General features: G+C 44.8%; 6 protein-coding genes across 8 annotated transcripts in view; 5 read left to right on the forward strand and 1 right to left on the reverse strand.

Annotated features, from left to right (window-relative positions):
* The window catches only part of LOC310794805 (guanine nucleotide-binding protein G(s) subunit alpha), a 67,784-nt gene extending 64,870 nt beyond the window's left edge, over positions 1 to 2,914 (forward strand). The window contains exons 11-12 of the mRNA XM_083656857.1: positions 246 to 313; positions 627 to 2,914. Of these exons, the coding sequence (XP_083512983.1) occupies positions 246 to 313; positions 627 to 773 (215 nt within the window). The 3' untranslated portion in view covers positions 774 to 2,914. The remainder of the gene's footprint in view (positions 1 to 245; positions 314 to 626) is intronic.
* Positions 2,915 to 8,680: 5,766 nt separating this feature from the next.
* LOC310794618 (vesicle-associated membrane protein-associated protein B-like) lies at positions 8,681 to 18,981 on the forward strand. 2 transcript variants are annotated; one of them, XM_083656606.1, is made up of 6 exons: positions 8,681 to 8,896; positions 11,206 to 11,358; positions 13,161 to 13,264; positions 13,759 to 13,839; positions 14,941 to 15,123; positions 16,855 to 18,981. In XM_083656606.1, exons 1-6 carry the CDS (start codon positions 8,839 to 8,841, stop codon positions 17,020 to 17,022), a joined length of 747 nt encoding a protein of 248 aa, XP_083512732.1. In that variant the 5' UTR covers positions 8,681 to 8,838; the 3' UTR covers positions 17,023 to 18,981. The 2 variants fall into 2 exon arrangements, with proteins under 2 accessions (XP_083512732.1, XP_083512733.1); XM_083656607.1 differs by having other exon boundaries at positions 14,992 to 15,123.
* Positions 18,982 to 19,956: 975 nt separating this feature from the next.
* Positions 19,957 to 31,856, forward strand: LOC310795172 (charged multivesicular body protein 4b). Its single transcript, XM_083657221.1, has 5 exons — positions 19,957 to 20,259; positions 23,640 to 23,817; positions 24,715 to 24,829; positions 26,950 to 27,076; positions 29,941 to 31,856. Exons 1-5 carry the CDS (start codon positions 20,076 to 20,078, stop codon positions 30,003 to 30,005), a joined length of 669 nt encoding a protein of 222 aa, XP_083513347.1. The 5' UTR covers positions 19,957 to 20,075; the 3' UTR covers positions 30,006 to 31,856.
* Positions 31,857 to 32,594: 738 nt separating this feature from the next.
* trub1 (TruB pseudouridine (psi) synthase family member 1) lies at positions 32,595 to 33,964 on the reverse strand (the record flags this gene model as incomplete). The annotated part of the gene is made up of 1 exon (XM_083657049.1): positions 32,595 to 33,964. The coding sequence occupies one exon, from the start codon at positions 33,962 to 33,964 to the stop codon at positions 33,095 to 33,097; it is 870 nt and encodes a 289-aa protein (XP_083513175.1). The 3' UTR covers positions 32,595 to 33,094.
* Positions 33,965 to 36,149: 2,185 nt separating this feature from the next.
* Positions 36,150 to 60,557, forward strand: eif2s2 (eukaryotic translation initiation factor 2, subunit 2 beta). 2 transcript variants are annotated; one of them, XM_083656608.1, is made up of 10 exons: positions 36,150 to 36,269; positions 37,629 to 37,712; positions 39,905 to 40,088; positions 40,756 to 40,856; positions 42,190 to 42,319; positions 52,048 to 52,148; positions 55,681 to 55,829; positions 56,271 to 56,327; positions 56,634 to 56,719; positions 58,101 to 60,557. In XM_083656608.1, the coding sequence occupies exons 1-10, from the start codon at positions 36,255 to 36,257 to the stop codon at positions 58,274 to 58,276; spliced, it is 1,083 nt and encodes a 360-aa protein (XP_083512734.1). In that variant the 5' UTR covers positions 36,150 to 36,254; the 3' UTR covers positions 58,277 to 60,557. The 2 variants fall into 2 exon arrangements, with proteins under 2 accessions (XP_083512734.1, XP_083512735.1); XM_083656609.1 differs by lacking the exon at positions 37,629 to 37,712 and having other exon boundaries at positions 36,160 to 36,269.
* A 778-nt stretch (positions 60,558 to 61,335) lies between these two features.
* Positions 61,336 to 68,475, forward strand: LOC310794729 (uncharacterized protein). Its single transcript, XM_083656751.1, has 6 exons — positions 61,336 to 61,491; positions 61,849 to 62,054; positions 63,762 to 63,892; positions 64,674 to 64,876; positions 64,996 to 65,055; positions 66,266 to 68,475. The coding sequence occupies exons 1-6, from the start codon at positions 61,385 to 61,387 to the stop codon at positions 66,720 to 66,722; spliced, it is 1,164 nt and encodes a 387-aa protein (XP_083512877.1). The 5' UTR covers positions 61,336 to 61,384; the 3' UTR covers positions 66,723 to 68,475.
* The last annotated feature ends 364 nt before the right edge of the window (positions 68,476 to 68,839 follow it).

Raw genomic sequence — 68,839 nt, forward strand, 5'->3', positions numbered from 1 at the left:
AACACACTATTGTTGGATCCCAGTGGCTGGAATTCATTTCTTTTTAACAATCTGGAATTTGTGACAAGTCAATAGCAGTGAACAGCCATCAAAATTCTGTTTCACTGGAAATGAATTGAATTACAGAAGTAAGATGCCATCCAAATGTCATTTCCGTCAAAGTTTAAGATTGTGTCACCAGCTGTCTCCTCCTGACTCCTCCTCCTCTCTCTCCTCCTGACTCCTCCTCCTCTCTCGTCCTGCAGCGACACCAGAGCCTGGAGAAGATCCACGTGTTACCAGGGCAAAGTACTTCATTCGAGATGAATTCCTGGTAGGTGCAGAGGAAACCTGTTTGCTTATGTATTCATTTATTTTGCATTCAGTTAAAGAACGTACGTACACGTGTGTGTGTGTGTGTGTGTGTGTGTGTGTGTGTGTGTGTGTGTGTGTGAGAGTGTGAGTATTTGTACTTTAAAAGAATATATGCAATAAAACTGCATATGCCGTTCTGTGGCAAAAAGAACCCCTTAATGCTTAATGTCCTTCATCAATGACCCTAGCCCTTGTCTTCATCATGTTGTGTGTGTGTGCGTGTGCGCGCGCGCGCGTGTGTGTGTGTGTGTGTGTCTTCCCTCCACCTGCAGAGGATCAGCACAGCTAGTGGTGACGGGCGGCACTACTGCTACCCGCACTTCACCTGCGCCGTCGACACGGAGAACATCCGGCGCGTCTTCAACGACTGTCGAGACATCATCCAGAGGATGCACCTGCGCCAGTACGAGCTGTTGTGATGGAGAGGACAAACACACAACAACAACAACACACAGAGGACGCGTGTGCCACAAACACACAACAACAACAACAACACAAACAGCATCCATCTTTGAACTCCCGAGTCTCTGAACTCCGCTCTTCTGCAGCAATGTGAGCTCTTGTGAAGGAACCAGGGAGGGGAGGGGCCAAAACACACACACACACACACACAAGACACACACACACACACAAGACACACACACACACACACAAGACAAACACACACATGAACAGACTCTGACCTTCCGCTCCCTCTGCAGCCTCCCTTCCTGTAAGACCTGTAAGACGGGGAGACACAAATGAACTCCACCTTTAGCCAAACTCCTCCTCCTCTGACTCCGCCTCCCACTGCTCATCCCTTTGCTAACCCCTCCCCCCCCACACACACACACACACACATTCACGTCCACCCCCCACTGACCTGCTCCAGACTCTATTTGTTGGGGGTGAGTAAAGGAACGGGGGAAGGGTTTGATTTGAGCCGAGGTTCAGATTGTAAGCCCCTCCCTCTCTCCTCCTGTAAGCCCCTCCCTCTCTCCTCCTGTAAGCCCCTCCCTCTCTCCTCCTCTGTTCAGGTGGAGATGACACATTGAAAGAGCTCACTGCTGCAGCGCAAACCTGGAAAATGGAGCTGACTGTTGAAATGCGTCTAAAGAAAGTGCAGAAGAGAAGAAACACATGATGCCACAGATCCACTGAAATCCACTGTATTTAAAACACAAACACACAAGCAGCACTGTTTTAACACACAAACACACAACAAGCACTGTTTTAACACACAAACAGAAACACACAACAAGCACTGTGCTCAGGACGCACACCAAGCGCCTTACACACACACACACACACACAGATGGAAACATTCAGGAACTGAAGCGCGGTGTCTGCTTGTACCACACATGCTTGTTGCTCGACTGCGCCACCTGCTGGTGAGTCCTGAAACTTGCCGATCTGCCAGCAAGTGACCGCTTTGATCGACTTGAGTTTCCTGGCACGGGACTTTGAGATTTAACGGGACTGACAGCCAAAGCCCCGCCCCCAGCGGTGTGACACCACATCGACTGGCAGCAGGACCCAGGGGTGTGTTGTGAACAAGGGGAGCGCTCGGGGCGGGGAAGGGGGGGGGCTCCACCCCCAACAATGATGGGAATTTGTCTCCGGCGGAGTTTGAACTTGTTTGAGCGGGATGACGACGACGATGATGACGATCATCGCTCCCTCGCCTCGGCTTCTCCGCACGATTGTTTTTGCCGCCTGACTTTGCCCGGTTGGCGGAGCAGTGAAACAAGGAGGATGCACAGGAGGATACACACACATATATATATATATGTATATATATATACATATATATATATATATATGTATATATATATATATATGTTTAAATGAGAGAGGAAAAAATAAAAATGCCAACTGAACTTGACAAGGTGAAAAAGCATCCTTCTACAGTACAGAAGCATAGAAGTGAAAGAGTCATGTTGTTTGACTGTCTGTCTGTATCCACAGCTGTTTTCTGTCTGTGTCCACTTTCTGTGCCATGGTGCCCTGTGTGCGCTCTTTCTTTACCTCCCTCCCTCTCTCTCTGGCTCCACCCTTCTCTCCCTTTTCTCTCTCCTCTGCTGGGTTCTCTCGCTCCACTTGCTCCCCCACCCCTCTCTCTCTCTCTCCCTCCCTCCCTTGTTCTCCTCCTCCTCTCTCCCACACCACCTCCTTCCTCCCTGCACTGGCAATGCTTTGTTTCTATAGAGGGGAAAATAATTAATAATCCAGAAATAAATAAAAAAAGGAAGAACATGACCATCAACCAATGGGACACTAATCTTTACTATGGTCAGACACCTGCCTCCCCTTCAGCCCCTCCCTGCATCTCTCCTCCCACCTCTGGCTCCTCCCCTTCAGCCCCTCCCTGCAGCTCTCCTCCCACCTCTGGCTCCTCCCCTTCAGTCCTCCTCCCACCTCTGGCTCCTCCCCTTCAGCCCCTCCCTGCATCTCTCCTCCCACCTCTGGCTCCTCCCCTTCAGCCCCTCCCTGCATCTATCCTCCCACCTCTGGCTCCTCCCCTTCAGCCCCTCCCTGCATCTCTCCTCCCACCTCTGGCTCCTCCCCTTCAGCCCCTCCCTGCATCTCTCCTCCCACCTCTGGCTCCTCCCCTTCAGCCCCTCCCTGCATCTCTCCTCCCACCTCTGGCTCCTCCCCTTCAGCCCCTCCCTGCATCTCTCCTCCCACCCCTGGCTCCTCCCCTTCAGCCCCTCCCTGCATCTATCCTCCCACCTCTGGCTCCTCCCCTTCAGTCCTCCTCCCACCTCTGGCTCCTCCCCTTCAGCCCCTCCCTGCGTCTCTCCTCCCACCTCTGGCTCCTCCCCTTCAGTCCTCCTCCCACCTCTGGCTCCTCCCCTTCAGCCCCTCCCTGCATCTATCCTCCCACCTCTGGCTCCTCCCCTTCAGTCCTCCTCCCACCTCTGGCTCCTCCCCTTCAGCCCCTCCCTGCGTCTCTCCTCCCACCTCTGGCTCCTCCCCTTCAGTCCTCCCACCTCTGGCTCCTCCCCTTCAGCCCCTCCCTGCAGCTCTCCTCCCACCTCTGGCTCCTCCCCTTCAGTCCTCCTCCCACCTCTGGCTCCTCCCCTTCAGCCCCTCCCTGCGTCTCTCCTCCCACCTCTGGCTCCTCCCCTTCAGTCCTCCCACTTCTGGCTCCTCCCCTTCAGCCCTCCCTGCGTCTCTCCTCCCACCTCTGGCTCCTCCCCTTCAGCCCTCCCTGCGTCTCTGGCTCCTCCCCTTCAGCCCTCCCTGCATCTCTCCTCCCACCTCTGGCTCCTCCCCTTCAGCCCTCCCTGCATCGCTCCTCCCACCTCTGGCTCCTCCCCTTCAGCCCTCCCTGCATTGCTCCTCCCACCTCTGGCTCCTCCCACCTCTGTATCTTGTATGCGTGTCTTTACTTTACTGCTGATCTATTATTCTTGTACAGACTGTCAGACTGTCAAATGTATTATTTTGTACAACTGTATTGAGGAAGAGCAGATCCCTGTGCCTTGATCACGACTGTACGTGTGTAATGAGCTAAAGTGGGTGTGTCATACTGCGCTGTATAGCTTGGCCAAACCCCTCCTAACTCCTCCTCCTCCTAACTCCTCCCCCTCTCTCTCTCTCTTTCTCCTCGGGGACGGAGGACAACCTTTCGTAGCTTGTTGAACATTTATTTCTGTCCCCTACCCAACCGCCCCCCCCCCCCACCCCCAATTCTCTCTTTATGATTTAAATGTCTATTTTTGGATCCATATACCCCAAAAAGATAAATATATGAAATGTATATGGGTTTAAAAAAAGTATTTTATTAGAATCAAATGAACCTTGACAAATTGTACACTTGATAGTGTGCGTATTGCTATAACTTAAATCCTTTCAACTGACGACGTGTTCGGGTTTCTTTTGTTTCATCCGTGACATCCGCAAAGGACATCTTTGAAGCTTTAAGAGGAAGTGAGACGTGTTTAGTTACATTTTGTTTGATTTCCTTCAGCTTTTTTTGTGTGCTTTAAAGTAAAGGTGATGAGAAATACTCAAATGCAAAACATTGCTTGTTTCTACATGAATATTTGTCTTTTGCTAAAGAAAGACAAGAAAGAAAGAAAACGAATTAATTGGTGTTAATTTTCTGATGGGGGGGGGTCTTCCTTATCAGACTTGCACAACACAGGCAGCCTGTACAACAGTGATACTCAACTTGTGTCCCGGGGCTCAGATGCGGCTGCATATGGCCGTTCGCTCGCTGCCCAGGCCCATACAGTTAGGGATGCACCAATCCACATTTTTTCACTTCCGATTCGATTCCGATACCTGAATTTGGATATCTGCCGATACCGATATTTTTCTTGAATATACAGTATAGGCAAAGATTTGGCCAATTCAAAAAAAAAATTTAAAATATCCCTTGCAAAAAGCAGACAAAATTAAGAAAATATACAAGGCAAAGAAGGATACTATTATACATGGGTAAATTACAGCCAGCTGTGCGGCCCGCGCTGGAATTGCAAAAAAACACAAAAAAAAAACACGATTCCGATCCGATTAGTGCCAATATCGGCACCCGATACCGATATTGGATCGGATCGGCCCCATCCCTACAAGTACTTAACCAACCAACCAACTTAACCTAACTAAGTATCCTGTGTGCACAAAAATTGTGAGACTAAACTCCGGCTGACATCCCAAAAACCTACAATCCGCTACAGAAAAAATGATATTATTGTTTGATTATTTAACTGGCCCCTGGCCTTTTGTCATTTTGCAAAAATGGCCCCCGGGCAAAGCAGGTTGAGTATCTGTTGTACAGTATGAGCATCTCTTCACTTCAGTGACTGTGTGCATCAAACAAGGCTCTCTACTTTCTGAACAGGAGTCTTTTTGTTGGGGGGTGCAGACAGCAACAGGTCCATCATTACACACACAGAGAGGCCATCCTATCTTCTGCTTTTCCCCTTAACCCATTGATACCTGATGCAGCATTTGTGTGTGTATCCCTTTAAGACTGCGAGCCGCGTCCACGCGGTTCGCAGTCTTAAAGGGATACACACACAAATGAGGGATATACACGCAAATGCTGCATCAGGTATCAATGGGTTAAAGTGGTTTTTTAGCAACCTTCTCTTTGACTTTGCATCAGCAGCAGCAGCAGCGATTGTTGTAAATCGCTGCTGGAGGAGGAAGTGACGTTTCCTGTTCGTCTTTACCAGTTTCCTTTTGAGCCGCTTTTGAACAATCAAGTTTGGAAAGTGAGTTTCTCACAGGAAACTCCGTGGTTTGAACCCCACTTTATGTGCAAATTCAGGTCGGCGGTTAAATGAGTGACCGACTCCCTCTGGCAGTTGGCCCACTCAACTCATTGGTTCAGTCCCTCAGCGACCAAGGTGTGAATATGGGACAACCCTGTGGACAACCCTAACCCAAGCGCCATCCATTTTCAGGGCTAGTTGATTCGGCAGGTGAGTTGTTACACACACACCTTAGCCGATTCCGATTTCCATGGCCGCCGTCCTGCTGTCTATATATCGACCAATAGTTAGAGAATTTTAGCAAAATGCTTGGACCATCTGTGAAAAAATTTACTACCAATAGCTTTCTTCACCAATGTGTTCTTATAGGTGTCTAGAATCACCTCTCAATTAGTGCAAACCCAAATCCTCGTGGAAAATCCAGGATGATTATACACTGTGCTTTACATAACAATAACCAATATACCAATATCATATGGTCAGGGAGACATTTTTACTCAAAAATAATGTTTGGAATGGATTCAGCACCCCTGAAAACCCCTAGTTAGACACCCCACAAGTTCATTTTAGACTTTTAATTTTTATCATATTTTTCACCCAAGCCCTCGGGGCACCTTAACTTTGATTGGCTCTCCAGGATTTTCCACGAGGATTTGGGTTTGCACTAATTGAGAGGTGATTCTAGACACCTATAAGAACACATTGGTGAAGAAAGCTATTGGTAGTCAATTTTTTCACAGATGGTCCAAGCATTTTGCTAAAATTCTCTAACTACAACACCTTTTCTAGGCTCTGATGAGCGTCTGCATCGGGTTCTGTTCTGTTCGGTTCTGCTTAGCAAATGTGGCCCACTAGGCGGCTCGCATTCCACAACCCTCGTCTTTCCCAGATGTAGAACTCCTAAGCCTCTTCTAAACATGAAGTCTGGATCATAGATATAACAGGGATTTATAGCACAGGGAAGTTATATCCGTGTCCCCAAAATACCATCGACAGAATCAAACGGCGGCACAGTGGTAGCGCTGTCGCCTCACAGCAAGAAGGTCCTGGGTTCGATTCCCGCTTGGGACGCTGTGGGCGCTGAGGTGGTGTCCCCACTCCCGTGTCCTCAGTGCCTACGGCCCAGGTGGGATCGTCAAAAAGGGCCTTTCTGTGTGGAGTTTGTATGTTTTTCCTGTGCTCACCTGGGGTTTCCTCCAGATAGGAACCCCCCACTAAAACCCCTCCCAAAAAAGTGTAGCGTAATCTGCATAGTGTGAATGGTAAACTAAAGAAGCCATTGTTGGCCAAAGTGATAGAATGAGAACAGAATCATACGGGGACAAACATACAGTACATGTTATACAAGTTATTGATCTGCTCAGTCGTGTTAACAGGGATTGTCTGTATTTCCACGAGGAATTTGGTGCCTGAAGATGAGAGAAGACTGCTCAAAATGCGAAAAGGGTAGCTAGCATCTAGCTAGCATCTCTATCTAGCTAGCATCTCTATCTAGCTAGCATCTCCCAATAACGAAAGGTACATTTACAGATTCATAACATTCCCACTTGGGTTTATTTCAAGGACATACAAGTTAAACTAAAGGGATAGCATGCAGAGCTACCTCTCTGTTCCTGCTAGGAAATGAATCAGTGGTTCTTATCAGTTGCATTAATTAGGCTAATTTGCTAAACCAATGTATTTCCACACTAACGGATACAAATGCATGTATTATTAAAGAGTAGTAGTGTTGGGTCTCCACTGTAATTCAGTACAAGGACTGAACTCAAATAACTGCAAATATATATAGTATGAAATAACTTCAAGTAGGCTATTAAAAACGAGGCTATTAAAAACATCCATTGGCCTACATGTTATTGTTTCCATAGTTATCTGCCTATCCTGCCCCCCCCCCCCCCCCCCCCCCCCCCCCCCCCCCCCCGGGTGAGAAACACACATGCAGAATTGGCCACAGGTAGGTGGTGGTATTGCACGACTCAGGGATTTCTTGAATCAATTTTGAAATATGTCTTTTTGTATGAACTCTTCAACTCCAACAGTGGAAGTGGATACAAAACAGCGGCTTTGGGGAACAGTTGCTACTGAATCAGCCATGGGTCGTGTTATTGTTGAGCCAGAGTTGATCAGTCACAGATTTGCACTGAAATTTAAAAACTGACACTTCATTCTACTTGCATTTCAGCTCAATCACTATGAACTTTGAAGTACAGTCACTTTGAAGTATTGAGGAAGAAATTGACTGCGGTTTTGGGTGCATTAAAAAAAAAATATATATATAGACAGTATAATACTGTATAGTAGGCTACAGGAGATACAGCACTTAGGTTACCCAGTCCACCATAGGGCAACCACTGCAACTAGTCAATAGCAGAATGAATCCCTTTCAGAATCCCAGGCTGTCAGAATATTTGAGCTGATTGAAGTGGATGTGGTGGATTCAAATCTGATTGGTTAGAAAGCAACAGTGTATGGATCACTATCACTCCCATATGTTAGAATCGGAGTGATACTGATCCATAGTTAGTTACTTTATTGACACAATATTAAAATATGGGGGTCCAAACAATAAAAATCTAAATAATCAATAAATTACAAGATAGAAATACTCCATCATCATACGCTCTAACTACAATCTAACAGTTAGATATGATGATGATGATGAGGATGTGAAAGCTTCATTTTGACCACGTGCGCAGCCTGCGCAGCGCGTGGTCAAGAGAAGGCTTTTTGAGGTGAGTCACTGTTAGGAATGGTCAGTCGGGAAAGGATAACGGTGATGATGTCATCAGTGATGATGTCAACAGTGATGTCATCAGTGCCAAACTTGGGCTGTTCCCACCCCTTGGGCTGTTGAAACAGTGATGATGTCATCAATGATGTCATCAGTGCCAAACTTGGGCTGTTGAAAGATGCAACTAGTTTCCTAGTTGCTGCATGTGGTCGCCTGGGCTGCTACATGACGCACGTGGGTCCCTTGGCCGAAGTTGCCCTTGTTTTTACAACCACGAGACCAGCTGACATCCCGCACGAGCCCCACCCCTCGCGTGACGTCACACTACTGCTCCTTCCTTCCTTCCTTCCCTCTGTGCTAACGTTAGCATTAGCACGCTACCAGCTGACAGCGGCAGTCCAAGTGGTGCATTTGTGATCATCATCATCCTCCTAGGAAACAGAGGACGGGCTGTATCTTCGGGAGCCAACTTCACCACCTTAAGACAGCCGCGGCTCATCGCTGTCCTCGCCGTTACGACAGGAGGAAACCCCGAAGCTGTGGGACATGGCCAGACCAGAACAAGTCCTGGTGCTAGAGCCACAACACGAACTGAAATTCAGAGGTAAGCCAACGAGCAGGCAGGCAGAGGGCAGGGCCTGCTGCCTGCCTGCCTGCCACTGTGGCTGCAGTCAACAGAGCAGCCATAGATGTTCGTACTAAGTTAGCTCAGGTAACATTGCTGCTTATTTTGTTAGCTGGGTTACTTTGGGAAATGTGTGACTGTCATGTACAAGTTGTGTGTGCGGCTTGTGCAGCGATTCTTCTCCCTGTAGTGGCGATGATGACAGGTGAAACGACGCTGTGTGACGATGCTAACAAGCTAGGTAGCGTTCAGCGAAATGGCTAACTTGGCTAGCTAGCTAGCAGCAACGCTACCTGTCATTGCACCGTCAAAGCCAGGCCCGTCGTCCCATTTCTTAAATAGTCATTTGCTAACTATGCTCAGTCGTGTGGCTGTTACGTTGATCCGTGACTGTGATAGAATGCTAAATGTCACTTGAAATGATCATGAACACATTTCATTTTTTTTAAACGTTATGTCAACTGGCTGCTAAGAATGGACTCTTCTTCTAGCATTTTCTACGATCAGAATTCAGGGGCACTGCTTAGGCTCATCATGCACATTCACTAGATGATTAGCTAGCAAAGCTATGTCATTACTGACAGCTTTATTCATTATTCTCACTGTGCAAACTGCAACCTGAATTCTTTGTCAGCCTTTGTATATCCATCCAGGCCAGGCCTAAACTGTTATGGAATTAGTGTCTGAGTGGGTGTGTGTGTCAGGATTCAGGAATAAAATATCTATTTAGATTTTTAATTCATTGGTTCGGGTGTGATACTGCTGTAGACTCCGTTCAGGTGATGGGCTCATAGGAGGCTGTGTATTGATTGACGCAGGCCTTGTGCAGAGAGGTGTTTTACACCCACTCAGTTCCTGATGCTCAGGGCTAGCAGCATGCCTCCAACACTCAGTTACTGGTGCTCAGGGCTAGCAGCATGCCTCCAACACTCAGTTACTGATGCTCAGGGCTAGCAGCATGCCTCCAACACTCCAACACTCAGTTACTGATGCTCAGGGCTAGCAGCATGCCTCCAACACTCAGTTACTGATGCTCAGGGCTAGCAGCATGCCTCCAACACTCAGTTACTGGTGCTCAGGGCTAGCAGCATGCCTCCAACACTCAGTTACTGATGCTCAGGGCTAGCAGCATGCCTCCAACACTCAGTTACTGGTGCTCAGGGCTAGCAGCATGCCTCCAACACTCCAACACTCAGTTACTGATGCTCAGGGCTAGCAGCATGCCTCCAACACTCCAACACTCAGTTACTGATGCTCAGGGCTAGCAGCATGCCTCCAACAAATTAGAACAGAGTTTGGTTGTTCCTCAAACACACTGAAATAAGATCAATCTTACTAATCTGTCTCATTAACGATACTAAGGTGCCCTTACAGAAAGACAGTGTTTTAGCAAGGTGAGGCTGATCCATTTGACTGAACCATTGTCAGTCAAACCATTAGAAAACATTAGCAGCTACATGTCATATACACAGTACACACCTACATGTCATATACACAGTACACACCTACATGTCATATACACAGTACACACCTACATGTCATATACACAGTACACACCTACATGTCATATACACAGTACACACCTACATGTCATATACACAGTACTACACACCTACATGTCATATACACAGTGCACACCTACATGTCATATACACAGTACACACCTACATGTCATACACACAGTACTACACACCTACATGTCATATACACAGTACACACCTACATGTCATATACACAGTACACACCTACATGTCATATACACAGTACACACCTACATGTCATATACACAGTACTACACACCTACATGTCATATACACAGTACACACCTACATGTCATATACACAGTACACACCTATCTGTAAACTAAGTTTACTACAACACCCAGTCAATGAGTCAGTCAGTCAGTGTTTGGCCGAGGGCTTGAATAGTATCGTAAAAAAAAGCTGCCATTTCCAGCGTTTTAATGTGTAATGTTTACAGCAGGCTCTGTTACCACACTCACACACCCCTACTCACCCACACACACACACACACACACACACACACACACACACACACGCCTACTCACCCACAGACACACACTCACACACCCCTACTCACCCACACACACACTCACACACCCCTACTCACCCACATACACACACTCACACACCCCTACTCACCCACAGACACACTTACACACCCCTACTCACTCACACACACACACACACACACACACACACGCGCGCACGCACACACACACACACACCTCAGTCACTAACAATGACATGTTTCTCTGTCCTCTTCAGGCCCGTTCACAGATGTTGTCACTGCCACTCTGAAGCTCAGCAACCCCACAGATAGAAATGTGTGTTTCAAAGTGAAGACGACCGCGCCTCGTAGATACTGTGTGCGCCCCAACAGTGGCATCATTGACGCTGGAACCTCCATCAACGTTTCTGGTTCGTAACCATTTCTGTATCCTCCTGTTGCAACATTTCAAACCCACAGTGCTGTTAGCACATGACACCATGGCCGCGGTCTGCTGAGCCACCAGGAAGTGTTTCTCCTTTCTGGGCAGCATTATTCACATTGTCTTTCAATAGAAGCATTATGTAATCAAATAATCAGATTCCAGTTATCGTGATCAGTGTTGGGGGTAATTCATTACAAAAGTAACACTTTTAGCAGTAACTCAGTAATTTAACTTATTACCAATAGGATTTCAGTAATATTATACCAGTTACTTTGTCAAGTAACACAAGTTACAAATTGAGTTAAAAAAAATTCATCAAAGCACAGATTTAAATCAAGATACAATCATTTCTTAATCAAATTGTGTTTTTTTTAATGCAAATAACCACTATAGATGACAATAACAAAGGAAAAGAATAACATTTAGAATTTCGGACGGTTTACACTGACTTCAAGACGGTTTAATTTTTTTTTCGCAATGGTTCCGGTGCGGCGATGTCATTCTGCTGCTGCTGTTGTTTTGGTGAAAGTAATGCAAAAGTAGTGTAATAAGTAACGAGTTACACTACACAGACAGTAATATTGTAAAGTAACTTATTACTTTCAAATGAAAGTAACTAGTAATATGTAGTATATTACATTTTGAAAGTAACTTGCCCAACACTGATCATGATACACAGTTCTGTTGTCTAAATAAGATCTGAAACAAATTAGGGAGTTTAAGTTTGACTAGATATGAATGTGATGAACATCTATTTAAGTTGTGATTTTGCATAATGTTGACAGATGATATTGTCATATATCCTATTGGAATAAGTCCTTATGATTATCTTGTCTGTATCACACAGGCATCTATGACTGCAAGGTTGAGGTTTGCAAGGACATGTTCTGTTTTTGCCAGAAGCATAACACAAATTGCTGGGACGGCGCCATAATTAATCCATACATTTTGACAATATGAGATGATAGATGGGATGGCACCATGGAGCCATGCTGACAAGTTCAGTCAACTTGCGTTGTGATGTACGCTATTTCTCTTCCATAACCTTCTATAACATTTGAAGAAATGCTTTGGTTAGTCCCAGTTAAGACTTCCGCTCCCACAGTTTTCAAACTACTATCAAACCAAATGTCCTTAATCTCAGCCAGGCATTCGACTCTGCAGTAACTGAGTGATTATCCGAAATAAAAAACTATGAATTCCAGGAGAATAAACGGGTCACACATAATAATCACAGATCCACCTGACGGCCGCCTTTCATTTGGTTGCATAAGACTTATTGGGCTTGGCAGGAGGTGTCTCTCACCATAGAGACACTGCGTAACGCGTCATCATTCAGAAACCACGCCCAAGACGGGGGAAAACACAAACTCCTGTCCAATCCTGGCGTTCCCCTATGTCACGTGCATGGTTGCGTGTTGCACCAAAAGATCGTATATACGGAAGATGAACACTCCAACTTACTTCTTGACAGCTAGATCCCCATTTTTCTTCTCGCCAATTCTCAATGGCTTCCTTGTTTTGCTCAGGAGTACAAAAAAACTTTAACTGGCGATTTTTTACATTTGTTGTCTGCGCAGCCCCACCACACAACAGCTTTTAGCTATGTTTAATTCAAGGAAAATGACGCTGGTGTGTGGAAGTGAACGGAGCTCTTCCCCCGTGATGGGCGTGGCCTATTACATGCAGTGTCTCTATAATGTCCCGGCCTGTCTCTCACCATAATGTCCTGCAGGAAGTGTCTCTCACCATAATGTCCCGGCCTTCCCTTCTTGTCTCTGTCCACAGTGATGCTGCAGCCGTTTGACTATGACCCCAATGAAAAGAGTAAACACAAATTCATGGTGCAGTCCCTGCTGGCTCCATATGACATGACTGACATGGAGGGAGTTGTGAGTATTCTGAACGCATCGCATTTCATTGTGGATTATCATCATATTCAAAACATCCATTTCTTTCACTGGTTGTGTAACTTTGGACTCTTTTGAAACCGCTTGATTGTATTTTTTCTGACGAAACACCCTTTCAGAAAACTTCTATCACTAGTTGTTCCCTTTTTAAATATTGTCATTTTACAATATTTCGACTGTCTCCATCTGTAGAAAGTGTTTTGAAACCCTGTGACAAATCCATAGTAATGATGATGCACTTTAAAATGGCCAAAATACATCGGCATCAATTATAACCCCCCCCCCCCCCCCTCCCACCCAACTTTTGGGAGATAGAAGCAATCTTTTGAAGTATCCTGCATGTTATAACTTAAATATACTGTACATCTGAGCTGATACTGTTGGCAGCAGACTCACTGGATCAACAAGTTCTTCTTACCAATTGTCTCTTTGTCCTTTCTGTCTTCCTCTGTCCGTCCCTTTGTTCTTGTGTCCAGTGGAAGGAGGCCAAGCCAGAAGAGCTGATGGATTCAAAGTTGAGATGCGCATTTGAGCTGCCGTTAGAAAATGACAAAACTGTAAGTATAAGACCAACTCTTAGAGCGTTGTTGTTTTCTGCATCACTTCACTGACTCATCCAATCATACCAGAAAATCTGATTTTGCTCATTTTGGGATGAAAAGGGGGAAATTTCAGGCCGTGTGGGATACACAACAATGTGATCTTACAAAAATCAGATCTTTACAATCACCTCTCAGAAATCACATCCAAATGGCGCGAGTGTTACTGTAGAGTGAGGGCCTGTGTCCACCTAGCGTCTTCCTCCGACTGTTAAACGCTGGGAGTGCGCTGGGGAGCGCTGATCCCAGCGCACAATATACAAGGAAGCAGTCCGAAACTAACGTTAGTTCAGTGCGGTAGTAGCTTGATAGCTGACAGCTAGCAAGCTAACAACACAGGTAGGCTACGTTATTAAAAGCAGTAAGCACAACACTCACCAGAAATATTAAGTGTCTAGCCAATCTGCTCCCACAATTGAGCCGTTCTGTCTCCGTTGCGATAGTTTCTCCATATGATTAGTTGCCAGAAAAGGAGCACCCGACACCAGCGTCTTTCTGAAAAGTTAAATTATTTTCAGCTGGGAGCGCTGGGAGTCGGGCGCACAAAACGCCGGAGCGCTCTGAAAATAGACGCTGGGCGCAGCGCACTTTCTCTAGACGTCCGTGTGCGCCCGCATACGCTCTCCCCCCATTGGAAACAACTGAAAAAAGACGCTGGAGCTGATGAAAAGACGCTAGATGGACACAGGCCCTAAGATTCCACATTGCTTGATCCCACAGTCTTTTGTTTTGCCCCTCCTCCCTCTTTGCTCAGTATGTCGTTTTATTTGTTTTACGAGCACAGAGATCATTTGATTCATAGAATCCTGACACACAAGTTCATCACCAGCCCTTCAATACATCTCCCGCCCCTCTGCAGCACATTTGCTATCTCACCCACCACACTACATGCTTTATTTGACTCTTTTATTCATTTATTATGATTTCTTTCTGTTTCCACTCTCATCTCCTCCTCCTCCTCCTCCTCCTCCTCCTCCTCCTCCCGCCACATCTGTGCATGTATCTGCGTCTCCACCCCCACCCCCACCCCCACCCCCACCTCCACCTCTCTCTCCACAGCATGAGAGTGAAAGCAACACAACTGTGTCTTCCTCTACCTCTTCTGTTAAGACGGAGCACTCCGCCCTGCCCAAGTCCGCCAGCGCCTCGCTGGATGACGGAGAGGTGAAGAAGATCATGGAGGAGTGCAAGCGGCTGCAGATGGAGGTGCAGAGGCTACGGGAAGAAAACAAACAGATCAGGGTGAGGAGCCCTGCTGCAAAAAAAACCGCTTTCTGCACTTCTGACTGAATGTTTTTCTCTCTCTCAAATGAGGTTTTTGGGTATTTGGTAGGGATGTCACAATATATCGTCCCACAATAATAATAATAATACATTTATTTTATAAGGCGCCTTTCACGGCACTCAAGGTCGCCGTACAACAAGTAAAAACAGTTACAAAAATACAATCAAAACAGTTAAATTACATGACAGAAAAAGCACAGAGCTTGCAGCAGAGCAACCAACGGGAAATGTGTCTCAGACATACGCCTGCCTAAACGGGTATATACAATATATCGCGATATCAAAACGTGACAATATGTATCGTTAAAATGAAATCTCATATCGCGAGAAAAAGAAGCTGAACATGGTGGCACTGATCTGCATCTGATTGCATGCTCGCTCTCCTTTTCATTGCTTTGTTTGAACAGACGAGGGACGTTACAGACACACGGAGGATGAAAATGGTGAAATTACTCAAATTAGCGTGGAGGATGCCCCCTCAACTTACAAATCGATCACAAAAAAAATATTGTTAAAATATCGTATCGTTATCGTGAACCCAATATCGTGTATCGTATCGTGACACCCCTAGTATTTGGAGAGAAAAAAGTGACCTTCTCTGACAAAATGCCGTCTGTCTTGAGAATAAAACGCACAATGGAACAAGTTTGTCAAATCAAATTAATCTTAAAATCAGCCTGTGACACTGGAGACAGCCTTCAGGTTGTGACCTCCACGCTTATTTAGAAGCCAAAACAGGCTTTTCTGGCAGTTTAACACATTCTGTAACGCGCCTGCTGAGACATGCACAGCACTTTTCGCCACGTTTTCTCCAAGTCAGACATCTTGTCTCTGTATCCAGCTGCTTTTGGGTCTGAAATAAACCAACATGGAGGTGATGAAGCATCTGATTTATGTCTGGCTGCTCATCTCTTTAATGAGACACATCTAGCTTCAATCTAGACACAATCTAGACACAATCTAGACACAATCGGCTTTATTGACCAGTCTTAAAAGTTGAACTGTTCTCTATGTTAGAAAGGTCTCCATGTTGCCTAAAAGCATAGACTGTAATATAAATATATACATAGACTGTAGAAATATATATATGGTACATAGACTGTAATATAAATATATACATAGACTGTAATATAAATATATACATAGACTGTATAAATATATATACATAGACTGTATAAAATATATGGACGTAGACAGTGTGATGTCACCCATTAGTTTTTGGACTCTCGTTTTGAAGCCTCAAAGTTGACATTTTCGCCGTCACCATCTTGGTTATTTGGAGCAGGAAATGATGTCAGTTTGGATGAGAAGAGTGTCAGTTGCCCATAACATTTCCATGTAACCGGACTTGTTTTTGCAGCCAGTGGAGTCGCCCCCTGCAGGCCATTCGAAAGAGTGCAGGTTTAAGTTACTTCCACATTGGCTTCACAAACGAAGCGATGAGCTAGCCCTTGCCAAGCCACCAGGCAGCTGCTTTCCATCCACGTTGTTGCTGCTCCTTATTGTTTTTCATGTAAACACGGTGACATTGTGCGTCATCATCACTGACACCCCCCCCCCTCTCTCTGTACGGCACTGACCCCCCCCTCCCTCTCCCTGTACGGCACTGACCCCCCCCCCCCCCCCTCTCTCTCTGTATGGCACTGACCCCCCCCCCCCCCCCCCCCCCCCTTTCTCTCTGTACGGCAGGAGGACGACGGGCTGCGGAAGAGAAAGGTGACGTCACTGGGCGCTCCGCACTCCTCTTCCGGCATGGCGACCACCACCATGAGAGATGAGGGCCTAAGCACCCGCATCCTGGCACTCGGCGTGCTCTTCTTCGTCATCGGAGTCATCATCGGCAAGCTCGCCCTGTAGAGACAGACAGACAGACAGACAGACAGCACAGTGACAGACGGACGGACAGACGGCATGCTAGGGAGGACAAAACGACGACGACGGGGATGATGTCTTCTGGGTTTTTTTGATTTTTTAAGCATTTATGGCAAAATCACAGAGGTTTGTCAGAGTAGAGGATGAAATTATTTAATGTGTAAAAAGTAAAAGGAAGGAAGGCGCTTCAAGTTAACCCACAAGTGAAAAGGTTTGCCTTTCTTTCTTATTTCTTTCTTTTGTTTTTCAAATAATCACCATCTCTGATCTGTTCTCTCCGTCCATCCTGCCTTCCTGAACCATCTTCCCCGACTTGCACAGATAACCATTGATGCTCTGTGGGAGTGGCTTAATGCTGTGGGAGTGGCTTAATGCTGTAGGAGTGGCTTCAAGTCTTTCACTCATCCCTTATCCACTCTTCATTCGTCGCATTGCGTCATGAGGAGGAGATCCAAAGTTCCTCTCCTCATCATCTCTCTTCCACTTGATTCTGATCAATGCATAAGGAGAGGAGGGGGAATCCAAAGGGATCAGCGAAAGACTTGTTCAGATTCAAACTCTGTGTATTGTGTTCTAAACAGTATCTGTGTGTGTGTGTGTGTGTGCGTGTGTGTCGCCCCCTGCAGGAAGGCAGATGTGGCTGTGTGAATGTTTTAACGCGAGGGCGGCGGTTGAGTTTTAGCATGTTGGAAGAGGGAGGGGCGGTTAAAATAATACAAATCCTGTCATCCAAACAGATTTCCTGTACACAGCAGAAACAAAATGGGGGGGGGGGGGGGTGTTCTTAAAATGTTGATGATTTCAGTCCCCAGTCAGAAGCAAGAAGCGATGAGCCAGTTTATTTCACTAAATCCATATTTTATTTTGCCCATTTGTAAAATTCAGATTCATCACATGGATTCTAATTCATGCTGCACATTGTGCACAGTGAAGTTGTTCTAATGAAAAAGCATACAAAGTTGTGTTCAAGGCGTCCCGCTTAATGCGGTTTTCAGACTGTTGATGATTTCTTCCTCAGGTTGAGAGAAAGAGTGGCATCAGAAAAAAACCTTATTCGCCCCCAATCTTAAACCAGTGGACTTGTTATGCAAAAACAACTTGGACATTTACAATATATAACAGTATATATAATAACCATAGTTTTGGCAGCCTCGTTCAATTCTGCCCATGGAGTATTGTAGTATTTCCGTCTTCTAGTGTATTACAGCAGTTGTTTGCTTATTTCTTCTCTTACCATGTAGCCACAATGCTTCTGTTGTTTGTAATATTCAGATGCACTATATTCAAGTGTCCACTCTGCGTTATATTCAAGTGTCCACTCTGCGTTATATTCAAGTGTCCACTCTGCGTTCTGCATGGAATTGACCTGGATTTATTATTATTCTCTTCTCTTTTTTTTTGTGTGTGTGTTGAAATTATATTATCCAAAAAAAACTCAATTACTGTTATTTTTCAAAAGGGACCATCTTGAGTCTGGTTTATCGGTTTGTGTGTATGTGTTTTTGTTTCTTTTTTGTTCATCTTTTTTTCTGTTTACTTTTTTTGCTTGGTGGTTGTTTGATAACCAAGACGGTCTACTATCTCTGCTATCAAGCGACCATTCTAGGCACACTCGGTTGTAATAAAAAATAAATAAATAAACTATTTTCCGTTGCCTGAAGGAGATCGGGGAGTGGAGATGTGGGCAGTTAGGAGGAGGACTGACCTGTGAATACACACTACATTTAAAATAAGAACAACTCATCAGAGCTTCAGACCACACATGCAAAGAGACACAGTCACACGATGTAACCACAAAGTAATTGGATACTGTTTTGTATGTACATAAAAATAAAAATGACTTAAAAAGATAACTGGCAAAGTTATTAACAAAATGTAGTAAAGGAAGAAGATAAAAGCAACCATCATGGATCATGTAGCATCATAATGAATTAAAATACATAAACCCCTCAACTGTCTGCCTTTGTGGAAAGTTTACTGATTTGTTTCTTCTCGTTTAGTTAGGATTTCTGTTATTGAAAAGGGATTATAAATCAGTGTGTTTGCAAAATATTAAATCAGATAATGGAATAGCAAAATAAAATTTCTATAGGGAATGAATCTAAGGTACTGCAGTCATTTTAATCGTGCAAGAGCAGGGTTGGGAGGGTTACTTAAAAATGTTAACTACGGCTACGAATTACCGGATAAAAGTTGTAATCAGTAACAATCCAAGTATCACAAAAGTAATGTAACTGATTACTTTCCATTTTAAACAAATTTCCTGCATTTGACTACTGGAGTTTGGGTGCATGCTCCTCAGAAGTACATAAAACAGCTATTGAATACTAATTTCAGGCCTTATGTGTTGGTTACAGCAGGCGTTCAGCCAATATATCTAGTGTCACCTGTTTCTCAGTAATAGTACAATAACAAGATTTCCATATGGATTACAGTGCGTGCACTGATATCTGGTTGTGTGTTTTATCCAGGGTTTTAGTTTTTTTTTTTTTTTGCATCGTATGATATCAAACAAAGTAGACAATAATAAGGCAATATTTACAATGCACAGCCACTTGAATAAATAGAATATACAATAAGTGTTATAAATTTGAATGCTGCTAGTAATAAAAAAAAAAACACGAAATGTAACTAATCTTGATTACATCTTTTTTCTGTAACTAAGGGATTACAGTTACCTTTTTTGTATCCTTATTAGAGTAACTAGATTCCATATAATCAGTTACTTCTCAAGCCTGTTCAAGAATAAAAGAATATAATTATTATTAAGTACTGTATTATTGTATCTGATAGTAACGTATTTCAGTTGTCCAGTAGAGGGAGACAGAGAGCCGAGCCGAGCCGAGCCAAACCCACCCCACCCACCGAACAACATGACGTCATTGGGCCTTATCCAGGAAGTAGAAAAAACATCAACAATTCAGGAGGCCAGGGCGAAAGTGTCACTGTAGCCTAGTAGCTATAGCATTAGGTAGATCTTTTCCCACGCGTATTTCGAAGACTTTGATATACATATTTAGTGTTGTAGCGTCGCAGACATGTCATTGTTCGGTAAGATATTTGGCGGAGGAGGAAAAGGAGGCAAGGGACCGAGCCCACAGGAGGCGATTCAGAAACTCCGAGAGACAGAGGAGATGCTCACGAAGAAACAAGAATTCCTGGAGAAAAAGATCGACCAGGAACTGATCACCGCCAAGAAAAACGGCACAAAAAACAAAAGAGGTGAGATATTTAAGAGCGGCGATATTTACTATGTCGTTATCAAACCATCCATGTCGCCAAGTGAGCTAGCCAGGTGACAACCCAAAGCTAGCTATTAGCATGTTAGCTAGCGTTAGCTGCTAACTTTTCCTAGCTACGTGACTGTTGCCAGGATCGCCCAGGCAGCGTCGTTTCCTTGGCCATTCTTGACACCGTGACAGGTGGCTGGGTGTGCGTGTGCGTGCGTGTTGATTTAATGATTTGATCAACTGCTGATTGATTGATTGATTACCCTCTTTTACTCTGACGACCTACGCTAACCATAGTTACCTTGTGAGATTCAGATCCAGCTTTATTTGCACGGATCGGGAAGTATTGAGTGCTGCCAAAGCATACAGGATAACATAAGATACAATAGAGATGAATCTTATCTCTCACTGTGATGACATCTTTTCATGATCGCTGATTAACTGCAACTTGTGCAGTAGCACAAACGGTTTAAACAGTTCCAATGCCAAGTGACATTTCACATTGAGGATAAAAGGCTCAGATGTGGTGATTACTTTAGAAAGAAGATCATTAAGAAGTTGCGATGACACTAGTGTAGTCAGAAGTGGGTGTGTACTACCGACACATTAGAAAGTCACGTGTTCAGTCGTGTAGAAGAGACCCTCAGGCCTCCAGAAGTTTCCACTGCTTCCTGATCGAATATTAAATAAGATAGTGTTGCCAGGCAACGAAACAGTGACCTATCAGCTAACACCGCGTTAACAACAGTCACCTATTATAACTTGTATCACTTCCACATCGTATATGAAGAAAGTGAAGAGTCCCTGAAGGCTGAAAAAGTCCCAGAGAGCTCTTTAGACACAAGGCTTTTGGCCTATCTGCTTTATTACCTGATTATTTTCCCTTCCCCAACTCCACAAAGGTCGACAGTGTGACATCACGTTTTACTGCCACAAGCTTCTATTATTATCAGCCCTTTAACATGGTTGTGCGCGGTCATGTGACTGATGATGACGATGAGTTTCTTTTCACTTTTTCCATTCCGTCTTGCTAAGTACCAGTCATATCTGGGAGGGACTGGGTGTGTGTGTGTGTGTTTAGTGTGTGTGTGTGTGTGTGTGTGTGTGTGTGTGTGTTTAGTGTGTGTGTGTGTGTGTGTGTGTGTAGTATGTGTGTATTGAGACAGTTCTGCTGTCTAAATTCATACCAAGCTAATTTGATTTAAAAACAAAAAATCAGGTATGGATGGTAGGAATATCATTTGAAAATGTCAGTTCTGTTTCACATCACGTGAGACGTCATGTATACCTAACCTCTCCCACCCCCCACGCCTAAACCTAACCTCCCCCCAGACCCTAATGGGGGAGCAGTTGACTAATGGGGGAGCAGTTAGGCTAATGGGGGAGCAGTTGCCATGAGCGTCAAAGATGACTTCCATGGGTTTACATTGAGTTTAGTTGGAAAGCCCAAGTCGTTTCATGGGTCGCTCAAGGGTACCGTGTTAGTAACTCTGGGTTCACACCGGCGACCCAAGCCTTGCCTACGCCTTGCCTTTACCCACGCTTTTAAATGGGTGTCCGTTTTAGTCAACGAGGCTGTGTACACCGGCCGCCTGAGCGTGAACCCTGCGTGTGCCCACGCCTCGCCTGTGCCTTGCCGATTTTATCGTTTAGGCGTGAGTTCTATTTTCAAGCCGACTAGGCGCGTGCAGGCAGGCTTCTTCTGTCAAGCCATGAAAGAAAAACGCGACAATATCCGTGGGAAATGGCAAAGTCAACTGCATTTCAAAATAAAATGGAGTTACAACAGTGTTGAGCAGAGAGAGAGAGAGAGAGATTGACGGGTGGCTATCACGTGGGGCTTTCTCCCTGTCTGCAAACGCATCTTTATGAGAGAGAATAGCCACCGAAGAAGCAAGATGGACAATGTTGTTGTGCCAGCACATATTCTTGCAAGATCACCTCTCTAAAATGTCCGACTATAGTCAGATCTGGTTATAGATATCCAGCATCAATAGAACATTAAATATATCCGATTTATTTTACCTATGATAATTCGGGACCACACATGAAAAAATACAGTCGGGAGAGAGGAGAGGCGCTTGTGACTCGGCTCAGGTGAACGTGGAATAGGCGTGCGGTGTGATCGCAAAAGCGTGTAATAGGTTCACGCCCAGCTCAAGGTCTGCAGGCGTAGGCGTGGGTTGAGGCAAGGCAAGGCGTAGGTTCTCTGTGTGAACTAAGCGTAACAAGCGACGCACAAGGGACGGGACAAAGCGTCAATATGCTACGCGCTCGGAGTGAGAACGTGTTGGCTAGTCTATGGCTCTCCCCAGATCAGCAGACAGGGTGGAGCAACGACAACAGGGGGAACTGGCCAAGTACAATTGTGGAGAAAACGGGACAAAAAAACGGAAGAGGACAAGAAAAAACGTTATAAAAAAAAAACACCTAGAAGTAGAACATATAAAAACAACATCACATAGACAAAATCAAAATCGCACACCTAAAGAAGAAGATTCATTCATATAATAAACTTGCCCCAAAGCCACCTTTACCATGCATGCATGTGATGTATATCAATAACTAAAATAATCTTTATGATTATCGTGATATTGATTTCAGCCATATCGCCCAGCCATCACGTTTCATCCTAGTATTTCTACCTCTTCCCAAGATAGCCTTTAAGCTACGGGGATAAATATGAGGAAACTGCCATCGCAAGAGTCTGAACTGAGACGCTGAAAGTTGACACTGCACATGTTTCACCACCAGTTCATGCTGTCCTGATATTCTTATGATTCAGCTTTTTAGTTCACTATCACTGAACTCCTTGATGTCTCATCTCTCTTTCTATCTGTTGCCCTCTCTCTGGTCTCTCCCTCTCTCTGGTCTCTCTCTCTGGTCTCTCTCTCATCTCCCTCTCTCTGGTCTCTCTCTCTCATCTCTCTCTCATCTCTCTCCCTCTCTCTGGTCTCTCTCTCTGGTCTCTCTCTCATCTCCCTCTCTCTGGTCTCTCTCTCTCATCTCTCTCTCATCTCTCTCCCTCTCTCTGGTCTCTCTCTCTCGTCTCTCTCTCATCTCCCTCTCTCTGGTCTCTCTCTCTCTCTCTCATCTCTCCCTCTCTCTGGTCTCTCTCTCTCTCTCTCGTCTCTCTCCCTCTCTCTGGTCTCTCTCTCTCTCTCTGGTCTCTCTCTCTGGTCTCTCTCTCTCTCTCTCTCCCTCTCTCTCATCTCTCCCTCTCTCTGGTCTCTCTCTGGTCTCTCTCTCTCTCTGGTCTCTCTCTCTCTCTCTGGTCTCTCTCTCTCTCTCTCTGGTCTCTCTCTCTCTCTCTCCCTCTCTCTCGTCTCTCTCCCTCTCTCTCTGGTCTCTCTCTCTCTCGTCTCCCCCCAGCCGCTCTGCAGGCATTGAAAAGAAAGAAGCGATACGAGAAGCAGCTCGCCCAGATTGACGGCACGCTGTCGACCATCGAGTTCCAGAGAGAGGCTCTGGAGAACGCCAACACCAACACGGAAGTGCTCAAGAACATGGGCTTCGCTGCCAAGGCCATGAAATCTGCCCATGCAAACATGTAAGAGAGAGAGAGAGAGAGAGAGCGAGCAGACACATCCTGATCAGTGATCAGGTTTCTCGCACTTTGATCTATTTTTGATTTAAACTTCTGCTTCTTGATTTCTTAAGCAGCACTATCTCCGTCTGCTGTAATGCTGTCTTGTGAAGCAGCACTGCGGCAGGTTTTAAAATCACACGGTTTCACGTAGACTCTTCATGTAGAGTGTACTGTGGGAACATGAAGCTCCTGTAGAGAGTGTACTGTGGGAACATGAAGCTCCTGTAGAGAGTGTACTGTGGGAACATGAAGCTCCTGTAGAGAGTGTACTGTGGGAACATGAAGCTCCTGTAGAGAGTGTACTGTGGGAACATGAAGCTCCTGTAGAGAGTGTACTGTGGGAACATGAAGCTCCTGTAGAGAGTGTACTGTGGGAACATGAAGCTCCTGTAGAGAGTGTACTGTGGGAACATGAAGCTCCTGTAGAGAGTGTACTGTGGGAACATGAAGCTCCTGTAGAGAGTGTACTGTGGGAACATGAAGCTCCTGTAGAGAGAGTACTGTGGGAACATGAAGCTCCTGTAGAGAGTGTACTGTGGGAACATGAAGCTCCTGTAGAGAGTGTACTGTGGGAACATGAAGCTCCTGTAGAGTGTGTACTGTGGGAACATGAAGCTCCTGTAGAGAGTGTACTGTGGGAACATGAAGCTCCTGTAGAGAGTGTACTGTGGGAACATGAAGCTCCTGTAGAGAGTGTACTGTGGGAACATGAAGCTCCTGTAGAGAGTGTACTGTGGGAACATGAAGCTCCTGTAGAGAGTGTACTGTGGGAACATGAAGCTCCTGTAGAGAGTGTACTGTGGGAACATGAAGCTCCTGTACTGTGGGAACATGAAGCTCTCCTGATTGTCGTTTCAGGGACATTGACAAGGTGGATGACCTCATGCAGGACATCACGGAGCAGCAGGAGTTGGCCCAAGAAATCTCTGACGCCATCTCCAAACCCGTGGGCTTCGGAGAGGAGTTTGACGAGGTTTGTCACACTTTTCAAGGATTCTATTTATTTATGATGATTTATATTTATATATTTTTTCTGCTTCTTCTTTACGAGTATGTTGCTGGTCATACATCTGCTCTTAACACGTTCACTGCCAATGACGTGTTTTTACGTCAAACAGAATCCAACGGTTGACTGCCAATGACGTGTTTTTACGTAAAAAAAAAGATTTTTTTTTTTGACCGTGGGATGTGCATCTAACCCTTTTACATCTCTTATATCAATATTGAAGCCACCGAACATGTACAACCCATTCCACCGACCCACTAAGTGGCGACAGTGCTCTCCCAGACTAGAGGAAGGCAAGCAAAAAGCAGTGTGAGGAAGCCATTCTCGTGAAAATGGCTGTTTTCGCGCTGATTGCTGGCGGTGCGGGATTGCAAATTTGCATAATAGATTACGGGTGGAACACACTTTGAAACACGCAGCATAAATAAGACCAGAATCGCAAAAGCTTCATCAAAGCTCTCAACACAAACCACAAGAAACGAGCGAGCCGATCCAGACTTGCACAGCGGCCGCCAGCAGACAGGCAGCAGCAGCAGAAGCAGTGAGCCTGGTGACGCGAGGTTACAGCAGCAGCAGCAACGAGCTTGTGACATGCCCGCTGCAGCCAAGAAGAACACACGGAGGGAGGAGTTTGAAGTAGAGGGGTGTTTCCTGCTGTTATGGAGGAAATTACTGTTCAAAACTATTGTTTAGATGTCTGACGTCTTACTGATGCCAAAAATGAATGGTTAAAGTGACTGTTCTATCGAATTTCACAAAAAGCCGTTTATCTCAGAATAATTTTTCTGACGCTGAAACCATGCTGTATTCAACTGCTAATGCTTACATAACTACTAACTCTACAAACTAACTCTTTTAGACAGAGAAAGCACACATTCTATTAGTTCTTTTGAGATATTGTGTGTTCACAAAATCTTAGCAGAAAAGAATCCTCGGGTCTTGAAAGATGAGCCAGAATCCTCAAAAAAACCCTCTGGCAGAACCTACCTACAGTAAAAAAAAAACGGCTGGCAGTGAATGTGTTAAAGGACAGCGTTTGTATTCTGTATTATGGTGCTTGATATGACTTTAAATTCAGAGACTTATATTTTGAGACTTATTACTCTAAATATTGGTCTGGGCCAGACTGACATCATACATACACCCTTCACACGCTTCACCTAGAAACATTCCATTCTTTGTTCAACATGGTGGATGACATCACACTCTGACACTGCTGGTGATGACATCACACTCTGACACTGCTGGTGATGACATCACACTCAGACACTGCTGGTGATGACATCACACTCAGACACTGCTGGTGATGACATCACACTCAGACACTGCTGGTGATGACATCACACTCAGACACTGCTGGTGATGACATCACACTCAGACACTGCTGGTGATGACATCACACTCTGACACTGCTGGTGATGACATCACACTCAGACACTGCTGGTGATGACAGCACACTCTGACACTGCTGGTGGTGATTTTGTGAGCCTTTATTCTGTCTGTTGACCCATGTGTTTCCAGGCTCTTTAGTCCGGTGTGTGTTTCCAGGCTCTTTAGTCTGGTGTGAAACAGGTTGTAGTTACAGTTTGAATGGTTGTATTCATGGATCAGCCTCACCACACATGACATCTTTGTAGGGGTGAATTGGCTCTTTCTCAAATTCCCAGTCAACAGACTTGGTGAAGTAATTTATTTAATGCTTAACAGCTTAATTGGGCTAACGTTACTCATTTAGTGTGGAGACACACACCATTTGGACCAGATTTAGCCCAAGTTAGGCCATGGCAGTTAGGCCTAATTTTGAAAATCTCTTCTCATAGATGATCTCAAAGGTTTTATTCAAAGCCAAATCGTAGAAACATGAATGTTTTAATTAGTTGGAGTTAATTTTATGTCTCAGTCTCATTCTCATTCAGACCATGGTATAACCATGACCAGACCATGGTATAACCATGACCTGACCAGACCATGGTATAACCATGACCAGACCATGGTATAACCATGACCAGACCATGGTATAACCATGACCAGACCATGGTATAACAGCAAATATAATGATAAGAGTGTGTTTGTGTGGTGTTCCTCAGGATGAGCTGCTGGCGGAGCTGGATGAGCTGGAGCAGGAGGAGCTGGATAAGAACCTGCTGGAGATCGGCGGGACGGAGAACGTCCCTCTTCCCAACGTGCCTTCCACTTCATTACCTTCCAGACCTGGTGAGAACCTTCTGACAGGACACCACAAAGACGTGGAGATGTTATGTGACAGAGGTTTCGTGCTTGAAATAGTTACGTTTACAATAGGTTGAGGCCACGTCTCGTCATAGACGCTGGTTTAGCTGGCTCAGCCTGGCTGGGGGCGTGGTCAGGGTGGGGTAAAAACCCCTGTTCTATCCATTCAGCAAAGTTAGAATTTAGCTGATAGCCCAGCCCAGGCAGACACGATCGGGGATTTAACCACCGCAGTAAACGCACATCTGAGCAGACATCTTGTGTTCTGCTCTAGAACCCCCAAACCGGTAGTTTAGAGCCGCAGCACCGTCTTTTGGTGGGTCAGCCCATGAGATATATGGGCGGTTTTACCCCACTCGCGCGCCAGCCGTTTAACATTTTGTGGGCGTTCCCAGACATGCGGACTGTCTCTATGCTACCGGTCTTTATTCAGTTTACATGCAAAAGTTGTCTGTTAGAGCAAGGAGGATTCTCAATCAGTCTTTCACTTTATATAGTATTCACATAGCAATCAAAGGTCTGATTATGCAAATGTTGTTTGTTAGCAATTGTATTGATTTGAAGAATTCTGTTTTCCGCTTCCTTTTATTGTCACGTGTGTGTTCCTACTGTCTGTATGCAGCAGAACATTGACCAGAAGTACCAGCTTCAGTTCAGCCCGTACACTCCAGATCAAAACAGTGTGATATTTTGGGTGGCAGTAATGAAGGCCGCCAACTTCTATATATGCAGGGCTTGCAGGCACCAACTCACCGCAAGGAGGAGCGTTGGAAACTAGCCAAGATCAGCAAAAAAAAACATGATACGATACGATACGATACGATACGATACGACACAGCACAACAGTTGGCTGTGTCACGGCCAAGAGTGCTCCTAGGCATTACCAGTCAACATGAACATCAAGCTCGTTCTTCTCGGCTTCTAGTGAACGCTTCAAGCTCGTTCTTCTAGGCTTCTAGTGAACGCTTCAAGCTCGTTCTTCTAGGCTTCTAGTGAACGCTTCAAGCTCATTCTTCTAGTGAACGCTTCAAGCTCGTTCTTCTAGTGAACGCTTCAAGCTCGTTCTTCTAGGCTTCTAGTGAACGCTTCAAGCTCGTTCTTCTAGTGAACGCTTCAAGCTCGTTCTTCTAGTGAACGCTTCAAGCTCGTTCTTCTAGTGAACGCTTCAAGCTCGTTCTTCTAGGCTTCTAGTGAACGCTTCAAGCTCAAGCTCGTTCTTCTAGGCTTCTAGTGAACGCTTCAAGCTCAAGCTCGTTCTTCTAGGCTTCTAGTGAACGCTTCAAGCTCAAGCTCGTTCTTCTAGGCTTCTAGTGAACGCTTCAAGCTCAAGCTCGTTCTTCTAGGCTTCTAGTGAACGCTTCAAGCTCGTTCTTCTAGGCTTCTAGTGAACGCTTCAAGCTCAAGCTCGTTCTTCTAGGCTTCTAGTGAACGCTTCAAGCTCGTTCTTCTAGGCTTCTAGTGAACGCTTCAAGCTCGTTCTTCTAGGCTTCTAGTGAACGCTTCAAGCTCAAGCTCGTTCTTCTAGGCTTCTAGTGAACGCTTCAAGCTCGTTCTTCTAGGCTTCTAGTGAACGCTTCAAGCTCAAGCTCGTTCTTCTAGGCTTCTAGTGAACGCTTCAAGCTCGTTCTTCTAGGCTTCTAGTGAACGCTTCAAGCTCGTTCTTCTAGGCTTCTAGTGAACGCTTCAAGCTCGTTCTTCTAGGCTTCTAGTGGACGCTTCAAGCTCGTTCTTCTAGGCTTCTAGTGAACGCTTCAAGCTCGTTCTTCTAGGCTTCTAGTGAAGGTTGGACGTACAACACAATAAACAGGAAAACAAAAGACGCCTACAAAGATACACTATAACACTAACTAACTAACTAACACTATAACACTAACACTAACTAACACTATAACACTAACACTAACACTAACTAACTAACACTAACACTAACACTATAACACTATAACACTAACTAACACTAACACTAACACTATAACACTATAACACTAACACTATAACACTAACTAACACTAACACTAACACTAACTAACACTATAACACTAACTAACTAACACTAACACTATAACACTATAACACTAACACTATAACACTAACTAACTAACACTAACACTAACTAACACTATAACACTAACTAACTAACACTAACACTATAACACTATAACACTAACACTATAACACTAACTAACTAACACTAACACTAACTAACACTATAACACTAACACTAACTAACTAACACTAACACTAACACTATAACACTATAACACTAACTAACTAACACTAACACTAACACTATAACACTATAACACTAACACTATAACACTAACTAACACTAACACTAACACTATAACACTAACTAACTAACACTAACACTAACTAACACTATAACACTAACTAACTAACACTAACACTATAACACTAACACTATAACACTAACTAACTAACACTAACACTATAACACTAACACTAACTAACACTATAACACTAACTAACTAACACTAACACTAACTAACACTATAACACTAACTAACTAACACTAACACTATAACACTAACACTAACACTAACACTATAACACTAACTAACTAACACTAACACTAACTAACACTATAACACTAACACTAACACTAACTAACACTATAACACTAACACCACCTTAGCTTTGGTCTGAAGTCGGAAGGGAGGGACAAACTCTGCCTCGTCTAGAAGGACGACATTATCACATCACTGAGCCTAAGCTTCGCCCCCTTTTGATTGACAGCCAGTCAAACCAATCATATCGAGCGACGTGACCGTGGCAGCTGCCATATCTACCAAGTCGTTCAAATCACTTTGTTTCTCTTCCCCCTCCAGCCAAGAAGGACGAAGACGAGGATGACATGGAGGATCTACAGCGCTGGGCGATGGAGGCCATGTAAGATGGAGGCCATGTAAGATGGAGGCCATGTAAGCGCAGCGTCAGCCACATCACACCTGCATCCGAGAGATGAAGAAGAAGAGGAAGAAGAGAAGAGGGAATGAATGGACTTCTAGGATATTGTGTATGAGTGTTGTGTGTGTGTGTGTGTGTGTGTGTCTATGGAGAAACAACTGACTGTCTTCTACAATGTAACACTACAAAAAAAACTAAATGCTGTTGAGTTTTTCCCCCTCCCCCCAATCCAGAGACCTCGGGTGCTCAGTGAAAACGAGCATGTCAGGGTTCTGTAAGATCGAAGCTATATACACGTTCTCCCTCCGAACTCGTCTCACAGAGCCGATTTGTCAAGAGCCTTTGGCGACCTCCGTAACGCTTTGCGGAGCCTCTGGCGTTTTATTGAACGCAGCACTCCGCACCCGTGTGTTCAGGGAAAGCTCAAGGGCTCGGGCGTCCACAATGAGTTGGGAATTACGGTAGTACCACCCAGGGTGGGGGGAAGGCGGGATTAGGTTTAGACATTGGGTGGGTGTGGTTAAGGTCTCCCGTCTTCAAGCTCAATCCCCTAACCCAAAACCAGGGTGGTACACTCCCGTTCCCTGGGCGGTACTACCGTATTTCCCGACTCGTTCTGGACGACGAGCCGAAGGGCGTGCTTGACCTTTGCCTGAACGCACAGCTGCGGACTGCTTTTTAATGGTCCACCCATGCTGAGCTCCATAAAACGCCGGAGGCTCTGCGGAGCGTTATGGAGGTCGCCAAAGGCACTTGCCAAAGCGGGGCTCTTGTGGCGAGTTGGGAGTGAGAAAGGGCTGCTTAATATGTTTACCTTTGATCTGAATACAACAATAGCACTCCACGGCTCTTAATATGTTTACCTTTGATCTGAATACAACAATAGCGCTCCACGGCTCTTATACCGGCAGATCGCTCCCAGTCGCCACAGAAATCGTGTTAGTGTAATATTACAGTATGAGCTCTGTGGCGCAATAATTAAATTATTGTCGGGCTGGTGTCGACATCCCTGAATGATGGGGGGAATTTCATGAGAGCTAAAAAAACAACAACCTCAAAGCTCTATTTCTGGCTCGTACTTTACCTGCATTTGTGGCGTGGAACTGGCTGGATGATGTTTTTGTTTGTCAGAAATCATAATCCTCGCTCCCTGTTTGAGTTCATTGCTCCTGGAAATAGGACAACAAACTGAGCATGCGCTGGATGGTGAAGAAGTTATGAATCAGTTTTCCAGAAACGGTTATCTGAAGTTCTGAACCCGTTTGTTTTGTTTCCGGCTCGACGTGCTTTTTCCCACCCGGTCCTCCCGCCTCCCCGAAAAAGCCTTCTCACCAATGGTTCTTGTTATTGGATGTAAATATCCCTGCCGTTTTCTTTTCTATATATATATTTTTTTTTTAGCATCACTGAAAGGTTCTCTTCATGTTGTGTGAAGCATGCGGCACACAGCGCACGGCTCGAACAAGAGAGATGAATTCTATTAACCGACCACCTCCATCCCTTCGTCTGTCTGGGTCTTTCTCATAAGGGGTACTTTGTTTTGAATTGTATAATGTTTAAAATAAAAAACAAATAAATAAAAATTATGTCACACCTTATTAACCGCATCCAGAGGGAGACGATTGGTTGAAATAAGATTAGACTAGTGGTGGATCTACAACATGAGTGTTTTCAGATTTGAAAGATTGAATTCCTTTTGTTTTTGAAAAACATGTACATTTTTACATAGAAAATATGTAACACAAGAACGGACGAGCATGTTTGCATTTCTGTTTTATTTATCCAGATGAGAATATTATTTGGAGAAATCATTAAAGTTTTCAATTATTTTACTGTAGTGGAGATCTTTCTTTTCTTGCCAGTTTTTCATCGTGTCATATCAGTAGATTAACTCAATGATAAAGCTGTTAAGTTTTATTTTACGCTGTTTTTGTTCTTTATATTGTGGGATAGGATGATTGTTACAGCCTATAACATGGATTCTTAAACTATTAACTTCAAAGGCAGTTGCCAAGTCCAATAAGTGACTTTGGGCTTGTTGGCTGCTTGTTTCTCTTTCATGATCTGGCAACACTGGTTTCAGAACTACCTAGAAACATCAGGCTCCCAACTGAAACCATTATGTTCCAGCAAGACACAATGAAAGTGTCTTGCTGATGAATAACAGCCTCCACGTTCAGGTTTTTGATTCAAATCAACAGTCAGATAAACAGGAGAAGTATATAATATAAATAAAATATAGAATGACTCAATGAAGTGGAATAGATAATTATCAGCATAGCATGACCCAGGGGAAGGAAGTATGTTATCTAGCCTACTATATTACTGAGGCACATACAGGACGAGGTGGACAGTTGGAATAAACTATTTGGAGGGTTTCATTGTCAAATGCTATATATGTTTGTGTGTGTGTGTGTGTATATACATATATATAGATAGATATACATTACATATACACACATACATAGACAGAAAAAAAAACAAGTGATTCCGTCCTTAAAGAAAGAAATTAACTAGCAAAGCTGTCATTTTTTCACCCATTTTATTTTTCTGCAATTACAGAGCAAATCATGGCAAGAGAAGTTGTCACCATATAACACTGTTTTGAATGAAACAACAGATCCTCTTCGTTGCTAAACGTTAATCTACTAATCCACCACCCATTTACAATAGCAATAAGTAAAAGCCAGTGGGATAAATGGTGAAATGTATTCTGATCTATATCCCATTTTGTGATTTAAATGTATTTGCGATTAATTGTTCAGCTCTAAATAAAAGTTCAGTGACAGCAAAAAAGAATAAAAAAGGAATGCAATCAACGCTCTCAGTGGCACAGCACATGAATAAAAACAATACATTTAAATAAAGAAAAATAGGCTCTGCTCTATACTGTGTAGAAATGGGAAAGAACACAGGCTATATTGAAAGCTAAAGTAAAATTCTTCTCGTCTGCTTTGTGAATGCAGAATTACACTGTGGACCACTGATTCAAACAGTATCACCCGTTTTCTCTCTAGTTGTCTGAACTTGAAACATTTTAGATCAACGAGCATTGATGCTAAAGACAGATCGTCTCTATTTGGGGGCATTTGGTGAGTCTGTGCTTATGCCGCCTGCCTCTGGTTGCTTTGCTCCATGATCTCCAGCCTGCTCCTGGGAGCCGGAGCAGGGCTGCAGCGAGCGGAGGATGTGCTCCAGGGTCCAGTGGTCCTCACGCAAGGCGTGCTCCTCCAGCGTGAACTGGCCCTGTTTGGTGCGGCTCAGCTCCTTGACGTGAGCGCAGGACGACAGCGCTTTTCCCAGGTCGTCCACCAAGCTTCTGACGTAGAAGCCACCGCCGCATTCAATGTCGAGAGTGAAGAGAGGAGGCGTGAAGTCCTGCAGGGTCAGGTTGTAGACGGTGACGGGTCTTGCGGGTTTGGCCTCGACCGTGTGACCTTTCTTCAGCAGGACCGAGAGGCGCTGGCCATCTCTCTTCAGCGCAGAGTAGAGTGGAGGCACCTGCATGATGTCACCAGTGAAGCTTTTCAGCTTCTCCTCCAAGTCCAGTCTGGTGATGTGTTCAAAGTCCTTCTGGAGAACCACCCGGCCAGTGGCATCCAGAGTATCTGTTGCCTTTCCCAGTTCCCCCACTGCAATGTACTTCTTAGATCCAGTCAACATTGTGCTGAGCATCTTGGTCCCAGTTCCGACACCAACCACCAGCACACCACTCGCTGCACTGTCCAGAGTACCGCCATGCCCCATTTTCACATCTTGCCTTTTGCGTTTTCGTGGATTGGGGTTTTTCGCACCCGCTTCCTTAAGTAAAGCTTCTTTTAAGTTGTTTAACACGTCCGCCGACGTTGGTCCTTGCTTTTTATATACTGCAAACAGTCCGTTCAGCGACTGCAGTCGCGCTAGAGAAGCACTCGGACCCACGCTGCCTGCTATGTTTCCAGCCATTTCCCCCTTTCTTCTTCTTCTTTTTGGTGTTTTATGGCAGTTGGCATCCTCAATGTTGCATTAGCGCCCTCTTCTGGATCCATCCATACACTGTTATCCTGCAGAGAGCATGGCCGAGATAATAAAAAAAAACTTCCGCGATATTTCTTTTCGGATGATGGCGAAGGCTATGCGAAGGCATAACCCGCCCCTCTCTGCCTCTTGATTGATTGGCCTAACTTCCATCCAAACACATTTGCTTGGCTATCCTGCGTGTGTGTGGGCTGTGCTGCAGCCCTGCCACAGACTGTAGAAAGAGATGTAGGCTAATGCAGGATAGCCAAGCGAATGTGTTTGGATGGAAGTTTGACGCTAGGCCAATCAGAGGCAGAGAGGGGTGGGTTATGCCTTCGCATACCCTTCGCCATCATCCGAAAAAAATAACGCTTCCGGTAAGCTAGCTAGCTAATGTTAGCCACTGGTTGGTTGGCTAGGTAGCGAATGTTAGCCAAACACAGACATGCAGAGCTCCAAAAACAGAGCAATTCGTGATTGTGTTACTGTAGTTTCTGCAGAGTAACGTCCATGTACCTTTATGGATTGCACGGGGTTGGTTTTGCAAAGGGATCTGACGGATACCGTGCTGATAACGCGAGCCAGTCGGGGGGAGGAAGGAAGTAAGACCATATATGGTCCATCCGGTCATGGGGCAACGTGATTGGCTGGCTCTTGTTTAAACAGAACTCAGCCAATCACGTTGTCCAGCGCTGTTTGGACTGTGATATAAAAGCGAGCGCTCAGCAGGGGTGGGTGGTGGGAATCAGAGAGGAGGGTGGGAGGGAAGGGGAAGGACAGAGGGGAAGAGCAGGAGGGAGGGAGGGAAGGGGAAGGAGAGAGCAGGAGGGAGGGAGGGGAGGGGAAGGAGAGAGAGAGGGAGGGAGGGAGAGGGAGAGGGAAGGAGAGGAGAGCGAGGGAGGGGAGGGGAAGGAGAGAGAGAGCGAGGGAGAGCGGGAGGGAGGGAGAGGGAGAGGGAAGGAGAGGAGAGCGAGGGAGAGCAGGAGGGAGGGAGGGAGAGGGAGAGCAGGAGGGTGGGAGGGAAGGGGAAGGACAGAGGGGAAGAGCAGGAGGGAGGGAGGGAAGGGGAAGGAGAGAGCAGGAGGGAGGGAGGGGAGGGGAAGGAGAGAGAGAGCGAGGGAGAGCAGGAGGGAGGGAGGGAGGGAGAGGGAGAGGGAAGGAGAGGAGAGCGAGGGAGAGCAGGAGGGAGGGAGGGAGGGAGAGGGAGAGCAGGAGGGAGGGAGGGAGGGAGAGGGAGAGGGGAAGAGCAGGAGGGAGGGAGGGAAGGGGAAGGAGAGAGCAGGAGGGAGGGAGGGGAGGGGAAGGAGAGAGAGAGCGAGGGAGAGCAGGAGGGAGGGAGGGAGGGAGAGGGAGAGGGAAGGAGAGGAGAGCGAGGGAGAGCAGGAGGGAGGGAGGGAGGGAGAGGGAGAGCAGGAGGGAGGGAGGGAGGGAGAGGGAGAGGGAAGGAGAGGAGAGCGAGGGAGAGCAGGAGGGAGGGAGGGAGGGAGAGGGAGAGGGAAGGAGAGGAGAGCGAGGGAGAGCAGGAGGGAGGGAGGGAGGGAGAGGGAGAGCAGGAGGGAGGCAGGAAGAGAGCAGGAGGGAGGGAGAGAGGGAAGGGGAAGGAGAGAGGGGGAGAGCAGGAGGGAGGCAGGAAGAGATCAGGAGGGAGGGAGGGAGGGAAGGGGAAGGAGAGAGGGAGGGCGAGGGAACAGGAGGGAGGGAGGGAAGGGGAAGGAGAGAGGGTGCTGCCTCTCTAGCGGCGCCACTCACAGACACAGAGTGGACAGACTGACAGAGTCACCAATCATGCTGGACATCATCAGTACAAGTGTGAGATCCCTCTCATTCCCGCAATTATGTAACGTAGGCTAGCCTACGTTAGATCAAATACTGGGGGACGCATTTGCGCAAACTCAGACCATTGCGTCTGAGTGATAGTATGGACAATATTTTATGAATTGGAGCATTTTGGGTGGACGCTTGTTTTTTTTTTCTTCACTGTATTAAATAACTGTGGAATCACTCAAATTCAGTAGATGGCGGTAATGCACTATGTTTGCCAACCGCCCTGAAACCTAAAAGAAGAAGAAGAAAAAGGAAATTGCGGCGTCGCTCACTACCGACGTCAGCATTTGGCAAGTCCACGCGTGCGCACTGCGAATCCAACGCTGATGCAAGAAGACATTTTCGGCGCAGTGGGACAGTGCTCGAGAGCTAAAAACGTGCCAGATTGCGTTTGATTTTTAAGTCCGCAAAGATGTCAGGAGACGAGGTAAGAGCTCACGGCTCGTCCGGGTTTCCGCCTTTGTTGATGTGTTGAGTGTTCAGGGAGAAATGAGATGGAATGGAGTTTAAATGGGAGTGCTGGATGACTTTGGGCCTCTGCTCCTCCCTGCCTGCCTGCAGCAGCAGCTCACACACACATGGCAGCAGCCTGCTGAACCACGAGCTAATCCAGCCGACAGAACCGCACAAATAAATCACACACATGTTCACCTACCGTCGGATAACGTAGTTAATCAATACTCAATATGACTAATCGATCTGCCGTGTCACAGCTCGTGAGTGGATCAAAGCGCTATGCTAACGCTAGCTAGCAGGCTATCTGACAGAGCTTCCCATTGTGCTGCAGTCTTTAACGTTATGTTCTAGCTAATTGTCAATACCATGGATGGACAGAAACATAACGCACATTAACGTTACGTTCTTCTAATGGTTAATGCCATGGACAGAAACACAACGTACATTAACGTCACGTTTATGTTGTGGTGTAGTCTAGTTTATTGTAGTGGGTATATATACTGTACATTTCAGAGTGAGATATGTGTCCACGCGGGGGGGTTTGGGGGGGGGGTATGAGGGGGTTTCCAGGAGATCCCCATCAACTTTATGAATTGTTTTTATTATTTTTGTTATTTCATTCACAAGACGTTAGCACAAATAAAGAATGTAGAATGTGTTTTGATAGTTCCACTGTTATCTCTCTACCTAGCATACATAGAACTGTGGAGAAAATAATCTTCCCCTGCCGTTATCTACCCGGTATTTACTAAACAAACTCTCTGAAGTGACATTTCTGTCACAAAACTATATTGTTATGTATCCTTGCACATTTCTAAGTGGGTATAGGCCTACTCAAATCCTGGAGCTTTCCTAGTGGGTATACATACCTGTGTGTGTGTGTGTGTGTGTGTGTGTGTGTGTGTGTGTGTGTGTGTGTGTGTCATGTAGACTTAGACCATTGGTTATGTTCTAATGCTTAATACCATGGACAGAATCACAGAAATGTGTTCAGGGTTCAGTTTAGCCTCAGGATTCGACTATTCAGTCTCGTTGATGAGTGAAACGAGATTGAAAAGTCGAACTCTGAGGCTATAGGTTCAACCGTTCAATAGGGAAAAAAACTTTGCTATGACTCAGTAGCTACAACCAAGGTGAAGAAACATAACTAACACCATGAAAATTTGAAATGCAGTTGTGTAACAGAACACAATGTGTAATGGTAGATGGGGCCAAGTCCTCCTATTTGGAGTGTCCAGTGGGCGTTCCCCAAGGGTCGGTCCTTGGACCACTTCTTTTCTCATTATTCATTAATAATTTGCCGTATTTCTGTTCAAATCTGCACTCCCAGATGTATGCAGATGATGCAGTCATTTTCACCCCTGCCAAAAACATCGTGGAGGCCTCTCGCCTCCTAACATCTGCTGCATCTGAGGTACAGAATTGGCTCTTCAAATCCTGCCTTTTGCTAAACACCAAGAAAACGGTTTGCTTGATGTTCACCAAACGTCCTCTTGCAGCAACCCGCTCGAATGTTTTCTTTAATGATGTTGAACTGGAATGAGTATCAGAATTTAAATACCTAGGTGTGATATTAGACCCCACACTGACCTTTAAGAACCAGGTCAAAAAGGTGCTCAACTTCAAACACATTAGACACAGCATGTCTGTCGGTTCTGCCAGGACATTCTTACATGCCATGATATTTTCTCACCTGGACTACTGTGTGACCAGCTGGTCTCTCACATGCACGTCCACACTCAAACCACTAGAGTCACTCTATAAGAGAGCACTAAAAGTATTTGATAAAAAAAAACCGTTCCTACCACTATTGCAACATCCTGGTCAAACACAATCTACTAAGCTTCAATAACTTCATTTCCTTTAAATATGCATGCACCATTTTCAAGGTACTAAATGGCCTTGCCCCTCCCCCGCTAAATGAGTACATCAATCAGAGACCTGTATCTGGATCCACAACCAGAACCACCAGAGCCTCAATCAGAGGCGATTGTGTGATCCCTTACAGGCGCACCACCTTTGGCCAGACAGTTCTGTCTGTCAAGGGTGGCAAACTCTGTAACTCAATTCCGTCGGCCATAAGGGAATGCCCAACACTAGGCATGTTTAAGGGTCAAGTAAAGAGATGGCTAAAGTCCACTCAAATATGTACTCATCATTAGGGAATAGAACAGTATGTTTTATACTGTATGGATATGTGTGTTGTATATTTTCTGTACTTTTTATTTATTTATCTTATATCTGTTTGAGTACCGTAAGTCTTCTTTGTAGATCTTACTTTTTAGCTGGTTGTTGATCCCAAACTCAGGTTTTAGTATCAGACTGTATATTCCTGTATATTTTGTACTTTGCACTTTGCACTTAGTTATGTAGAGCCCTTTCGCACTTTGCACTTTGCATTGTGCTCACATTTTAAATATGTTTCGCTGCACTAAGTTACTTTTCCCCCTATCAGGACCATTTTTTGCATACTTGCACTCTGTATTGTGTTTACATTTCGAATATATTTTTGTTGCACTATGTTACTTTTTACCCCTACCAGGATTCTAAGCCTGTATCATCTGGCAGGGGGACTAACAATGGAAACCAGTCCTGTGACTGTAATTGTCGTGCATTTACATTTTTTTGAAATGTTCATTAATGTACACCTGTCCCCTATCGAACAAATAAACGAATTGTGATGTCATCAGTGATGTCACTGGAGCAGTTGTGATGTCATAAATCCTTCCAGGCAGACGTTATAAGTAGGACCAGCATGCTAAAGTTCCAGTCTGAGGCCATTTCCACCTGGCATGCGTTTTCTGTGATCAGATTGCAATCGGATAGTGCTTGACCACTTGAAAGTACAGGTGTAAACGCCGCATCTGGTCACCCAAAAGTAAACGCATGCTAACGCCAGGTGTAAATGAAATCTGGCTAATTCAATTCAATTCAAAACTTTATTCTGGACACAGCTCAGGAAGGTCCATAGTCAGACATCATACAGAATATATAAATAAAGATATAGAGAGAGAGATTATAAGAAAAACACAGGTATTGCACCAAGGTAATTTTACATACAGGCTAGAGCGCCAGTGGTCCCACAGTCTAGATGAGAACCTGACAGAGCTCATAACAGGATTCGTTAGTACTGAAATAATACTGTTTTCTGAGACTGTGTTTGGTCAAGCACTATCCGATTGCAATCTGATCACAGAAAACACGTGCTAGTGCCAGCAGGTGTAAATGGCTTTTGTGTTTGACAGTTAACTACAAGGATTGTATCGATAAAACCATAATCATCATCTGCGTCATTCTGATCAATCACCTGCAGCCGCTTCTATTTAGAATAATCCAGCACATAGTAAGTGGAGGGAAACTTACTACACCTTCCTCACAAGAACATTTGAGGTAAACATGGATGGACATGGAACTATCTTGGCTTTGGGGAACCATTCAGGATATTCAGGTTATTGATCCACCAGTGATACATTATATTAGATCTCATAAATGTAAGTTTTTATTACTAACAGCACTTTGTGATGCTTTCACACTGATGACACGCCTCACCAACCACTTTCCAATCATTAACGCGCCACGCCTCTTCTCCCCTCTCCTCTCCTTAAGATGATTTTCGACCCCAACATGACCAAGAAGAAGAAGAAGAAGAAGAAGCCCTTCATGCTGGACGAGGAAGGAGCAGACGGAGTGGCAGGAGAGGAGGCCAAGGAGGTGGAGGCCAAGGAGGTGGAGCCCGAGGGAGGAGAGGACAAGGAGCTAGACCTAGACGAGGATGAAGGCAGGAAGAAAGGTAAAGGCAGACCCAGAGTTTGGGTATCTCACAATTCGATTCAGATTTCTGCGGGCGTGATTGAATCCAAAATCGATTCTCGATTCAGTACATATGGGGATTTCAGGATCTACTACAGTCCGCTGTGTGCTAAGAAAGGCGGTGTAGCAAATGATGGCATGAGAGCAGAATAAAGTAAGATTATGTCTTTTTTAAGGTTGTATCAACTGATTGCAATAATATAAACACAGTGCAAAGGCAAACCTAAGAGAAAAGGTCACATTTATTCATGCTAAACTTGCACAAATAAGAACTTCTTAGTTCTAAGAAAAGCAAGTTCAAGTAATACAAAAAAATAAAAATAATTTTGTTTTAAAACTCCAATGAACATATTGTTTTGTTTTACCTTCCAATGAATATGATATGTTATTTTATTTTATTTTTTCTAATAAAAAACTTGATCACTGAAAATACTAATAATAAAAAACACAGATAGTTGGGAGTTGTGAATCAATTTTTGGGACACCCCTAACAAAGAGTTATACCAGGAACTGGAGGGAGGACGAACCTTATGAACAAGTAGGGTGTGTAATAGCATAGTATCCTTAGCGTTCATTCACACCATACGCTAAAGCCATGCTCAAACCCTGCAGTTTCATTTAGTTTATTTACGTTTTATCTTCCCCAGAGCCGTCGGATGATCTGGACGACCTGAACTTCTTCAACCAGAAGAAAAAGAAGAAGAAACCGAAGAAAGTTTTTGATAATGAAATTGAGGAGGGGATAAAGGTCAGTGACTGTGTTTCTCTCCATCTTCTTCTACCATCTTTGATCTCTTCTCCACCACCTTTTCCCCTCCCGCCTCTACTACTGCTCTTCAGAGTGCTCACTCTCTCTCTCTCACACACACTCTGCTCACTGCTCTTCAGAGTGCTCACTCTCTCTCTCACACACTCTCTGCTCACTGCTCTTCAGAGTGCTCACTCTCTCTCTCACACACTCTGCTCACTGCTCTTCAGAGTGCTCTCTCTCTCACACACTCTGCTCACTGCTCTTCAGAGTGCTCACTCTCTCTCACACACACACACACACTCTGCTCACTGCTCTTCAGAGTGCTCACTCTCTCTCTCAGACACACACACTCTGCTCACTGCTCTTCAGAGTGCTCACTCTCTCTCTCACACTCTCTCTGCTCACTGCTCTTCAGAGTGCTCACTCTCTCTCTCACACACACACACACACACTCTGCTCACTGCTCTTCAGAGTGCTCACTCTCTCTCTCACACTCTGCTCACTGCTCTTCAGAGTGCTCACTCTCTCTCTCACACACACACACACACACTCTGCTCACTGCTCTTCAGAGTGCTCACTCTCTCTCTCACACTCTCTCTGCTCACTGCTCTTCAGAGTGCTCACTCTCTCTCACACTCTCTGCTCACTGCTCTTCAGAGTGCTCACTCTCTCTCTCACACACACTCTACTCACTGCTCTTCAGAGTGCTCACTCTCTCTCTCACACTCTCTCTGCTCACTGCTCTTCAGAGTGCTCACTCTCTCTCTCACACACACTCTGCTCACTGCTCTTCAGAGTGCTCACTCTCTCACACTCTCTCTGCTCACTGCTCTTCAGAGTGCTCCCTCTCTCTCTCACACACACTCTGCTCACTGCTCTTCAGAGTGCTCACTCTCTCACACTCTCTCTGCTCACTGCTCTTCAGAGTGCTCACTCTCTCTCTCTCACACACTCTCTGCTCACTGCTCTTCAGAGTGCTCACTCTCTCTCTCTCACACACTCTGCTCACTGCTCTTCAGAGTGCTCTCTCTCTCTCTCACACACTCTCTCTGCTCACTGCTCTTCAGAGTGCTCTCTCTCTCTCTCACACACTCTCTCTGCTCACTGCTCTTCAGAGTGCTCCCTCTCTCTCACACACTCTCTGCTCACTGCTCTTCAGAGTGCTCACTCTCTCTCACACACTCTCTGCTCACTGCTCTTCAGAGTGCTCACTCTCTCACTCTCACACACTCTCTGCTCACTGCTCTTCAGAGTGCTCCCTCTCTCACTCTCTCTCACACACTCTGCTCATCGTTTCCACGCTGACTTCACTTTTCTTCGTTGGAACCAGGAGCTGAAAATCGAAGGCGAGCAGACGGAGGTGCCGGAGGAGGACGACCTGGACCTCATGCTTCCTGCCAAGAAGAAGAAGCAAAAGAAAGTGGACTTTGAGGTGGGAGAAATCCTGGAGAAAGACGACAGTAAGGAGAAGATACTTTTTTGCTACACGAGCGATAAAGTTGATACAGACAAAGATGGCGGCCAAGGCTTCTTGTAGTGGGGAAAATAAAAAGCCTGTAGGGAACGACAGGTGCTGAGGTCAAAGTTGATCCAGCATGTCGCTGGCATCATTTATTGTCGGTCCCTATCTAGGGGTAAGTACAAACAGACAGCGTTGCAGGCTAGCTAACAGAGTGTGGCTAGGCTAGCTGGTAGCAGGCTAGCTAACAGAGTGTGGCTAGGCTAGCTGCTAGCTGCAGGATGTGGTCGCTCTGTTCGCCTCTCGTAAGGAGAAGGCGCAGACGCTTGGCCAGCTGGGTCAAGGCGTGGCAACTTATAGTCCAACCGGTCATGTGACTCCAGTCACGTGACTCACCTGCTCTAAGCACTTGAGGCGTGCTAGAGTCTGCTAGCAGACCATTGTGGTCACCACAAGCCTTTATTATTGTGCTTGCAGATAGGCAAGCACAATCTTAGAATCTCTCATACTTATTATTGTGCTTGCAGATAGGCAAGCACAATCTTAGAATCTCTCATACTTAATTTTATTATTATTTATTTATTCTGTTTTCTTCTGGTCAAAAGTTTGGTTCGCCATTTCTCCTACAGTTTTCACACTACACAGACATGGGAGACATCAAAACGTGCGGCTCATTGAGGAATCGTGTGCATTTGGATTGCTAAGGGTTTCGTTCGCCGGTTTTCGCGATATTGGCGTTAACGTACGATAAGTTGTGTTCGCCATTTCTCCTACAGTTTTCACACTACACAGACATGAGAGACATCAAAACGTGCGGCTCATTGAGGAATCGTGTGCATTTGGATTGCTAAGGGTTTCGTTCGCCGGTTTTCGCGATATTGGCGTTAACGTACGATTTTTTTTCCCATTCACTTGAATGGGGTTTCGAAATCGTTGGCATTAAATTAGCTCTAGCTCAGACACCGTATGATCTGCTATTACCAAACTTTGTAGGTAGGTTTACAGAGTCACCTTTTACTCTGTGCGGGAAAATTTTAGTATTTGACCAGATGGTGGCGCTATAACAGCCGTCCTTACGTTTTGGTCCATAACTTTTGAACCGTAAGGGCTACATTCAAAATTCTTTTTTCCCTGGATTCCTTGGGTCATTCCGCATCTGCTGATATAGGCCCCGCCCATTTCCGTCTAACTAGATTTTCCGCCATTTTGAATTTTGTCGAAAAGCGTTTTTTCGCTATTTCTCCTTCAAATTTCGCCCGATCTTCACCAAACCACATCACAGAGCGTGTGTGGACTGTCCCGCACAAAACTTATTTTGCGTTTTTTTGAAATTCCGCACCGTTGCGATATAATCGACCTCCAAAGTTCTGTGGGTGGGGCCTATTTCACAAAGATCATCCGATGCTAACCAAACTTGGTACAGGTGTGGACGGATGTACTCTGAGCCTATAGGAGAAATATTGTGTCATTTCGCCTCTAGGGGGCGCTATAACAGCCATCCTTACGTGTTGGTCCATAACTTTTGAACCGTAAGGGCTACATTCAAAATTCTTGTTTCCCTGGATTCCTTGGGTCATTCCGCATCTGCTGATATAGGCCCCGCCCATTTCCGTCTAACTAGATTTTCCGCCATTTTGAATTTGTTCGAAAAGCGTTTTTTCGCTATTTCTCCTTCAAATTTTGCCCGATCTTCACCAAACCACATCACACAGCGTGTGTGGACTGTCCCGCACAAAACTTATTTTGCGTTTTTTTGAAATTCCGCACCGTTGCGATATCATCGACCTCCAAAGTTCTGTGGGTGGGGCCTATTTCACAAAGATCGTCCGATGCTAACCAAACTTGGTACAGGTGTGGACGGATGTACTCTGAGCCTATAGGACAAATATTGTGTCATTTCGCCTCTAGGGGGTGCTATAGCAGCATTCAGTACCTGTAAGACCATAGCATCCAGTTAATACACCCTTGCAACGGCCTAAACACGTCCTAGCTACACATTGCCGATTGGGGCTGTATTGATACTGGATGGGAGGGCGGGGTCTAAGGCAGGGGCGGTGCAAGGGGGGCGGAGCGTCACGCGGGAGCAAGCACAATCAAATTTGCTTCAGCAAATTTAGCCCGTTCTAGTTCTGTTTTCTTCTGGTCAAAAGTTTGGTTCGCCATTTCTCCTACAGTTTTCACACTACACAGACATGGGAGACATCAAAACGTGCGGCTCATTGAGGAATCGTGTGCATTTGGATTGCTAAGGGTTTCGTTCGCCGGTTTTCGCGATATTGGCGTTAACGTACGATTTTTTTTCCCATTCACTTGAATGGGGTTTCGAAATCGTTGGCATTAAATTAGCTCTAGCTCAGACACCGTATGACCTGCTATTACCAAACTTTGTAGGTAGGTTTACAGAGTCACCTTTTACTCTGTGCGGGAAAATTCCACTATTTGACCAGAAGGTGGCGCTATAACAGCCGTCCTTACGTTTTGGTCCATAACTTTTTAACCGTAAGGGCTACATTCAAAATTATTTTTTCCCTGGATTCCTTGGGTCATTCCGCATCTGCTAATATAGGCCCCGCCCATTTCCGTCTAACTAGATTTTCCGCCATTTTGAATTTTGTCGAAAAGCGTTTTTTCGCTATTTCTCCTTCAAATTTTGCCCGATCTTCACCAAACCACATCACAGAGCGTGTGTGGACTGTCCCGCACAAAACTTATTTTGCGTATTTTTGAAACTCCGCACCGTTGCGATATAATCGACTTCCAAAGTTCTGTGGGTGGGGCCTATTTCACAAAGATCGTCCGATGCGAACCAAACTTGGTCCAGGTGTGGAAGGATGTACTCTGAGCCTATAGGAGAAATATTTTGTCATTTCGCCTCTAGGGGGCGCTATAGCAGCATTCAGAACCTGTCCCTTCTAAATTGTTTTATTTTGAAGGGCGGCAGGAAGTGCTGATTCATTGGAATTATGGCCAGCCTTCCTTCTTGTATGACACTTGACACTTCTGAGCTGATTTCAGAAAAGAAAGTGTAATTTGGCGTGTAGGGGGCGCTATTGTTTGCCTATGGGGGGCGCTACAGCAACGTATCTCCGCAACCGTAACTCGTAGAGACTCACGGATGGCGGCGTTGGACTCGGGGTGGAAAATTAGCTGAATGAGGCCCGGAATCAGGATCGCACCTTCCGTTTCCGAGATAAAAGCAATTATTATTGTGCTTGCAGATAGGCAAGCACAATCTTAGAATCTCTCATACTTCTTTATTATTGTGCTTGCAGATAGGCAAGCACAATCTTAGAATCTCTCATACTTCTTTATCTTTATTCTTTATTCTGTTTTCTTCTGGTCAAAAGTTGTGTTCGCCATTTCTCCGACAGTTTTCACACTACACAGACATGAAAGACATCAAAATGTGCGGCTCATTGAGGAATCGTGTGCATTTGGATTGCTAAGGGTTTCGTTGGCCGGTTTTCGCGATATTCGCGTTAACGTACGATTTTTTTTCCCATTCACTTGAATGGGGTTTCGAAATCGTTGGCATTAAATTAGCTCTAGCTCAGACACCGTATGATCTGCTATTACCAAACTTTGTAGGTAGGTTTACAGAGTCACCTTTTACTCTGTGCGGGAAAATTTTAGTATTTGACCAGATGGTGGCGCTATAACAGCCGTCCTTACGTTTTGGTCCATAACTTTTGAACCGTAAGGGCTACATTCAAAATTCTTTTTTCCCTAGATTCCTTGGGCAATTCCGCATCTGCTGATATAGGCCCCGCCCATTTCCGTCTAACTAGATTTTCCGCCATTTTGAATTTTGTCGAAAAGTGTTTTTTCGCTATTTCTCCTTCAAATTTTGCCCGATCTTCACCAAACCACATCACAGAGCGTGTGTGGACTCTCCCGCACAAAACTTATTTTGCGTTTTTTTGAAATTCCGCACCGTTGCGATATAAGCGACCTCCAAAGTTCTGTGGGTGGGGCCTATTTCACAAAGATCGTCCGATGCTAACCAAACTTGGTACAGGTGTGGACGGATGTACTCTGAGCCTATAGGACAAATATTGTGTCATTTCGCCTCTAGGGGGCGCTATAACAGCCATCCTTATGTGTTGGTCCATAACTTTTGAACCGTAAGGGCTACATTCAAAATTCTTGTTTCCCTGGATTCCTTGGGTCATTCCGCATCTGCTGATATAGGCCCCGCCCATTTCCGTCTATCTAGATTTTCCGCCATTTTGAATTTTGTCGAAAAGCGTTTTTTCGCTATTTCTCCTTCAAATTTTGCCCGATCTTCACCAAACCACATCACACAGCGTGTGTGGACTGTCCCGCACAAAACTTATTTTGCCTTTTTTTTTATTCCGCACCGTTGCGATATAATCGACCTCCAAAGTTCTGTGGGTGGGGCCTATTTCACAAAGATCGTCCGATGCTAACCAAACTTGGTACAGGTGTGGACGGATGTACTCTGAGCCTATAGGACAAATATTGTGTCATTTCGCCTCTAGGGGGCGCTATAGCAGCATTCAGTACCTGTAACACCATAGCATCCAGTTAATACACCCTTGCAACGGCCTAAACACGTCCTAGCTACACATTGCCGATTGGGGCTGTATTCATACTGGATGGGAGGGCGGGGTCTAAGGCAGGGGCGGTGCAAGGGGGGCGGAGCGTCACGCGGGAGCAAGCACAATCAAATTTGCTTCAGCAAATTTAGCCCGTTCTAGTTCTTTTTATTATTTTTCTTCTATCCAAAAGTTTGCTTCACCATTTCTCCTACAGTTTTCACACTACACAGACATGGGAGACATCAAAACGTGCGGCTCATTGAGGAATCGTGTGCATTTGGATTGCTAAGGGTTTCGTTCGCCGGTTTTCGCGATATTGGCGTTAACGTACGATTTTTTTCCCCATTCACTTGAATGGGGTTTCGAAATCGTTGGCATTAAATTAGCTCTAGCTCAGACACCGTATGACCTGCTATTACCAAACTTTGTAGCTAGGTTTAGAGAGTCACCTTTTACTCTGTGCGGGAAAATTACACTAGTTGACCAGATGGTGGCGCTATAACAGCCATCCTTACGTTTTGGTCCATAACTTTTGAACCGTAAGGGCTACATTCAAAATTATTTTTTCCCTGGATTCCTTGGGTCATTCCGCATCTGCTGATATAGGCCCCGCCCATTTCCGTCTAACTAGATTTTCCGCCATTTTGAATTTTGTCCAAAAGCGTTTTTTCGCTATTTCTCCTTCAAATTTTGCCCGATCTTCACCAAACCACATCACAGAGCGTGTGTGGACTGTCCCGCACAAAACTTATTTTGCGTATTTTTGAAATTCCGCACCGTTGCGATATAATCGACTTCCAAAGTTCTGTGGGTGGGGCCTATTTCACAAAGATCGTCCGATGCGAACCAAACTTGGTACAGGTGTGGACGGATGTACTCTGAGCCTATAGCACAAATATTTTGTCATTTCGCCTTTAGGGGGCGCTATAGCGCTATAGTGCCTGTCCCTTCTAAATTGATTTATTTTGAAGGGCGGCAGGAAGTGCGGATTCATTGGAATTATGGCCAGCCTTCCTTCTTGTATGACACTTGACACTTCTGAGCTGATTACAGAAAAGAAAGTGTCGTTTGGCGTGTAGGGGGCGCTATTGTTTGCCTATGGAGGGCGCTACAGCAACGTATCTCCGCAACCGTAACTCGTAGAGACTCATGGATGGCGGCGTTGGACTCGGGGTGGAAAATTAACTCTCCCGCACAAAACTTATTTTGCGTTTTTTTTTTAATTCCGCACCGTTGCGATATAATCGACTTCCGAATTGTTGTGGGTGGGGCCTATTTCACAAAAATCGCCATAACTCCGGACCACATTGTCCGATCCGAACCAAACTTGGTCCAGGTGTGCACATATGTACTCTGAGCTGATAAAAATAAAATGGTGTAATTTCGCCTATAGGGGGCGCTATAGCAGCATTCAGTAGCTGTATCTCACAAACCGTAAGAGCGACTGTTCCCAAATTGTGTACATAGGTTCATAGAGTACTCTTCTACTCTGGCCTAAACAATTATACCGATTGACCTCACGGTGGCGCTATAGCTGCCCTCTTTACGTTTTGGTTCGTAAGTTTGGAACCGTAGCTTCTACGATCAAAATTATTTCTGCCCTGGTTTCCATGGCTCCTCCCGCTTGTACTCACAAAGGCCCCCCCATTTCCCCCCCAAAACTAATTAGTACACCCTAGCAACGATCTACGAACACCCTATAGCAATCAGCCAAACACACCCTAGCAACCAGTTAATACACCCTTGCAACCGCCTAAACACGTCTGAGCTACACAGTGCCGATTGAGGCTGTATTTATACTGGATGGGAGGGTGGGGTCTAAGGCAGGGGCGGTGCAAGGGGGGCGGAGCGTCACGCGGGAGCAAGCACAATCAAATTTGCTTCAGCAAATTTAGCCCGTTCTAGTTATTGTGCTTGCAGATAGGCAAGCACAATCTTAGAATCTCTCATACTTCTTTATCTTTCTTTATTCTGTTTTCTTCTGGTCAAAAGTTTGCTTCGCCATTTCTCCTACAGTTTTCACACTACACAGACATGAGAGACATCAAAACGTGCGGCTCATTGAGGAATCGTGTGCATTTGGATTGCTAAGGGTTTCGTTCGCCGGTTTTCGCGATATTCGCGTTAACGTACGATTTTTTTCCCCATTCACTTGAATGGGGTTTCGAAATCGTTGGCATTAAATTAGCTCTAGCTCAGACACCGTATGATCTGCTATTACCAAACTTTGTAGGTAGGTTTACAGAGTCACCTTTTACTCTGTGCGGAAAATTTTTAGTATTTGACCAGATGGTGGCGCTATAACAGCCGTCCTTACGTTTTGGTCCATAACTTTTGAACCGTAAGGGCTACATTCAAAATTCTTTTTTCCCTGGATTCCTTGGGTCATTCCGCATCTGCTGATATAGGCCCCGCCCATTTCCGTCTAACTAGATTTTCCGCCATTTTGAATTTTGTCGAAAAGCGTTTTTTCGCTATTTCTCCTTCAAATTTTGCCCGATCTTCACCAAACCACATCACACAGCGTGTGTGGACTGTCCCGCACAAAACTTATTTTGCGTATTTTTGAAATTCCGCACCGTTGCGATATAATCGACCTCCAAAGTTCTGTGGGTGGGGCCTATTTCACAAAGATCGTCCGATGCTAACCAAACTTGGTACAGGTGTGGACGGATGTACTCTGAGCCTATAGGACAAATATTGTGTCATTTCGCCTCTAGGGGGCGCTATAGCAGCATTCCTTACGTTTTGGTCCATAACTTTTGAACCGAAAGGGCTACATTCAAAATTATTTTTTCCCTGGATTCCTTGGGTTATTTCGCATCTGCTGATATAGGCCCCGCCCATTTCCGTCTAACTAGATTTTCCGCCATTTTGAATTTTGTCGAAAAGCGTTTTTCCGCTATTTCTCCTTCAAATTTTGCCCGATCTTCACCAAACCACATCACAGAGCGTGTGTGGACTGTCCCGCACAAAACTTATTTTGCGTTTTTTTGAAATTCGGCACCGTTGCGATATAATCGACTTCCAAAGTTCTGTGGGTGGGGCCTATTTCACAAAGATCGTCCGATGCTAACCAAACTTGGTACAGGTGTGGACGGATGTACTCTGAGCCTATAGGACAAATATTGTGTCATTTAGCCTCTAGGGGGCGTTATAGCAGCATAATAATGAGCCGAAAACACCATACCATCCAGTTAATACACCCTTGCAACGGCCTAAACACGTCCTAGCTACACATTGCCGATTGGGGCTGTATTGATACTGGATGGGAGGGCGGGGTCTAAGGCAGGGGCGGTGCAAGGGGGGCGGAGCTTCACGCGGGAGCAAGCACAATCAAATTTGCTTCAGCAAATTTAGCCCGTTCTAGTATTTATTTACTATCTCTATATTTTCTTCTATCCAAAAGTTTGGTTCGCCATTTCTCCTACAGTTTTCACACTACACAGACATGGGAGACATCAAAACGTGCGGCTCATTGAGGAATCGTGTGCATTTGGATTGCTAAGGGTTTCGTTCGCCGGTTTTCGCGATATTGGCGTTAACGTACGATTTTTTTTCCCATTCACTTGAATGGGGTTTCGAAATCGTTGGCATTAAATTAGCTCTAGCTCAGACACCGTATGACCTGCTATTACCAAAGTTTGTAGGTAGGTTTACAGAGTCACCTTTTACTCTGTGCGGGAAAATTTTAGTATTTGACCAGATGGTGGCGCTATAACAGCCGTCCTTACGTTTTGGTCCATAACTTTTGAACCGTAAGGGCTACATTCAAAATTATTTTTTCCCTGGATTCCTTGGGTCATTCCGCATCTGCTGATATAGGCCCCGCCCATTTCCGTCTAACTAGATTTTCCGCCATTTTGAATTTTGTCGAAAAGCGTTTTTTCGCTATTTCTCCTTCAAATTTTGCCCGATCTTCACCAAACCACATCACAGAGCGTGTGTGGACTGTCCCGCACAAAACTTATTTTGCGTTTTTTTGAAATTCCGCACCGTTGCGATATAATCGACTTCCAAAGTTCTGTGGGTGGGGCCTATTTCACAAAGATCGTCCGATGCGAACCAAACTTGGTACAGGTGTGGACGGATGTACTCTGAGCCTATAGGACAAATATTGTGTCATTTCGCCTCTAGGGGGTGCTATAGCAGCATTCAGTACCTGTAACACCATAGCATCCAGTTAATACACCCTTGCAACGGCCTAAACACGTCCTAGCTACACATTGCCGATTGGGGCTGTATTGATACTAGATGGGAGGGCGGGGTCTAAGGCAGGGGCGGTGCAAGGGGGGCGGAGCGTCACGCGGGAGCAAGCACAATCAAATTTGCTTCAGCAAATTTAGCCCGTTCTAGTTATATTAGTTAGAGAATTTTAGCAAAATGCTTGGACCATCTGTGAAAAAATGTACTACCAATAGCTTTCTTCACCAATGTGTTCTTATAGGTGTCTAGAATCACCTCTCAATTAGTGCAAACCCAAATCCTTGTGGAAAATCCTGGAGAGCCAATCAAAGTTAAGGTGCCCCGAGGGCTGGGTGAAAAATATGATAAAAATTAAAAGTCTAAAATGAACTTGTGGGGTGTCTAACTAGGGCTTTTCAGGGGTGCTGAATCCATTCCAAACATTATTTTTGAGTAAAAATGTCTCCCTGACCATATGATATTGGTATATTGGTTATTGTTATGTAAAGCACAGTGTATAATCAATCAGGATTTTCCACGAGGATTTGGGTTTGCACTAATTGAGAGGTGATTCTAGACACATTGGTGAAGAAAGCTATTGGTAGTAAATTTTTTCACAGATGGTCCAAGCATTTTGCTAAAATTCTCTAACTATATGGCTAGTGCATAGCAAAGATGAAAAATGCATTTACGCGTTGTGGCACACAGGCCTTCATCAGTGTGACTCACCAGTAATGTGATACAGCCAAGACATTTTGAGAGGGACAGGAAATGACAACAATATCCTCATGACCATCATAGATTGAGCAGGTGACTTAAGAAATGACATCATAGATTGAGCCAGTGGTTCAAAATGGAGGGGGGGGGAAACAACATGTAAACACAATATGCACTATATCACACAACATATGAAATAACGCGAGAGAAGCAAAAACAATTTTCATATCGGCACATCCCTAATTAATATCTTTTACGTTTTCAGTTCTTGAGGATGATGAGGGAAAGAACAACGATGGCATTTCGTTCAGCTCCTCCACGGGACCAGCGTGGGCTGGAACTGAAAGAGACTACACCTATGATGAGGTAAGTAACACACACACATAGACACAAAGAGACACACATAGACACAAACACAATGCCACAAAGAGACACACATAGACTCAAAAGCCGTTTTCCCACATGCGCTTTGTACCGCTAAATGACCGGAACGTGGTCTAATAAGCGCGACCCCATCGTCGCGGAGATTTCACCAGTTTCGAGCCAGTCAGAAGAGCGGGATGCTCTTAAGGGAGACCAAGTGGGAAACGGGTCCAGTCATTTTCCGTGACACTGGTCCTTCTCTCATGGGCGAGGTGTAGCCTACACAGTTGCTTAATGTTCCAGCGGGCATAATCTAATCATTCGCCCACATTAAAGCAAACTGGCGAAATGATCTTGTGATAATAAGAGCGGTAGCCTATGTCAGCTTCATGTGTGGGCGTGCTGATTTCCGAAGGCAAGGCAAGCCCGGACACATCAAACGAAGCCAGTCTGTAAAAAGTGCTTCAACGCGACGCAGGTGAACGGATAAACATCGAACCAGCAACTATTTCTCTCAGACACGGATCCCAACTTCTTCAAAGTGCATCATCTAATCATTCGCGCACATCAAAGCAAACTACTTCCACATTTCGCTTCGTGCATTTGCTTTCTCTACATACATACAAGCTCCCCCCGCCCCCCAACATACAGGCAAATTCGCTGATAGATTCCCACATGCGCGAGCCGAAGTGTGAAGGGAAATGTCCGATATTGACTTACAGGTAATTTTCCGGTACGCATGTGGGAAAACGGCTAAAGAGACACACATAGACACAAACACACTGCCACAAAGAGACACACATAGACACAAACACAATGCCACAAAGAGACACACATAGACACAAACACACTGCCACAAAGAGACACACATAGACTCAAACACACTGCCACAAAGAGACACACATAGACACAAACACAATGCCACAAAGAGACACACATAGACACAAACACAATGCCACAAAGAGACACACATAGACACAAACACACTGCCACAAAGAGACACACATAGACTCAAACACAATGCCACAAAGAGACACACATAGACACAAACACAATGCCACAAAGAGACACACATAGACACAAACACAATGCCACAAAGAGACACACATAGACACAAACACAATGCCACAAAGAGACACACATAGACACAAACACACTGCCACAAAGAGACACACATAGACTCAAACACACTGCCACAAAGAGACACACATAGACACAAACACAATGCCACAAAGAGACACACATAGACACAAACACAATGCCACAAAGAGACACACATAGACACAAACACAATGCCACAAAGAGACACACATAGACACAAACACACTGCCACAAAGAGACACACATAGACACAAACACAATGCCACAAAGAGACACACATAGACACAAACACAATGCCACAAAGAGACACACATAGACACAAACACACTGCCACAAAGAGACACACATAGACACAAACACACTGCCACAAAGAGACACACATAGACACAAACACAATGCCACAAAGAGACACACATAGACACAAACACAATGCCACAAAGAGACACACATAGACACAAACACAATGCCACAAAGAGACACACATAGACACAAACACAATGCCACAAAGAGACACACATAGACACAAACACACTGCCACAAAGAGACACACATAGACACAAACACACTGCCACAAAGAGACACACATAGACACAAACACAATGCCACAAAGAGACACACATAGACACAAACACACTGCCACAAAGAGACACACATAGACACAAACACAATGCCACAAAGAGACACACATAGACACAAACACAATGCCACAAAGAGACACAAACACAATGCCACAAAGAGACACACATAGACACAAACACAATGCCACACATACCGCTTTCAGACAGACACAAGTTCAAGTTCAAGTTTATTAGTGTCCCAAAGGGCAAATTGAGTTGCAGCATATAAACATACAAATACGAACATTGACAAGAAACAACACAAGTAGCATGTTAAACATGTTACATGCATATAGTTAGAATAAATAAAAGGCTAAATAAAACATCAAGGACCTTGTTTGTGGCACACAATGACCGATAATGTGCAAGGTAGCATTAAAGTGCACAGCAATCGGTAAAGTGCACAGCGATCCGTAAAGTGCACAGCGATCAGTAAAGTGCAGACACGCAGCGACCGGTTCTGGTTCTGACTCTGGCTCCGTTCTGGAGTCTCAGAACCTTGGTGCTTTCTGGCGAACCAGCCCGTGTTCACACCAGTTTAAGCGGAACCAAAGTGAGAGGACATTATTCGGTAGTCCTTCTTCAGTTTTTTTTTTTTTTTTTTAGTTTATTAATTATTTGGTCTGGCGTTCGAGTGCCCTCTCTTCTGCAAGTTCAGCATATGACTTGCTCTTTCTTGTACTGCTTTCTAGCTTTTCTTGAGATTCGGTAGATGCCCAAATCGCCACTAAACATTTGGTTTCCTCAGGAGACCACTGCAAATTATTTTTCTCTGTGTTGTCACTGTCTTCTTCTCCTTCCTGCTCGTTTTCACAGCCTAGAATGAGACACGCCCACTGATGATGTCACGGTTCCCAAGGAAAACCAACTATTTTTTGGTTCCGCTGAGAACCAACTTTTCAGGTTCCGAACCAATTATTTTTTCGGTCTGAACGCGCCGGCCGGTTCAGATTAGGGTTCTGGAACCGGAACCGGCACGGAGCCCTGCCGGTGTGAAAGCCCTAAAAGAGAGCACCCAGGAGGCCAGGTTTTGTTAATAATAATAATAATAATAATAATAATAATAATAATAATAGATTGGATTTATCTAGCGCCTTTCAAGGAACCCAAGGCCGCTTTACAAAAGTACAAAAACATGACTGATTGTTGTTAGTATTCCATGTATTTGGGAAATGTGTTTTGGCAAAACACTGATCTAGATGCAGACCCATGTTCTCCCACACATTTTCATTATTGCATCCTCTCTTCAAATAGGCATCGCCATTTCTAGCAAAAACACTATTTGAGGTTCACTGGGTTAAAGTCGACTTTTCGTGGAAATTCACCCACCCCTAAAATAAATAAATAAAAATAAAATAAAAAATTGTGGTCTCCCCTGATTCTAAGTATAGTTGAATTGCTTGGTTAGACTAAGTAAAACAATTTGTATAAGCATTTTACGTTAAGTCTATGGAAAAATGAATGGCGGATGAAATCCCATGGAGAGGGAGAGGGAGAGGGGGTGACTTTGGCACTCTAGTGATGGTCACAGACCCAGACTAGGTTAGCCACGTTAGCTTAGCTTCACGAACGAAGCTGAGATAGCCCAGAGAACAGTAGACAGAATATCAGCTTTTCTTCATGCAGTAATGAACCTTGAAACCTTTTCCTTGTGGCTGAGTGTTGGTGTGATGTACACAAACACTATTTCCCATTTCTAAACTTCTTATTTCTTATGAACGTGAAGAACCAAAGCCTCTGTTCTAGTTTTCTTTCAACAGTTTACTTGCTTTATAAATATGCAGCTATCTGACTTGTGATTCCCTGCTCTCCCTCAGCTGCTGAACCGAGTCTTCAACATCATGAGGGAGAAGAACCCGGACATGGTGGCCGGAGAGAAGAGGAAGTTTGTGATGAAGCCTCCTCAGGTCGTCCGAGTGGGAACCAAGAAAACCTCCTTCGTCAACTTCACAGACATCTGCAAACTGTGAGCCTCATAAACCCACTTCACACAAACAAATTGGGAAAGTATTGAAAACATATTGTGCTGTCTCAAATATACATGCAGTCACAAGGTGACAAATACCTTTTTATGGGCTTTCAGAATTCAGATCCATCTCACATGTTCTGATATCTGTTGCTGTGAAGAATACATCCTCATCTGTAGAATGATATGGCAGGGTCAGACTGAGCACCAAGCAACATCTTGATATCAACAAATTATGGTTGAGGGAAAAATCTGCCATTTTGTAATTGCAACCTTGCAAGGAACCCCGTCATTCATTAAGTCATTTAATTCAAACCTTGTTTGTCCAACAACAACTCTGGCAGTTTCAATAAAACTCTCTCTTCGTAAAAGGCTTGGTGCTGCTAAACATTCAGATGGACTGTACCTTTAAACTGATGATGTATATGTGTTTGATTCCAGGTTGCATCGTCAGCCAAAACATCTCCTGGCTTTCCTGTTGGCTGAGCTGGGAACAAGGTAACAAACACACTGTTGTACTTACCCTTATATTTAACCAGGCACATTTAGAATGTCTGTTAAACACTCTAACTAAATTTCTATCACTTTTGAACACAGAGCAGCGTTTTTCATTCTCAAATGACAAGACAAAGAATTAAAAAAAAAATGCTACACCTCAACATGCTCAAACCTGAAATACATGTACTTAAACCTGAAACACTCTGACTTATTTCATGTATTCAATATTTAAGTATTTACTGTGTTTATAGAATTTTGATTGTGTTAATTGTTTTTTTTGTTTTGATTTTTACTTTTTCCTGACAGTGGTTCCATAGACGGAAATAACCAGCTTGTGATCAAAGGCAGATTTCAACAGAAACAGATAGAAAACGTCTTGAGAAGATATATCAGTAAGTGTGCACAATCATTCTTTAAAGGCGTAGAAATCAAATGTCACTCTTTTCCACGAGATGCATTGGTTTTGTACGGATTGGTACAAACAAAAGAAATACTGCACCAAAACTGAGATGTGCTTCTACTCGTCATCATCATCGTCATCCTCAACTACGCTAGCAGTTCATATTGTCTTCCTCCTTCCTCCTCCTCGTCCCTCTCCTCTTCTCCCTCTGCCAAACAGCCATATTTCAAACAAGTAACATTAGCCTAACGCAGTGTTTCCCAACCAGGGGTACGTGTACCCCTAGGGGTACTTGAGCAGCTTGTAGGGGGTACTTGGAAAGATTGGGGAATACAATTTATTTCCGGCAGGTGTCAACTTACACTAGGCTACTCTGTGAAGAGGTCACGTTCACACATGTCAAACCGCGCAAATCAACTAGCTACAGTAGCATCCAGCATAGATATACATGTTAAATCAACTAGCTACAGTAGCATGTAGCATCGACCACAGATAAATGGCTCAAACGTCCAGTTGTCACTCCAGATTCAGGTTTAGGGAAGCTCACTGACAAAAGGAAAAAGAGGCCACGCCCAACAATGGCCGTTAAGTGACAGATACATTTTGTATGGATTGAGGCTACTCGTGCATCCACAGATCCACCACAGCCACAGTTTCCTTGCGGTACAAAGTACACGCATGAGTGAGGGGGTACTGACAGCATGAGTGAGGGGGTACTAACAGCATGAGTGAGGGGGTACTAACAGCATGAGTGAGGGGGTACTAACAGCATGGCAAAACAGCTCAAGGGGTACATAATACAAAAAATGTTGGGAACCACTGGCCTAACGCACCGCTCACATTCAGTTGTTTGTGTTTCATTGGAAAGCAGCAGTTTGATTAGCTAGCGACTAACTAACGGTTAGCATTTAGCAGCAGCTAGCATTAGCTCAGTAACCAGCTGGTCAGCACTTATATCAGACGATATACAGTGTTGTGCAACAAGCAGACTTACCAAACATTTCCAATACATATGATGTCCAGTATAATTACAACGACCAACTAACTTTATAACTCCTCCACCGCGGGACTTGCATTTTCCTCATGTTGTTATAGAAACCAGACAGCGTCTCCAGTCTAACACGTTGACTCCACGGACCACGGCTGAGTTTTGAATGTTTATGTTGTGCAGTCCATAGCATCAAACAATGCAGTATGCATGGCGATAATTAAAACATGACGGTTATGTAGCGTAAAACTGGGGGAGAAAATAGCCTCCCCAGGGGGGGCTCCAAACCCTTTCAGGGGAGGCTCAGCGAATGGAAATTAAACAATATTGGTTGCCGTGTAAACGGGGCCTAACTCTCTCTCCTCTCTCTTCTCGCCCCCTGCAGAGGAGTATGTGACGTGTCACACCTGCCGCTCCCCAGACACCATCCTGCAGAAGGACACTCGTCTCTATTTCCTCCAGTGCGAGACGTGCCACTCCCGCTGCTCCGTGGCCAGCATCAAGACCGGCTTCCAGGCCGTCACGGGCAAGAGGGCGCAGCTCCGCGCCAAAGCCAACTAAAGGCCGCCTCACCCGGGCTTCCACTACCCCCCCCCCTCCTATTCCCCGCCCCCTCCTCCAATCCCCCCCTCCCCTCCCCTTCCCCCGGAGGGGCGGAGCCGGGAGTCAGAGGCCCCCTTGATTTGTTAACTGGACTCTCTGAATCGAGAGGAGCTGAAGGTGCCGATGGAGAGCAGATCATGTGTCCCGCATACTTACATTGTTTGATGCAGTTGTCATCTGGCTGATGAACCCCACCTCTCATCTTTACATTTTTATTTTTTATTTTTATTTTTCAATTGCTGTGATTCTTGATTCTCGTTCCTTCAAGAGAACCCTGAACTAACATGGCTTGAATCCCCGCTCTAGGGATGGGCGGGAGTACTCGGTTACTCGAGTACTCCTTCATAATCATGTCAGTACTCGAGTAACGTTTCAGCTGTCCGGGTACTTGCCCTGCCCCCCCCCCCCCCCCCCCCCCCCCCCCTCCCCCTCCTTCCACCGCGATGCGCGGAGGCGAAGGAGGTGAAGCAAGCGCACCCTATGTCCTGTTCAGAGAGGAGAGAGGAAGTGGGGACGAGAAGTCGGTTGTGGTGTTGTGAAAATGTTAAGACAAAAATAAACTTCACATTCTTTCCTGTTTTCAACCCAATGTGAGTAAATTTACGAGTCTAAACTGTGAATTCAACTCGCCTGTTTCCATGAAGTCGCTCTATTACATAGGCTGCTTAGATAGAAACACGTGTTTCTATCTCTCCTTAACACTAGAAGGACCAGAATTCCATAACTACTAGAATGACTGTAAGTGGTCATTTTGACCACTAGATTCCAAACTCTATAATCTCATGATAAATACCCAATTGAGAGATGAATGCATTCATTGTGTTAAGATATCTTTTGAAAAGACAAAATAACGTATGTCCTGGTGGCTCACCTGCTAGCATGCGTACCATGAAGGCTCGGTCCTTCGCGCAGCCGACCCGGGTTCAAATCCAACCTGTGGTCCTTTGCCACATGTCATCCCCTCACTCTCCCCACCTTCCCTGTCTGCCTACTGTCCTCTCTAAATAAATAATAATAATAAATAATACTGTCCTCTCTAAATAAAGGCAGAAATGCCCCAAAAATACAAAAAAAAAGAAGACGAAAGAAGTGCCAGAATTCCATAACTACTAGAATGGCCCGAAGTGGTCGTTTTGACCACTAGATTCCAAACCATAATCTCATGATAAATACCCAATTGAGAGATTAATGCATTTATTGTGTTAAGAAATATTTTGCGAGTACCCGATTACTCGTTCATAATAGAACGAGAGTACTCGAGTATTTAAATTACTTCAAATGCCCATCCCTAGTACGCTCCCCACATATCAAACCATTTGGATATGAATATCATGTTGAAATTGAGTACACATTTGACAACCAGGGAGATGTTAATAACTCCAGCCGTGTGATTCAGTCATTTTCTCTACCAGTGCTTTATTCTTGATGCTCAGCATTTCTCAAATTTAAGTTTGGACGTCTGTTCTGGTCTGAACTCTTCTCAAATGTAAGGTGGGGTCTTGGGTGCATGTTATGGTCTGATAATGTTAAAGGACCTCTGCCTCAGCTTGTCACAGGGCAACATCTGAGTCACCAGGCTACACTCTACATGATGGGAAGATAGGTCAGTGTAACTAGTCTCTGGTCAGTGGGACAAACATTTAAACAAACAGAACATTGCCTACTTGGTAGCTGTTATAATAGAAGTGGCAGATGACCATGAGGAATCAAGACTTCAAAGGAGAGGCTGTATGTGAGAAAGAAAATAGAAATTCGACAGTGTTTGTGATGCTTTTATAGCATTGATGAGCATTTGTGCATTTCTTTTAGTTTCTTAATTCTTGTGCAGTTTAGATCAACAAATTCTATCCAGTGGGGGGGGGGGGGGGGGGGGGGGGGGGGGTTAATTAGATGTGAGACTGAAAATCAATTTCACATGGGATCCAAGACATCGACGCTCACAGAAATAGAATGCAGAGAAGGATCATTCCACTGTTTGCCTTGGTAACTTGGATACACAGTCAATTCAGTTGACTAGATCTAATTTGATTGTTTATTATTATTAATCAATGGATTTGGTTGATTTGAATATGGATGGCTGTCCCGTTCTATCAATTCTATTTCTGTGTCTTACAGGGCAAGCCAGGAAATGAGATATTAATAGTTTGGTGAAATGATTGCTCATTTAAAATACAACCGGCTGGAAAAAAAGGAGATGTAGTGTTTTGCGCTGACAAGCATGTGGAAAAGAAGATGTCGCTATCGGAGATTTTAAACCTGGTTTTTACAAAAATAAAATCTTCAACACTCTCTCCCACCACTGCTCTCTGCTTATTCCGACTGATGGACAGCTCATCCATGATTGCATACATGCTTGCAGTGATTTGTTTGGAATTTGTATATATATATATATTGCACATGATTTCCACTAAGTGGATATCACTTCTTTTGTCATCATCACTCATGAGTCACGTGGTCACAGCTGCTGAAGTGGACGTGTCCTGCGGTAGACACTCCGGGACTAACCTCGCGTCACCAGGCTCTTCTCGGCGAGAAAGAGCCTGGCTCCCGCCCACAATTGATTTTGTCACCCTACTGGTTCCCGCCTAGAGCCCGCCCTAGACCGGATGGCAGCGTTTCTAGCTCGTCAACTTTCACGTTAACTTGACAATTTGACCCAAGTATCAGAATCCTCTTTCACCGTTTTGACCGGTGTGTCAGGCGGTGGTGGCGGAGATGCCATATTGCATAAACGTTTTGTTTTATGTAACGCTAGCTTTGTTTTGATCAGACTCTAGTTTAGGTAACATCACCGCGTCAAGCTAACGACAACAAAGACGTTGTTAGGCGCATTGCCATCCGGTGTTAATTCTGGGTCCGGGGTTTACGCCCCCATGACAAAAAGCGGGGTGGAAGGTGCCCAGACTACTCCGGGACAGTAGGTGGCGGTATGCGCCTATACACGTTGGTTGAGATCCGCCATTAATATCCGAAAAAGAGGAAGGGCTTTTCTTTTCGGCTTTCCTGGAAGAGACGGAGACGAAGCTACTGCAGCCGAGCAGAGGAAGATAACGTTAGCCAGAAAACATGCCTCGTGTTTATATCGGACGACTGGGCTACAACGTCCGCGAAAAAGACATTCAACGATATTTCAGTGGATATGGAAAGCTCATGGAAGTTGATTTAAAAAATGGGTGAGTTGTGCCTGAACGCGCGTTAGCTAACCTATCCTTCAGTGCTAACCTAGCCTGCTAGCATGTGATGCCCCTGTGCAGATTAATAACTAGCTAGCTAAATATAATGCAATGGATGCATCCATATAGCCAATACTTTCCTAAGTTTGATATCGTTATGCTGGTGTGTAAAAATAAACGTTAACGTCACTCATAGTATTATTTCGCTTTGCCCGTGTGGCAAATGTCGCATGGCCAAATATGGCGTCTTTGTGCTGAGTGTGCCAGCGTGCTGAACTGTACGAGATAATCTGTGTCAATGCGGGCACGTCATGTAAACGGAACTTGAATCCATAAAACCCTTCTTTCTCCGTTTAGGTACGGCTTCGTGGAGTTCGAGGATAACCGGGATGCTGATGACGCTGTGTACGAGCTGAACGGGAAGGAGCTGTGCGGGGAGCGAGTGATCGTCGAGCACGCCCGGGGGCCGCGGCGAGACTGGGAAGGAGGCCGTGAAGGAGGAGGCCGTGAAGGAGGCCGGGAAGGCCGCGGTGGCGGTGGGGGTTACGGGGGCGGTGGACGCAGTAAGTGCACTCGATACTCCCTTCTCCCCTCCCCCCCTCGGGTTGAGGTGCACATGTGGACTGCACACAGACCTGTTGTGTTGCTAGATCATTTCGCCATCAACAGGCTCTCTCAGCAAAACAATACTGAACATTTACAATAACACAACTGTTTGACCATTCATGTTGACTCTTAATTCACAGGTACACACGTTTTAGTTAGTCTCGAGTCCCAAGTTTAAGTGTCATGCGGTAGCATTGTAAATTGCAGCCTAGATTGCATGCAACTACCCAGTAGTTATGCAAGGTAAATGATGTAATAAGCATCGGTACATTCACTTTAGATTGCATATAGGTCATACGCTTGTTACATAACGCACCTAGACAGAGAAGTTCCTATGTAGTTAACCCATTGATACCCGATGCAGCATTTGTGTGTATATCCCACATTTGTGTGTGTATCCCTTTAAGAGGTTCGCGGTCTTAAAGGGATACACACACACACAAATGCTGCATCAGGTATCAATGGGTTAATGAAACCATGATGATTAGAATGCCTTTCTGTTTGGAGGATCCAGCTTTTGTGTGTTGGAGCTCATCCTGTAGTGAGAGTTGGCCATAGTTCAGACATTTTTTAGTAGAGTGCCTTATCTTGCAAAGCTGTCCTAGATAATATTTAAGATTGGTGGCCATGTTTTAAGCCATATATTTTCCATAACCCTTTCCCTGTGTTTGCACATCGGAACAATGTATGTTTATCGCATACCCTCATCACCAACATAGTTTGCATAGTTCATAGTCTAATCATTAGAAATAGACTTAACGTTACCATTTTCATGTGAAATGTGTATAACTATCTTTACTATAACTTTGGTATATATATTTTTTATCTTCAACATTAACAAAAGTCCTTGATGTTTCAATTTGAAAGAGTCCAGTTGCGGGCTGAGGCTGAGAGTCCATTGAGGCTAAAGATGACTGGCTAAGATGACTGCCTGTCCCGTTTGGCCTTGGCTTTCACCTTACAATGTGTGTGACTGTGACCTTTGCCCCCTTGATCCTTGGCTGACCTAACCGGAAGCCATGATGACAGCAGCCTTTTGCCAATAGACCAGGGGTGATGGTGAGGATTGCCATTGGTTTCTATGTTGACAGCTAAATTAAGTGGAGCGGCTCTAGTAAAAAAAACGTACACTCAAAATAAATGTTGTTAGTAAGCGAACTAGAAAAGAACAAATTTGAGGCTTGACATCCGGTCAAGTGGCTTAAAAGAAAAATCTTGTATGTTTGTGTTACTTGCAGTGGTTCTTACTCAATTTGATTGAACGCTGTTCTTGACACCAACTCATGTGGACGCCTCCTTTTTTTTCCTTTTTTTTGTCAGGGTTCGAAGGTCGTGCAAGAACATCACTGTGCATTTGTTTAAAGCATCACAGTGTGTTTTATACCAGAGTAAGGCAGGCTTTGTATTGCCAGGAACAGATCCAGTGGTGTTCTTTGCAGCAGAGAACCCGTGCAGTGGCTTGTAGATCACTTATCTGAAGGTTTGTGTTTACTTGAAATGGGATCAGAAAGGCCCCTTTCATTCTTTGTAAAAGGAAGAGAGAGAAAAAAACACTTATCTGGCAAGTTGTTTTCTTGTGTTAATTTGATAACCCAGGCTGATGTTTCTGTGTGTCAGCCATTTTGTTTTCCTCTGACTTGCGCCATTCTCTGTTGTTTTTAAAGGCAGTGGTGGTTACAGCAGCAGCCGGAGTCGCTCTGGCACTGGCAGGGATAAGTACGGGCCTCCTGTCCGTACCGAGTACCGACTCACCGTGGAGAACTTGTCCAGTCGCTGCAGCTGGCAGGACTTGAAGGTAGGCATGTGGAGAAGCAATGTAAACCAGTGTTTCCCCACTATTCATCCAGCTGTAGTGAGTCAGTACTGGCAGGAAATCGGAATGTAAGAGTTGACAGAGTTATGTTATGAGTTGACAGGGTTATATGTGCTACAAACAACACTTACCTTTTCAAACCAAATATCTTACTAATATAATTGGCCGAAAGCTGCTGCGTTGCGGCGACCCACAATTAACTCAAGTTGAGCGCAAGCCCACCGTGCGAGCTGCGTCTGCGAGACCTCGTGGGGCAAACCCAACGAGGCACAGTGCGAGGATGTAGAGCAGATCCTAAAGCTGCGCCCCCAGAGGCGGCAAGCAGTTAAAAAAAATATATACCTTTTGTTTTTCACACTACATCCCGATTTTGGATAGGGAGTTGGTTGAAAAACAAGTTTTCTTTAAGTAAAACTTCAGCCATGAAACGCAAATGAAGAGAAAGTTCTGTTACTTGTGATGTGGACTGGGTTGTTGTGCAACATGGACCTTTCGAGACGAGGGTGTGTATTTATGGATGGTGTCAAACAAGTGCCAAAGATAGGACAGCAGTTTGCAGGTGGTACAATTTCCATCTCTGGTGTTAAGTAAGCCTCAAATATTTCTTCACAGATGTTTTTTACATGTTGTCGATCAGAACAACTTACAAACTTGAGTGTGTACACCATATGAAGACACCATATGAAGATTGCTTGAATTATTTGTTGAACATTTGAGATTGTTTTTAATTCTTCTGACACATTTTCCCCGTGTCCTCCTCCAGGACTTTATGCGCCAGGCAGGAGAGGTGACCTACGCCGACGCCCACAAGGAGCGCACCAACGAGGGAGTGATCGAGTTCAGGTCGCACTCGGACCTGAAGAGGGCCCTGGACAAGCTGGACGGCACCGACATCAACGGGAGGAAGATCCATCTGGTGGAGCAGCAACCTCGCCGACGAAGGTCCGACTCTGGCAGCCGCTCCAGGTGAGGAGACTCCGCCCTCATCTCTGAACTCACTATTTCAAACAATCTTGAATCTTGTGCAACTTTGCTATCTACGGGGCGTCCGCCATAATTCTTCATTTTGCCCCCGTCGTCCACAGGTCTCGTAGTCGCCGCCGCTCTCGCAGCAGGAGCCACAGGAGCTCCAGGAGCCGCTCCAGGTGAGACCAGCTCTGCTGTTCATATGTTCATTCAAGACGTCCAAATCCAAATGAATACCGGTGATGTTTAAAAGCTTATAATATACCGTAAATTCCGGACTATAAGCCGCACCTGCAAAGTTGACTATTTTTTTCTTATATAAGCCGCACCGGACTATAAGCCGCGGGTGTTTTAATGGTATTTTTTTTTTTTTTTTTTTTGTGTTTTAATGTTTAATTACCATATGTAAGGGTCGCTTACAGGTAGGAAGCTCCCATTTATTAACATTTCAACAAAACAACATAACACAACACCACCTGTGTTGTTTTTTACAGTGCACACAGTGTCATACAGTGTGGTGAAAAGAGGGCAAGAGAGGAAATTAAAACTTATTATAGTTATATAGGATTTATAGTTAGAAAGAGTGCTAAAAAAGAGAGATTTTTTTTTTTTTTTTTTTTTTTTTTTTGAAAAAATCCATAGATAAGCCGCACCGTTATATAAGCCGCAGGTGCCAAAAAAGGCCAAAAAACGGGAAAAAAGGTGCGGCTTATAGTCCGGAATTTACGGTACTTTATTTTGGTATCTTTATCTTTAACCATACTTCTGTAGACATGACGAGAAGTCTGGCGGACACTTTATTCCTGTGTGTGCTATCAAACGGCTTTTTACCGCACATACTGTAAGAGGAAAATGGTTGGTTCATTGAGCAGGGTTCCCACGGTCATGGAAAACCTGGAAAAGTCATGGAATTGAATGTTTTGGAAAAATCGTGGAATTTTGTTGTTTGCCAGTAATGTACCATAACGGGCCGTTTTATTTTCCGTAGCTATTGACGTAAGTTAGTGCTTCTTGTATTTTATATTCTTTTCATGGAACTTCCCGTTTCATTTCAATAGCTTCCATGTAATGTGATGCAGTCGAATCCAATATAAAGAGGTATTTGATTCAGTCATTGCCTAGCAGTCCATGGACATTCTATTATGGATCCTGGAAAAGTCCTGGAGAAGTTTTGAAATTCATCCATGAAAACGTGTGGGAACGCTGATTGAGCAGCGTCTATTTGCACTTACAAATATACGTAATTTTGAAATCTATAATTCTAGCTTGCAAACCCACACATGCAGCTGCAACTTTGCCATATTGTGCTTTTGATACGTTTTGATTAATTGTGCAGCTCTAATTATCAGGGCATTTTGACTGACACGCATGTCTTGTATTCCCCCACAGGTCTCGTTCCCGTAGCAACAAGAGAAGCCGTCGTTCCCGCTCCGGATCAGCAAGGAAGTCTCGCTCCAAGTCCGGGGGAAGCAAATCCCGTTCTCGTAAAAGCGGGTCTCGTTCTCGCTCCCGCAAATCCCGCTCTCGCTCCCGCAAATCCAGGTCCCGTTCAGGCGAGCGAAAGTCCAAGTCCCGTTCCAAGAGCCGCTCCAAGGTGAAGTCGGAGCGGGATTCCCGCAGCCGTTCCAAGGAGAAGTCGGGTGACAAGAAGAAGTCCCGCAGCCGCTCTGCTTCCCCCGTGGAGAACGGAAAGGAGGAGAGCGCCGTCAAGTCCGCCTCCCGCTCGCCGTCCCCGCAGGTGGACGACCGACGATCCAAGTCCAGGGAGAAGCGCTCGCCCTCCCGCTCAAAGTCCCGCTCAAAATCCCGCTCTCGCTCCAGGTCTAGATCGGCCTCTCAGGATTAGAGTCGTGGAAGAGAGGTGTTTCTCTTGGCGTTCTGCTTGATCTCTGTGCTATACATGCCAGGCAGTCGTCGCAAAATACTGGCTTCTGCTTCCCGTCTACTTTTCTCCCTCAACTGTTCACTTGTCCCATTATGTTTTAGATGGAGACCCACCGCAAACATAGACAAAGCTACCTGCCGCCATTTTGACTATTTCAATCCACAATACTAACCTTGTCGCCAGATGGTTTGTTTCACACAACCATATAGGAACTGACTTGGGAACAGTTTCAAAGGGGCAGGTACTTTAAAAAAATACCTGGCAGGTGATTGCATGAACCACCTGTCTGTCACGGGCGTCACACCTAAAGCCCGCATGTCGCTGCCTCATAGGACGCCGTTTGGTGCGAACTGGTTCAGATTCAAATCGGTAGATTGGGGGCGTGGCAAGACGGATTTGTCGTGTGATCTCATGATCTTGCGTGAATCCAGCCGCCTCGCAAGGTTTCTACAAGACACACATTTTGGTAGAAATGTGGTTCTTGAACTGCTTTTGACATCTCAAACACAAAGCAGAGCTTCTGCACACCTAAAAATGACGGGTGCATCGGAGGAGGGAAAACCCGACCGAATCAAAAGAAAATAACTCCTGCACACTGTCTCCAAATGCAAAAAGTTTTATTTAACAAAGAATAACGTTTCGGTCCTAAGACCTTCGCATTCTTCTGAAGGAGGTCTTAGGACCGAAACGTTATTCTTTCTGACATCTCAAACACACAAATTATTCTATCTTCAAGAAACAGAAGTACCAGGTTTAGGATTATTCATAGCAACCAATCATGAGCTTCACCGTCATGCCAACAATCATTTGGTAGCGTCTGCCTGTTTATTTATATTCCAAATGCTATATTGTTTTGGAACAAAATTCTTCATGTTGGTATAATTTTGTGCTTCGCTCTCATTGTTTTTGTACAACTGCGTTTCTTTTTTTGATACTGAAGAAGTGCACGTTTGTGGGAGAAAAGTAGGCCATTTGGATCCAGCGTCTGATTTGATCGGTCAAGTCACTACAGTCCCAGTAAGGTGCATTCTCATTCGTTCAGTCGATCTTGGTTTGCTCTCGTCTTGCATAACTAGGACACGATCATAGAACTGCATACTACAAGGCACGAGAAGTGATTTGAATTTCATGTTGGTTGAGAAATATACATCGTAGGTGCAAAATGATTGATCATCTTTTAATCTGTTGTACATAGAGCTTGTGTGATGAGCGTTGAATACTTTTCTTTCTTGCTACTCTTTTTTTTTTTCTCTCTCCCCTCGGCAGCCTTGAGCAGGATGTCTATTAAATGCCACATGATTATGGAAATTACAGTCTCTGGATTTCATTTTTTGGAGAGAACTTGAATTCATCGCCATTTGGAGCTTCCTGCTTTCCTAATTTTTTTTCTTCGTGCTAAATTGTCATCCTGGCTGCATCCCCGATTTAAGCTATTTTTAATTTCTGAGTGCATTTCATCCATTGCTTTTTCTTATATTATGGTCGGTTGAATCCAAGAGTATATGGGACATCATGTCCGCCCCCTGTTTTGTTTCAAGTGTGCAACTAGTAGAGAAGCAGTTGCATTTGTAGCTCCAGGATGCATTTAAATCAAATGTAGTCTAGTCTGCTTTTGGGTTGTGAAACACCAAACCTGAAAGCATCCCACTCAGTTGCTTGGATTGAAGGAAAATTGTCCTTTTTTTTTTTATTGTAAATTTAATAAAAAGTTCTTAATGAAAACTGTTTTGTTCTGTTTTGTTTATTCCATACTGTAAAGGATTTCCACTTCTTAGAACCTTACTGCAGGATTGATGTGACCTACATCCAGCTAATTATATAATAAATTGTCTTTCATTAAGAGTTGTTTCTGCAAAGAGAACCGTTTTAATATTTGGGGGCAGGTGGGTGGGGGGCAGAGGATTATGAATATTTCAGTAAAAGACTGAAGCCGTTGATTAACCGACATACCTATCGATTCCACACCACATTATTTTCCCATATCGACCATAATGGGAAGTGAGCGGCGATTTCAATGAACGTCTTTCGCGTTACATTCATTGTAGGAGCAGTGACTGTACACTGGCACCGCGCATGCG

The sequence above is a fragment of the Poromitra crassiceps genome (assembly GCF_964638095.1).
Source record: "Poromitra crassiceps genome assembly, chromosome: 20".
Taxonomy (NCBI): Eukaryota; Metazoa; Chordata; class Actinopteri; order Beryciformes; family Melamphaidae; genus Poromitra; species Poromitra crassiceps.

Excerpts from the sequence above, each read along its gene's own strand:
- LOC310794618 (XM_083656606.1), top strand. The coding sequence starts at position 8,839 with ATGGCCAGACCAGAACAAGTCCTGGTGCTAGAGCCACAACACGAACTG. Across the intron at positions 11,359-13,160 it reads AACCTCCATCAACGTTTCTG|TGATGCTGCAGCCGTTTGAC; the intron begins GTTCGTAACCAT and ends CTCTGTCCACAG. Across the intron at positions 13,265-13,758 it reads TGACTGACATGGAGGGAGTT|TGGAAGGAGGCCAAGCCAGA; the intron begins GTGAGTATTCTG and ends TCTTGTGTCCAG.
- LOC310795172 (XM_083657221.1), top strand. The coding sequence starts at position 20,076 with ATGTCATTGTTCGGTAAGATATTTGGCGGAGGAGGAAAAGGAGGCAAG. Across the intron at positions 20,260-23,639 it reads CGGCACAAAAAACAAAAGAG|CCGCTCTGCAGGCATTGAAA; the intron begins GTGAGATATTTA and ends GTCTCCCCCCAG. Across the intron at positions 24,830-26,949 it reads TCGGAGAGGAGTTTGACGAG|GATGAGCTGCTGGCGGAGCT; the intron begins GTTTGTCACACT and ends GGTGTTCCTCAG.
- eif2s2 (XM_083656608.1), top strand. Across the intron at positions 55,830-56,270 it reads TTCACAGACATCTGCAAACT|GTTGCATCGTCAGCCAAAAC; the intron begins GTGAGCCTCATA and ends GTTTGATTCCAG. Across the intron at positions 56,720-58,100 it reads CGTCTTGAGAAGATATATCA|AGGAGTATGTGACGTGTCAC; the intron begins GTAAGTGTGCAC and ends CGCCCCCTGCAG.
- LOC310794729 (XM_083656751.1), top strand. The coding sequence starts at position 61,385 with ATGCCTCGTGTTTATATCGGACGACTGGGCTACAACGTCCGCGAAAAA. Across the intron at positions 63,893-64,673 it reads GCAGCTGGCAGGACTTGAAG|GACTTTATGCGCCAGGCAGG; the intron begins GTAGGCATGTGG and ends GTCCTCCTCCAG. Across the intron at positions 65,056-66,265 it reads AGCTCCAGGAGCCGCTCCAG|GTCTCGTTCCCGTAGCAACA; the intron begins GTGAGACCAGCT and ends ATTCCCCCACAG.